The 72,089-nt window shown below is 39.5% G+C and overlaps 2 protein-coding genes and 1 long non-coding RNA gene across 4 annotated transcripts in view; 1 reads left to right on the forward strand and 2 right to left on the reverse strand.

Annotated features, from left to right (window-relative positions):
• Positions 1 to 6,935: 6,935 nt before the first annotated feature.
• Positions 6,936 to 45,480, forward strand: onecut2 (one cut homeobox 2). Its single transcript, XM_034192569.1, has 2 exons — positions 6,936 to 8,290; positions 44,668 to 45,480. The coding sequence occupies exons 1-2, from the start codon at positions 7,114 to 7,116 to the stop codon at positions 44,955 to 44,957; spliced, it is 1,467 nt and encodes a 488-aa protein (XP_034048460.1). The 5' UTR covers positions 6,936 to 7,113; the 3' UTR covers positions 44,958 to 45,480.
• A 3,690-nt stretch (positions 45,481 to 49,170) lies between these two features.
• LOC117529953 lies at positions 49,171 to 50,136 on the reverse strand. The gene is made up of 2 exons (XR_004566157.1): positions 49,966 to 50,136; positions 49,171 to 49,539 (listed from the first exon to the last, which is right to left on the reverse strand). It is a non-coding gene; the product is annotated as an uncharacterized LOC117529953 (long non-coding RNA).
• A 16,151-nt stretch (positions 50,137 to 66,287) lies between these two features.
• The window catches only part of fech (ferrochelatase), a 12,452-nt gene continuing 6,650 nt past the window's right edge, over positions 66,288 to 72,089 (reverse strand). For both annotated transcript variants that reach the window (XM_034192662.1, XM_034192661.1), the window contains exons 9-11: positions 71,595 to 71,759; positions 70,961 to 71,020; positions 66,288 to 66,892 (exon numbers count right to left, since the gene is read on the reverse strand). In XM_034192662.1, coding sequence (XP_034048553.1) covers positions 66,755 to 66,892; positions 70,961 to 71,020; positions 71,595 to 71,759 — 363 coding nt within the window. In that variant the 3' untranslated portion in view covers positions 66,288 to 66,754. The remainder of the gene's footprint in view (positions 66,893 to 70,960; positions 71,021 to 71,594; positions 71,760 to 72,089) is intronic.

A 72,089-nucleotide genomic window follows, 5' to 3' on the forward strand; every position in this document is an offset into this window, starting at 1 on the left:
TCAAACAGAGGAAAAAAAAAAAAGTAAATCACATATTCCGATTAAACGAACATCACCATCCTGTAGTTAATAAATGAACAAACACATCTGATGTCTCCACAGTGGAAGGTCAAAGGTCAGATTTATCTTTCAACAAACTGATTCATTTCAGCTACAAAGAATTTGTGTTTCTGTCAGTTGTTGGAAAAATAAAAATTTCTTGTTGGAGGTTTTCAAATATTAAATTAATATCAGAGCTGAAGTCAAATGTTGATTGATGAATCACATAAATCTGCAAATGCAGTGCAGTAGGACTCAAGAGCCCAACGGTCTGTGCACGTTAGACACATCTGTGCACAATATGACATTTAGAATTCAGAAGCATTTCTGGTTCCTGTTCTTTTATGTTTGCTTTTGGTGTGACTGACAGTGACACGTTTCAGAGTGAAATGATTCATGTTTCAAATACAAATAAAAAAGAAACCGAGGACAAATTATCTTGAAGACAGTTTAAAAAAATCTCTCAAAATGTCTTGACTCCACCTCTTTCTGCCCACAAATAGAATTCTTTGAGCTCACATTCATTATTTCAAGCTTTTCTTTGAAATAAAGTTTCACATTGCATGGCCCCGCCTCTTCATGCAGGTCTGCAAAACAACCTAAGAGCTTCCACATAATATATATGTGCCCAGAAATTACACAGTTAAATTTAAAATTAATAATTTTTACTTATATGAATAATTAATATAGAACACTTGATGGAACCCTGTTTTCACTTTGAGATTACTGAGTATTTATGACACTTATTAAAATGATAAATTAAAAAAAATTTTAAATGAACTGTAGGTTGTTGTTTCATGAATAATATCTGAACAGGTGAACAGTGTTTCCAGGCACAGAATGTTTTAACACGACACAATCAGTGAGCACACATCTCTGAACTCACACAGAAATTGATCAGTAATATTGATCTGAATAAACATGAGCTGCTTCAGCCTGTCACTGTTTTCTAATTCAGGTTTGATTGTGTTTGTGTTTGACAAACTGTCAGCGACAATTTTCTTTCCCTGCAATAAACTGCCATTTAATCAAGGAACCAGGAAGCATTTTAATTATGTCAGTCATTATTAATAATATCCTGTTGCAAAAATTAGTCATGATTTGAAAATTTCATATGTCCATATTAATAAATGCAACATTGGCCTTTACAGTACCACATTTTCTTTCTTTCTTTCTTCCTTCCTTTGAGTGAAATGATTTATTTATTTAAATTTTTTTTTTTTTACATTTAAACAGAAAGGTTATTTAAAGTATCATATAGAAACCAAAGGAATTCTGCAGTTAAAACAAATCAAAACTCAGGCCAGCCCAAAATTTGATCATTTCAAAAACTCAGATGTTGATAATTACATTTTATACGAAACATATTTCCATAAACTATGCATAAGGCATTATATAAAAATATAGACACAAAAAATAAACTGTAGATGTATTTTAAAAATAAATCCTGTGATTATTAGGCTCATTTTATTAATGAAGTATTACAGTATTTGCAGTAAATTATATATGAAGTACTTCTTTCCCCCTTGTATCATTTTAAAATAATTCTGAACATTATGGGAGGAATGAAATGTGTTTTAGAATAAAGGATTTGTAGTATATAAAAAACTTAAATAACATAACACAGAAAACATTTTTATTTGCAAAATCTTCAACAGTTCAGGCACAAATGAGAATTGTTAAAACTGATGAATTACCTGCAAACTGGTCTGTGTGTGTGTATATATATATGATGAAATTAAATATTTCCCTTTTAAAAGATAAAAGCCTGTGTGACATATTTCTCATTTTGAAAAGCTGACATGACATATTTAATTATTTTTAAATGGTAAAAGCAGAAAAGGCTGACTTTTTCAAAATTGTTATAAAAGCTAAAGTTGGTGCTGATTTTTTTTTTTTTTTTTTTTACTTGCCATTTATTTGTTGATGAATGTAGGAAAAGTGATGTAGGGCACAGATGAAAGGCTGAGATGAACTGATGATGGAGTGCGCTCACATTTGAATACAGCAGGTCGCCTCTGCACGCAGCCTTTGTGTTGCTATTAAAAGCTGATTTCATGGCCAAAAGAGCTGCAACAAAAGGGGCAGCAGGTCCAAGTGTGTAAAGATTTGAAGAGAATAAAGGAGGAGGAGGAAAGTTTGGAAAAAAAGAGGAGAGGATGTAAGTAGAAGAAAGGACAGAAGATGAAGCAACTGTTCTTTATTTTCACATTTTCATCTATATTTCTAATAGCACAGGTTGTTGTCTCATTACAGTAATTATAACAGTTAATTATTCATATAAAAGATGTTGTATAAATTATATAATGATTAAATTGGATGAATTTACAGTCTTTATTTCTCTCTGATTGATTTATATAAAAATCTATCTTTGACTATCATATAAATTAATTATATACAGCACGTCTGGAAAGTATTCACGGCGCTTCACTTTTTCCACTCATTTACAGCCTTTTTTCAATACTTTGTTGATGCATCTTTGGCAGCCTTGGTGCATCTATCTTTGGGTTTGCTCATTCCTCTTTGCAGCACATCTCAAGCTCCATCAGGTTGGATGAGGAGCATCGGTGCAGAGACATTTTCAGGTCTCTCCAGAGATGTTCAATCGGATTCAGGTCTGGGCTCTGGCTGGACCACTCAAGGACATTCAGAGTTGTCTTGAAGCCACTCCTTTGATATCTTGGCTGTGTGTTTAGGGTCATTGTCCTGATGAAAGATGAACCTTCGCCCCAGTATGAGGTCAAGAGCGCTCTGGAACAGGTTTTCATCCAGGATATGTCTGTACATTGTTGCATTCATCTTTCCCTCAATCCTGACTAGTCTCCCAGTTCCTGCTGCTGAAAAACATCCCCACAGCATGACGCTGCCACCACCATGTTTCACTGTAGGGATGGTGCCTGGTTTCCTCCAAACATGACTCCTGGCATTCACATTCAAGAGATCAATCTTTGTCTCAGACCAGAGGATTTTGTTTCTCATGATCTGAGAGTCCTTCAGGTGTCTTTTGGCAAACTCCAGGTGGGCTGCCATGTGAGTTTTACTCAGAAGTGGCTTCCGTCTGGCTACTTTACCATACAGGCCTGATTGGTGGATTTCTGCAGAGATGGTTGTCCTTCTGGAAGGTTCTTCTCTCTCCACAGAGGAATGCTGGAGCTCTGACAGAGTGACCATCTGGATCTTGGTCACCTCCCTGACTAAGGCCCTTCTCCCCCGATCACTCAGTTTAGACGGGCGGCCAGCTCTAGGAAGAGTCCTGGTGGATCTGAACTTCTTCCATTTACGGATGATGGAGGCCACTGTGCTCATTGGGACCTTCAAAGCAGCAGAAATGTTTCTGTACTCTTCCCCAGGTTTGTATCTCAAGACAATCCTGTCTCGGAGGTCTACAGACAATTCCTTTGACTTCTTGCTTGGTTTGTGCTCTGACATGCACTGTCAACTGTGGGAACTTATATGTAGACAGGTGTGTGTCTTTCCAAAATATGCCCAATCAACTGAATTTACCCCAGGTGGACTCCAATTAAGCTGTATAAGCATCTGAAGGCTGATCAGTGGGAACAGGATGCACCTGAGCTCAGTTTTGAACTTCATGCCAAAGGCTGTGAATACTTATGATCTCTTTGTTTTTTTGTTTTTTTTTATAAATTTGCAAAAATCTAAAAAAAAAAACTTTTGTCACATTGTCATTATGGGGTATTGTATAGTAATTTTGAGGAAAAAAATTAATTGCATCCGTTTTGGTTCAAACAACAAAATGTGGAAAAGTGAAGCGATGTGAATACTTTACAGATGCACTGTCAGCGACAGTTTTCGCTGACTGTGTGTGTGTGTGTGTAATATTTCTTTAGAATATCAATAACAAAACAAATACAGACGCATACTGTGCAAAGGTTTTAGGCAGTTTTATGGAGTACAGAACTTTAAAAAAATATTATAAGCTGCTAAATATCTAATATTTCCAGATAAATTAAACATATAACTGCTTTTCACCTTTAACATTTTATTATTTGTGTCATTTTCAGAAACTATCACATACCGATCAGAAAACCTACAAAGGAATAAAGTATTTATGCTGTTTTCATTTGAAGATCAAGTTTGTAACTTGATGATTGACTAGTTTAAAAATTAGAAAATGTTTTGTTATGCAATATTTATTCATTTAAGTAGCTGACCGGTGGTCACCTTGAGCAGCGACCTCAGCTTGCCCCGAGGTTTGTCACTGCACCTAACGCTGGCTCAGCTGTACATGTCAGGTCAAAGTTCAGAACACTGTCAGTAGCTGATGCATCATGGGAATGTGTGTCGACAGAACAGGAACATGACTGGAGCCGCACAGGGTGGATAAACTTATTCAGGATCTGCATGCTGTTAAAGCTCTGCAACATCTCTGTAGATATCTCTGATATCTCTACTTCTGCACCTCCTCTATTCTCAGCTCAGCCCGTCAGATGCGACACAGATAATGAACATGACTCATCGTGGCCACGGCAGGAAGAGGTGGAGCTTAGAGCTGGACCTCCAGGTCTAAAGCCAACAACTGCTGGGTGAGAGATTCAAGGATTGAAGGATTTTAATTGTCATTCCAAAAGGTGGAATGAAACGGAATACTGAGGTCCCAGTTAGGCCAGCAAATTTTTTTTTTTTTTAATTCAGATGGTTGTATTCCATCTGAATTTTTTTCCATCTGTGAAAAGACCCCCCCCCCCCCCCCCCCCCCACACACACACACACACACACACACTGACAGACAGAGTCAGTGGGACAGATGTGAAGTGTTTGTCACTAACACTACAGATTAGCATGTGGTCTCCAACACAAAGCTGTCGGATCGATAAGAAAGCAGATGGTCACAGACAGAAAGACACAGACGCACAAATGGACAGACAGACAAAAAAAAACCACAGACCAACACAGAACCGTACAGACACACAGACTTGCAGAGGCACAGACACACAAATGTACAGACATAAAGACACAGACTGACAGATTTAAAGACACTCAGACTTACAGACACATGGTTCCACACAGACTGCAGATGTACTGACATAAAGACACAGACTGACAGACGTACAGATTTCAAGAGGCCCAGACATACAGACACACAAACTTACAGATGCACAGACAGACAGTTTTGGTTATCAGTAGACCTCCTGTGAGACAGACAGCTGATCAGAAGCTGAAAATGGGTCAGGCTTCTGTTCTTAATTACCCAACAGACTTTAAACAAAGCAACATCTGCCAAACTACCCACCATCCTCATCCACCTCCTCCCACCTCTTGCACACATCACATCATCGTCATCATTATTTTCTTGTGATGGTTGCAAATTCTTATAAATTTCCTTAAACTTTTCTGGATAACACATACTGTGACAGAAAAAAAAAGTTAATCCCCACATGTACATTTCAAAAATCTACAGTTTCAAATCTTCACCCCTCCCCTCTCCTCCACCCACCCACCCCGCCAATAAAAATAATCAAAACTGAACATAAAAACCAAAGCAAAATGTGAAAACACTAATAAGTTTTTTATATGATATTTTACTTATAGAAGCAAAGCATTTTCTCATATTAACTGATCTAAACAAACTTTGCCCCAAGATACTAAATCCATAAGTCTGCTATCTGGAATAACTGGATTCAGATCAGCTAAACATCCAGGACTGATTCCTACTCCAGACCTTTTCAATCAAAACATCAGTTAAATAGAACTGTTTCAGCAGTATTTGTGTAAACATTTTGCGATATTTTCAAAATGTAAGCAAAGCAGAATAGTGAAATGATCGCGTTTCCATTAGCTGATGGAATTTGACCACTGGGTTACATGTGGTCACTAGAGCTGTAAATCCAATAGACGGGAGTACAAAGACACTAATTCCTGCTAAATACTGTCATTTCGTAGTTGTTTTTTAATCCAACATTGCCATAATACTATCTTTTATACCTTTTACGCCTTCCATGTGTATGGCTTTGTCTAGCTTAGAATTTCATGTAGGGAACATGTAGAGAAACATGCGACACGACACCCAGGTCAGGTGTCAGGTCATAGAGAACCATCCCTGGTTCTCAAGACTAGGCACCTAAGTGGCTCTGCTCTTCTTTTTTTTTTTTTTTTTTAGATATTTAGATATACTTTAGTACACAGTAGTAGAGTTCTACCTTAGAATTGGAATGTATAATAAAAGATATACCTTACTGAATTTTCATGTGATGCTTTCTGTACTTTATGTGGGGGAAAGGTGTTTCAATTGCTGTTTTTCAAAATAAGACTTTTTGGAATTGCCTGAATACCACCTCACGTGAATGTAAGTTTATTTATGGAAAATTTGAGAGTCTATTCGAAATACACCTGTCTCCATTAAGCGCATTTTCAATTCACTACTTCAATTTGCACAGTTTTTAGGGTGATGGAAAACTGCCCAATGTGTGAACATCATAAGAAATTTGAAGCAAGAAGGTGACCAAAACCAATTCCAAAGACACAGCAAACACTTGGTACATGAGTCAGTCTTCCAGAAATGGTCATCCTTCAAAACGTCAACAGTACAACTCACTCTGGAAGTCAGGAAAGAGCCAAACACAAGATCCAAGGAGGTGCAGATCTTATTCCAAGATCAACAAACATCAACAAAAGGAAGATTTAAGTTTAATGTTCTGCACAAAATATAAACCAGTGCACTACCTAATGAAACAAATAAGTGATTTTATTTTTATTTCAAAAACAAGGCGTCCTCAGCGCTGCCACCACCGGAGGCACTGATTGGTCAGATAACCGGCACGTCACGCCCTCCACTCCTCCGCTCGCCTCTATGATTGGCCCGCCGAGCTGCCAGTCGAGCGGATGACGCCTCCTAGCGGCGGTCGGTAGGAGACCGTGGACAGCTCCTCCGTGAGGAGCAGAGCAGGAGCAGGAGGAGGAGCGGCTGGACATGGGGGAGCCGCAGCGCAGGCCCGCATGATCGAACGCGCTTTAGGAGCACCCACCGGGGGAGCGCACACAAAGCCGCCGAGCAGCCGACCCGCCCGGACCCAGCCCACAGAATTCCGCTCGCGCTGATGGACTGAGGACAGATGAATGAAGACTGCCTACAATAACGCCTATCGATGCCTGGCCAAGGACCTGGACGCGTACGCCATGAACACGGACATGACAATGGACGGCATTGGCAGCCTGCATGGCGGGGTGTCGGTGAGCTCCGTGGCCGCTGACGCGGAGCTGATGAGCGGCCACAATCCGCACCACGGCCGCGGGAGCTCGGCGGCGGCAGCGGCGGCTGCGTCCACCCTGCGGATCCATCAGGACCTGGCCGCCGCAGCCGCGTCATCCCGCTCCGCCATGGTGTCCGGCATGGCCACGATCCTGGACGGCACCGGGGAGTACCGGCCGGAGCTGTCGCTGCCACTGCACCACGCCATGAGCGTACCGTGCGACACGTCCTCTCCCGGGATGGGGATGAGCGGAACATACACCACCTTAACGCCGCTGCAGCCGCTGCCGCCCATCTCCACCGTGTCCGACAAGTTCCACCACCACCACCAGCGGCTCTCCGGGAACGTCAGCGGGAGCTTCACGCTCATGCGGGACGAGCGGGGACTGCCGGGCATGAACAACCTGTACAGCCCGTACCACAAGGACCACATGTCCGGGATGGGTCAGAGCCTGTCCCCGGTGCTGAGCAACGGCCTGGGCTCCATCCACAACACCCAGCAGGGGCTCCACGGCTACGGCACCGCGACCCACGGAGGCCACGACAAGATGCTCAACTTCGACGCGCACCACACCGCCTCCATGCTCGCCAGGACGGACCACCACCAGCACCGGGGCCTCGGCGGCCCGGCGGGCGGGATGATGCCGCATCTAAACGGTATGCATCACCCGGGACACCCGGCCGCGACTTCGGCGGGTCACCACCCCCAGCTTCAGTCTCCATCCCACGGGCACGTGATGGCTTCCACACGGGAACGACCGCCCTCCTCCTCGGGGGCGCAGGGGGCGAACGGCGCGGGCCAGCTGGAGGAGATCAACACCAAGGAGGTGGCGCAGCGGATCACGGCGGAGCTGAAGCGGTACAGCATCCCGCAGGCCATCTTCGCCCAGAGGGTGCTGTGCCGCTCCCAGGGGACCCTGTCGGACCTGCTGCGGAACCCCAAACCCTGGAGTAAACTCAAGTCCGGCCGGGAGACCTTCAGGCGGATGTGGAAGTGGCTCCAGGAGCCCGAGTTCCAGAGGATGTCGGCCCTCAGACTGGCAGGTAAGAGCCGGTGTGCTGGGTTTTGCTTTGGTGCTGGTCCAGATCACCCACGGCGGTGTGGTCGGATGAAACGTGGTCTGATTAACATTATCGATCAATAACAAACACGGATCGATCAGAAATGACAAGGTCACAAGGTTCCCCCCCAACGGTCACTGAGCCGTTAAACACGGTTTATGTTAAAGGTTCGTGAGAAAAACACACAATAAAAACATTAAATCAACGCAAATTTAATCCAAATAAATTTGTGTATTTCAAAAATAATCAATAATCTGAAAAAATATAAATACAAGTTATTTCCAGGTTTTCATATCTGGACATTTTGCACACTAGCAAACGAACAAACAGGTTCATTTTTAATTTTTCCTGTTTCGGAATATTTACTTTATTTTCGGTTTGATATGTTTAGCCGATTGGATTAAATCATTTACTTCCACGCAAACAACAAAAGTATTCAGAGTAACTGTGTTTCAGCAGCTGGACAAAAGTGACAGCCTAAAGTTTGATTTGAGATTAGTTTTTAAACACATTCAAAGATGTTTTAGGCGGTTTTAAACCAGTTTTTGTTCGATTGCAAACATTTAAATTTGTTTAGACATTTATTTGCTTAGTTATTGCCCCAATGAAACAGAAATGTTAATTTAATTGACACATAATCCGAATTCATCCATTAAAATAATTTTAAATGTAAATCAAACTGGATTGAAATTGTGTCGGCCTACAATTTAATTTGGATTTGGGTCTTTTATTTGCTCAGAACAAATAATCTGAAGAAGTATTTTGATTTCTGACCAAGTGTGATGGATATGATTTATTGTTTTCTTACATTTTCTAAACGAATCAATTATTCGATTCGCATGTTAACAGTTATTCTTTAAAATAACTTTACATCACTTTTAAACTGGTTTTAAATAATATCTGTTTTAAAAACTATTTTAAAGTGTCTATAAACAGTAAAGACGTTTAAGTGGATTTAAACTGTAGGTCCACATTTTAATTTGAATAATCTGAAGAAATGTTTGTGTTTTCTGCCGAAAAATGAACATTGTTTATTGTTTTTTGACATTTTATAAACAAATTAAATTATTTGACATGTTATCTGTTAAAGGGATTAATTGATATCAGTTAAATGGCAGTTGATTAGATAATGAGAATTACTGTTTTCTGTTTACTCTCCGTGTTGGTAATTATTTAGATAACGGTTAAGTGGATTGTTCTGGTGTCAAACCTGCGCACTGAACACTACGTAGCCAACTGTAGCGCTCCGCTGCGCCCTCTCGTGACAAAAACAAACAAACAAACGGTTTCTAACGGTTCCGTTCACGCCTGTAGGATCACTGGGGAAAAAAAAAACAAAACAAAAAAAACGGTGAAATTCCGGGGCTAAAGTGTCTGTATTTGCTGATTAACTCTTACAAAAGGGGAAGAAAACATCAGTAGAACCAAAGGAGGAATCGTTAAACTCGCCATTATGGGAAAAATAAAAATAGCAGATCCAAAGATATTCGACTGGTTTTTAACACTAAATTAATGGATTAATCATCACCATCTGTGTTGACAATCGAATAAACCAGTTATTAATAAATAGTCACATTAAAATAATTTCTCCTCTTTATTTCTGTTTTTTTTATTATTAAAACATTATTGATTGATTGATTGACAGTTTGAAAATTGATTTTTTTATTTATTTATTGAGGTGGGGGGTATGGGTCAGAAAAAAACTGAAGATGTTATGCTGTTTGTCAGGTTTTTTTAGAGATTAAATTAACATAGTTCAAAGTTTAAATTATTGTCACTGTTATAAAAACAACAAAACAGCACAGTGTCTCCCTGATCCGCATTGAATTACTTAAAAAATAATTAAATATCAATAAATAAAAAAGAATCATGAATAACTTATTTGCAGCTAAAATCAAGCTAAAACAGTTTTATTGCAAATCTCACCACTTTAGACCTGTTTATGATTGAGGAATGGTTGTTTAAAACCAGTTCAAACAGTAAATTAATCTGAAATCAGATTATCTGTCAATGAAAGCACTTTAAATCATTTTATGTTTCTTTGGAACTGTGGAAAGATGACGAAATCAGTAAGATCAAATCTGGTTTAAATTGGTTTTGAATGTGTTTGAAGCTGTTTATCTCAAATAAAACAGAGGAGGAGCAAATGATTAGTTGAAGTGTTAGTCAAATGAGTTTTTCCTGATAAATAACTTCAATAATTAAGCCACTTGTTGATGATTAACATGCAGTCAGCCGATTAGTTAATCAGTTTGAGCGATGTTACTTTGTTACTTTACTGAACTGAATTAATGCTTTCAGATGATTTGTCACAACATAATCACAATATTTAATCTTAGTTTGTTGTTTTTGTTTGTTTGTTTTTTTAAGAAAAACAAGCCAATAAATTCTTACTGGAGTTTCTGCACTTTTCATAAAAGTTTCCAAATGAAACATCTCTGAGGAATTACAGACAAATCTAATGGCAGCACATTCATGAAATATTGTCTCACCTTCTGTTCAATTTCACTTTTATTTTTTCCTGAATAATTTACCTGAAATCATTTGAGACAAAACAGCAGCGCTTTCATGGTCAAAGTACTTTACAGTGATGTCTCTCATTCACACATTCACTGATGTCATCGTGGTGTTTTTCAAGGCGTTCAGCTGCACACCTCCCTGGGTTCTGCATCTTTAACATATTTATAAAGAAATAACAGCATCAGTCTGGCTGCTAAAACAAAATCTGCTTCATTAATTCCTGCAACTTATTCTATATTGATCAAATTGTCGATTATTTCTGCAATTCATCAATAAATTGTTAATTTTTTAAAAATGCCAGAAAACAGCTTTGAAAAATATGACAGGAACAGTTTGTTTGAAATAAAAAAAAATTGTTTTGTTCTGCTAAAACGGCAAATCCTTACGTTTTTAGGTGACATAAAAACTTGTGGGGGGTGGGAGTGCAAAACCTCATTTCTGAGAAACTGAAAGCAGGTCAGATTTGATAGTTTTACGCAATAACGTGGTAATATTATAATATCTGTATCAGCGTTTCTCCATGTGATGTGTTTCAATGGACACACCCACATTTCACCTTGCTGCAGCAGATAGATGGTTACATTGGAGTAGTGGGTATGGACCACTTGTCTGTCTGGGTGGTTGCCATCCAGAACCAAAGACACTTCTGTAATGTGGTGGATGTCCCCAGACTGCCACATGAGCTGACTTAAATAATTATGTAATCAATTCTAAAAAGAAAAGAGTTGATTACATTGTAATTAATTCATTCAGAGAATACAACATTTATCATTTTAAGTTATTAGATCAAAATTTTGTGATAATCATAAAACCACATTTACAGAAGTCTATAACTTCTTCTTCACTGTATTGTGCCATGTAAGTACACACACCAGCCATTTGATTAGGTACATTAATGTCTATTTTTATTATTAGTTATTAGGTGTTCAATGGCTTCTTAACACAAATCATCCAATCACACAGCAGCAACTCAATGCATTTAGGTGTCTAGACGTGGTGAAGATGACTTGCTGAAGTTCAAACAGAGCATCAGAATGGGGAAGAAAGGGGGTTTAAGTGACTTTGAACATGGCAAGGTTGTTAGTGGCAGATGGGCTGGTCCATTTCAGAAACTGCTGATCTACTGGGATTTTTATGCACAACCATCTCTAGAGTTTACAGAGAATGGTCCAAAAAAGAGAAGATGTCCAGAGAACAGCAGCTGTGTGGATGAAAATGCCTCGTTGATGTCAGAGGTCATAGTAGAATGGACAGACTGGTTGAATGGACAACTGCGTGATGCCATCATGTCAGTATGGACCAACATATATGAGGAATGTTTCCAACACCTTGTTGTATGCCATGAAGAATTAAGGCAGTTCTGAAGATAAAAGGGATCCAACCCAGTGTCTCTGACCAAACGGTCCCCCCTAAAAATTGGTCTGCCCTGCCTTCACTGCGCATGTGTCATTAGCTGCAGTTCACAGATTTATCACCTCGTTTCTGCTTCAAACTGCACTCCATTCAACATCTATTTCAGCAACAGATATCTGAAGCTTTTGTACAACATTATTTCATCATAAAAGACAGATGAAGCGATCAGAGCGCCGCGGCTAAACGAGCTGCTTGCTGATGTGTTCACTGTGCGTCTGTCATTTCAAAGCGTCATGGAGTTTCACCTCGTTTCTGCTTAAAACTGACTTTGGAAATATTTAAGAGGTTTTACTTTGTCATCTGATGGTTAATAATCACATTAATCCATTTGATCGCTTTGGGTGATGAGACTCCTTCTCAGACGTACTGTTGTGGTCCAAAATGAGGCATACACAGTGTAGAAGGCGGGCCGATTTTTAGAGGCAGACCATTTGGTCGGCAACACTGGTATGAGCAAAGTGCACCTAATAAAGTGGCCAGTGAGTGTAAGTCCCTTTTGCTTCTCTCTTGTTTCACTCGGGGTCACCACAGCAGACCTGAGGTGGTGCAAGTTTTACGCGGGATGCCCTTCCTGATACACCTCCACATTCCATGGAGAATGGGGAAGGGTGGAACCTTTCTCTATACTTCAGAGTTCATGTAACAACAGTACACATTAATTTTTCATCTCCCTTTTCCTCTCTCCTTGTTCCTTTTCCCTCTGTCCTTGTTCCTTGGCCCTTTGTCCTTCTTCCTTGGCCCTCTCGCCTTGTTTCTTTTCTCTGTCCTTCTTCCTTTCTCCTTGTTCCTGGTCCCTTTGTCCTTCTTCCTTGTCCCTTTCTCCTTGTTCCTGGTCCCTTTGTCCTTCTTCCTTGTCCCTCTCTCCTTGTTCCTTTTCCCTCTGTCGTTCTTCTTTTTTACTCCGTCCTTCTTCCTTGTCCCTCTCTCCTGGTTCCTTTTCTCTTGTCCTTCTTCCTTGTCCCTCTCTCCTTGTTCCTTTTCCCTCTGTCGTTCTTCTTTTTTACTCCGTCCTTCTTCCTTGTCCCTCTCTCCTGGTTCCTTTTCTCTTGTCCTTCTTCCTTGTCCCTCTTTCCTCATTCCTTTTCCCTTTGTCTTTCTTTCTTGTCCCTCTCTCCTTGTTCCTTTTCTCTTGTCCTTCTTCCTTGTCCCTCTTTCCTCATTCCTTTTCCCTTTGTCTTTCTTTCTTGTCCCTCTCTCCTTGTTCCTTTTCTCTTGTCCTTCTTCCTTGTCCCTCTTTCCTCATTCCTTTTCCCTTTGTCTTTCTTTCTTGTCCCTCTCTCCTTGTTCCTTTTCTCTTTGTCCTTGTTCCTTTTTCCTCTCTCCTTGTTACTTTTCCTTCTGTCCTTATTCCTTTGCCCTCTCTCCTTACCTCCTTTTCCTTCTGCTCTGTGTTAGCTCAGAAATGTGCATGGTCGTTGTTCTTTTGTGTGCTGTCGATCTGAATCAACTCTTTGCTCCTTTTTTCTGACTCTCTTCTCTTCTGTAATTTTTGATGAGTGTAGCAACAGAACTTGCTTCAATTTCATGATCAACAACAAAACAAAGAGCCAATAGTGTCGGGGTCAAAGGTCAGTGCTGCAGCACTGAGACAATAGCAGCTACAAATATTCCCCTGACCCCGAAACAAGAAGGGCTGCATGCACGAGTCTGTCTGTCCGTGCATGTAGTTTCAGCACCACAGTAGATATCAGGTCCATCAGTGGGCAGTGAGACCAGCTTCATTGTTTTAGCGTCACCACAGTGGAGCTGCAAGGAAACATTTAAGGTGTGATTTCAGCAACAAATTTCTGCTTTATTTTGAAGGTAATTACATCAAAATCAGATGAAAGGAGCAGAAATTAAAGTCATTTCTCCGGAATGTTTCCAAGTCAATCACATCATCGTGTCTCAGAAAGAGCCAGGATCTGATGATGTCACCACAGTGTTTGACTGCAAAGAATTTACAACCAAATATTCAAAATGTCTCCAAATTATATTGCCCTTAAAACTGAGGGTCAAAATTTAAAAAGGTGGACTTTAAATTTTTATTCCAATTTCACTGTGGTGACACAGAGTCAAAAGGATGAATTTAATGTTACTGTCAGAGGAGCTAAACGATGCACCCAGAAAACAAATGAGATATGATAAAAAATAAACATCTCACATGTACGCAAATAAAGCCCCCGCGACCCAACTCCAGATAAAGCAGAAGAAAATGGATGGATGGATATATTAAACTAGCGTGTTGCCCATGGGGATCCATGGGCTCTAGATTGGGCAGTGTTTATAAAATAGGTAGCTGACATTTTTCAAGGGTGGTAATAAATTAAGCAACGTTTGTATAATCAGTTTGAATGTGTGTGAGTCCAGAATGTTTTTAGAACCTTAGACCGCAACAGTTTTTAGAAAAACCCAACCTTTTATTTCCTGTTAATTATGCAATTTTTAAATGTTAATTTACTATATTAATGTATTTATAGATTGTTTAGGTTCTTGTTATCATATACACACTATTATTATTATTTTATTATTACTTCTGTTTTGTCATTTGTTTTTTTAAATGGACCACAATGGAAGTAAGTGTTTTCACTTTGTGTGACATCCATGTATTTTTAAAATATTTACAATTATATTATGTACTTACATTGAACTTACTCAATAAAATCACTCACCGCACTCATACTTTTAATATAACAATGACTTACCGCCCCCTGCTGGAATGGTGTGTGAGTGCAGAATGTAATTAGCAACTTCCATTGTTCATTGTTAGCTAATAGCATAGCTTCTCCAAAAATATTAGTCCAATCAATCTTCCTTTTTGTCAGCGTTCATCCTTGATCCAAAATACATAAGCATACCAAATGGCAGATGTCAACTCTCCCCAGTTTCTCTGTGATCAAAGTTACACACATGCACAGCGTTTTGTCTTTCCCACATTCTGCCGCAAGCAGGTGCTTCTAGTTTTAGATGGGAAGAAACAAAGACATGGCAGAAGACATCAAACATGCTACAGTTTTCAGTCATGGTACCGGCAAAATGAAACTTAACTGACTCATGTTAACAGCAACACGAGACTTAACGAAACTGACTAAACCAATTCAACTACAAAAATACAATAAATCAACAACACTAACAACGCGGTTAAACTAACATGAACTACAATAACATTTAAAACCCCAAAACCCTGAACTCCCATGGTGCAGTGCAGCACAGCAGCCATTGTTTGCTGGTTAGCTATAATTGCTAATTTCTCCGAAAATATTTGCCCTATCAACTTTCTGTTTTTGCAGCGTTCATCCTTGACCCAAAATACACAAGCATACCAAACAGCAAACATAAGCTCTCCCCGGTTTTTGCGTGATTGAAGCCATAGACACGCACGCACGCACGCACACACACAGAGGCCACTTGGGTATCGTAATATGGATTAAAAAGAAAAAAAATTATATCTGACATGTAATAGGAATGCTGCTACAACATGTTCAACCGGCACTGAATCTGAAATCAGAATGCTGTCAAAGATTCAGCGGACAGGATTTCTGTGTTTCTGTGTCTCCTTCCACTCACCTCCTCACTCTCTCTAAGGGTTGTTTTTTTTTTTTGGTGGTGGTGGTGGGGGGGGGTATTATGTGATCACCCAGGGCCGCAGGGGGATTGAACACAAGAGCAGAGGCAGCAGCGGCCCCATGAATTATTGATGGGAATCTCTGCGTGACCCGCCTCAGTCTGCTCGCTCCTCATCTTCACCTCATACACCGGGTTAACCAGGCAGGAGCAGGAGGAGGAGGAGAAAGAGGAGGTGCAGGCCATTGTTTAGTCGCAGGACAGTCAATGAATCAAAAAGAAAAAGATGCAGAAAACCGAGTTATTGATAGATCAGCAGAATAGAATCAAAAATGGAACAGAAAGAGAGAAGGTGATTGAAAGCAATCTGGTATAACATAAAAAACTTACAATATAAAATAACAATATACATATTAAAAATATATTTAAAAAATTAAAAAGAAGAGAAAAAGACAAGATAACTGAAAAGAAAATTTAATTCAATTTCTGTGTGGAGTTTGCATGTTCTCCCCGTGTCTGTGTGGATTTCCTCCGGACACTCCAGCTTCTGGGGAGCATTAGCATGGCTAAAAGCCTTCAGCTTCCCTACTACTCGGCTCCTCCTCGTTGAATGGAACATTCCATCTTTCACCAAATGAAATATTCTTTCCAGTACACAAATGAAAAAGCATTCATTATTTGTTTTATATAACACCTAAAATAGATCCTTGTCATTTGGTATTTTATTAATTTATAAACAAGAGAAAGGGACTTACATTTTGGTGTGCGTTGCTGGTCCTTTGACGTCAAGAGTTGTTAAATAGTCGAACACAAATTTTAAGTAGGAGTCCAGTCCAATCCAAAATTGTTCTGTCAACTTGCAAAAATAGTCAGATAGTTCAAAAACAATCCAGTGTAGTGCATATCTGATGCTGTGCATTGACTTCTTCGTGTACAGACTACCATCTGCTTTCCTCAGTCCAGCGAAAAATCTCAACCGAAATTTGTGGAGCTTTTCATTCGACAGCGCTTGTATTTCAGCTACAGACGTCCCAGCAAATACTGCAAATGCCTCCAGAAGGCTTATGGCATAATGATGAAAATAATAAGCTTGTTCAAGTCGCTTACCTAACCCTGTCACCACAACAAACGGCGCCATGTTTGTTTTTAAGATAAGCACCATCACCGCTAATGTGAGTGCCCCCGGTTGGATGCATGCTAAACAGCACCAAAATTGCACGGTAAATGGAACACAATGGCAAATCGTACAAATAATCCATATAACAGAATAGAAAAGATTAGAACCGATGATCACAGAATATGAGTAGAAAATATCAGAACAGATGATCACAGATTAGAACAGCTGATCACAGAATATGAGTAGAAAATATTAGAACAGATGATCACAGAACAGAACATATGATCACAGAATATGAGTAGAAAAGATTAGAACAGATGATCACAGAATATTACAGAATAGAAAAGATTAGAACAGATGATCACAGAATATTACAGAATAGAAAAGATTAGAACAGATGATCACAGAATAGAACAAATGATCACAGAATATAAAAGAATAGAAAAGATTAGAACAGATGATCACAGAATATAACAGAATAGAAAAGATTAGAACAGCTGATCACAGAATATAACAGAATAGAAAAGATTAGAACAGCTGATCACAGAATATGAGTAGAAAATATTAGAAGAGATGATCACAGAATAGAACAAATGATCACAGAATATAACAATAGAATAGAACAGATGATCACAGAATATAACAATAGAATAGAACAGATGATCACAGAATATAACACAATACAATAGAAGATCACAGAATATAACACAATAGAATAGAACAGATGATCACAGAATATAACAATAAAATAGAACAGATGATCACAGAATATAACAGAATAGAAAAGATTAGAACAGATGATCACATTAGAACAGCTGATCACAGAATATGAGTAGAAAATATTAGAACAGATGATCACAGAACAGAACATATGATCACAGAATATGAGTAGAAAAGATTAGAACAGATGATCACAGAATATTACAGAATAGAAAAGATTAGAACAGATGATCACAGAATATTACAGAATAGAAAAGATTAGAACAGATGATCACAGAATAGAACAAATGATCACAGAATATAAAAGAATAGAAAAGATTAGAACAGATGATCACAGAATATAACATAATAGAAAAGATTATAACAGCTGATCACAGAATATGAGTAGAAAATATTAGAAGAGATGATCACAGAATAGAACAAATGATCACAGAATATAACAATAGAATAGAACAGATGATCACAGAATATAACAATAGAATAGAACAGATGATCACAGAATATAACACAATACAATAGAAGATCACAGAATATAACACAATAGAATAGAATAGAACAGATGATCACAGAATATAACACAATAAAATAGAAAAGATGATCACAGAATATAACAGAATAGAAAAGATTAGAACAGATGTTCACAGAATATGAGTAGAAAATATTAGAACAGATGATCACAGATTAGAACATATGATCACAGAATATGAGTAGAAAAGATTAGAACAGATGATCACAGAATATTACAGAATAGAAAAGATTAGAACCAATGATCACAGAATAGAACAGATGATCACAGAATATAACACAATAGAATAGAAGATCACAGAATATAACAATAGAATAGAACAGATGATCACAGAATATAACAATAGAATAGAACAGATGATCACAGAATATAACAATAGAATAGAACAGATGATCACAGAATATAACACAATAGAATAGAACAGATGATCACAGAATATAACACAATAGAATAGAACAGATGATCACAGAATATAACACAATAGAATAGAACAGATGATCACAGAATATAACACAATAGAATAGAATAGAACAGATGATCACAGAATATAACACAATAGAATAGATTAGAACAGATGATCACAGAATATAACACAATAGAATAGATTAGAACAGATGATCACAGAATATAACAATAGATTAGAACAGATGATCACAGAATATAACAATAGATTAGAACAGATGATCACAGAATATAACACAATAGAATAGAACAGATGATCACAGAATATAACACAATAGAATAGAATAGAACAGATGATCACAGAATATAACAGAATAGTTTTTGCAGTCTGTCTTCAGAGTCCAACTGAGCTGAAAATGTGAATGAGTGTCTGCAAATATTTTCCGTTTTGTGCGTCCTGCAGCGAGCAGACACTCTGTGAATTATTAATGATTCAGTGCCGGCTTGTTTCCAGTGTTTCTTCTCTAAACGGCTGTAGATTGTCTTTACGATCAGTAACGATGATTTCATGCTGCTGATGTTTGGAACTGAGAGATTTGACAGAAATTGTGTGGTCCCATCGGATAACACATCTCTCCATCCATCTGTCCATATGTCTGTCCGTCCGTCTGTCCATATACCTGTATGTCTGTTTGTCCGTCTGTCTGTATGTCTGTTTTTCTGTCCGCCCATCTGTCTGTATGTCTGCCCATTCATGTCTGATTGTCCATCTGCCATATGTCTGTCCGTCCATCTGTCTGTGTATCTGTCTGTATCTCTTTGTCCATCTGTCCATATGTCTGTATGCCTGGCCATCTATATGTCTGTCTGTCTGTCCATATGAGTGTTTGTCTGTGTGTCTGTTTGTCTGTCTATCACTTTGGGTGAGACATCTCACCAGATGGGCAACGTGTCATTATTCAGAATGGGTCAACGGGTCTTCACCAGAACGCGAACTTACTGAGAGTTTGCATCGGATTCAATACCAGTGAACTTTGACACGTTAATTTGAACCAATCACAAGTCATCTTACATGCATGAAATATTGGCAGCTTTATATATGGTCGCGGGACATTTTATATCATCCCATTTCAGTAATGTATTTACATAATTCTTCTCTACTAAAGTTTTCTAAAAACTTTGTAGGTTTCACACTGGATAATTTGTACATTCTCTTCACGTAATTCTATCCTCATTTGTGACGTAGTCCCCAAGCTAGCTAGCATGCCAATTAGCTTAGCCAAATTAGCTAATTCAAGTCGATAACGTGTTTGGTTTTAAAATGCATGTGTGGAGTTATTAACCTGTTTTGCCCAGTTAGTGATTTCAGTGAAATAATTTAATCTGTTTTGACATTATATATTGGTGTTTGACAATTAGCGACTCACTGACAACACAGTAGCTGCTGCAGACACAACAGGAAGTCATGTCACTGAGCTTGTAGTCCCACCCACTTTGGACCACAGTGGACATAAAATGTGTGTTGCCTGACTACAGAGTGATGCAGTATCATTGATGCATTAAGAAAATAAAATGTCAGTCAGAAAATGATAGATAATTAAATCCATGAGAGAATGTTAGTGTACATGTGTTTTCTGTTTTTTATTTCAGTTGTCCAGGTAGGCCTGGACAGATCTGTGGTTTGGTGGATCCAGAGACACACAGCACCAGTGCACGGTACCAGACTGGACTTGTGCACCTTAATAACTGGTACTGCGGTTAGTCACCAGGGGGCGATAATGTCAGTTTGGCTTCACTTTTAACCCTCTCAAGGCAGACGTTGCAGATTTGCAACAGCTAAATATCTGATTTTTCCTGTTGCTAAAAATTAATTTGAGCCTGAGTTGGTTAAAGAGTTTTTGCATACAGTCTATGTAAAGGGGCAGACTGTGTGTTTGTGGTTTTTATGGTGTTTCAGCCGGTGTCCGGCTCTAAAATGCGCTGACAGTCAGCCCAGGCCTGAAAACGCTCGCTGCAGCACCGCGGCAGAATATCTCAGAAATGAAGTAAAGATTTTTGGTTACAAGTGTCTACACTGATTACAGTGTTCCAGCAGTGGTGATTAGCGGGCCATTTGAGCTGTTCGGGTTCAGAGGAGAAAATGGTCCTGTCGCCATTTTATTACAGTGATCAAATCAATCGTGGCACCTGGAACCTGAAGTTGGTGAGGCGGAGCGCCGCAAGAATACACACAAGCCAAAAACACACACGGGAGGGTTCAAAGAAACATTTCGTATATTTCACTTCATTCTGTTGACACGCACAAACAAGAAACTTGGTTCCATCTTATATCAATAAAATCTGCAGTAGGGGACATTTTCCATCACAAGTTTGTCTGATTGGGGACCACATGAAAAATGCAAAAAACCCACAGTGATTCTGACATTGACTTTTATCCCATTGCAGACAGTAAAAACCAACAATATATATTTTTTTTGGGTCAACTTCATTTTATTTGTTAATATTCATTCATGCCTGCATTTCAGGCCTGCAACACCCCCCCCCCAAACAAAAAATGAATAAATAAATGAACAAAAGCATTACCCACTTTGTAACATTGCCATGCCTTCTTACAACACTTAAAAGATGCACTCTAAACCCGAATGTTCAAATAAATTAAAAATATTAAGTAGTGTAAACTAAAAGAATTAAGAAATTATATATGGAAATATTTGAGTTGACTTAGTGAACACTTTAGCAGGGGTGGTGGCCAAGTGGTTAGTGCACTTGGTTTTTGTGCAGAAGGTTCCTGTTTCAAACCCCACCCATGCCACATTTCTTTATGTAATGTGGAGCTGCGTCAGGAAGGGCAATCTGGTGTAAAATTTGTGTCAGCTCAACATGCAGGTCCACCTCGGATCTGCTGTGGTGACCCTGGGTGAAAAACAAGGGAGCAGCTGAAGGGACTTACTTTTACTTAATGAATGCTTTAATTTAATTGTAATCATAAGGTACAAGTAGCAAATAATCAGAAGTTTTAAGTTCTGGGAACAACTGACTAAGTTTATGAATTCAAAAATATTGTGACAACTGATTACCTCAGTATTTTTGAGTTCTGCTAACTTGTTTGGGTTTACAGTGTGTTTTGGTCTTAAGGACACCATGAGATGAAGCGTTTCAGCTGTTACTTTGTCCCATTCTTCCTGCAAACACGTCTTAAGGTGTCCAACAGTTTGGGTTTGTCACTGTTGCATTTTCTTTTCAAAATTAAAAATTTTGAAAAGAAACATTACAAAGGCAGTCATGCCTTTGTAATGTGTGCAGAATGTGATTTTTTAGTCTTGTTGAAAAATGCATGGACGTCCCTGGGAAAGATGCCTTCTTGAAGCCAGTATACGAGCTCTGTTAGAAAAGTATTGTACCTTTTTATTTTTTTCAAAAACTATATGGATTTGATTCATATGTTTTTACGTCAGCCAAGCTTGAACCTTTATGCGCATGCGTGAGTTTTTCCACGCCTGTCGGTCCTGACTCCACACAGCGATCCGTTTAGAAATGATGTGGTGGTTTCTGCCTCTCGATGGCGGCTCGGAGCGCGGCGCGCCGTGTGCCATTGTGGGCCATCCTTAAAGCTGTAGTAACACTCCTTATTCTCTGTGAAGCCCGTAAAATTTTCACCGAAAACCAGATAAATTTTCCGAATGGTTTCCAGCTGCCTGTCTCTAACAGTTTCTGAAAAAATTCTGATGGAAAAAAAGCCCAAATCATTCCGCCATTTCCTCGCAATGAAACAACGACGAGAGGGGTGGAGCAGTGCTTACTCAAAGCCTGCCCACAGGCGAACGACGCAACCAACAGGCGTGGAAAAACTCACGCATGCGCACGAAGGTTCAAGCTTGGCTGACGTAAAAACATATGAATCAAATCCATATAGTTTTTGAAAAAAATAAAAAGGTGCGATACTTTTCTAACAGACCTCGTATGTTGCTCTAAAATCTCAGTGTACTTTTCTGCATAAATGCTACATCACAGAAGTGTAAATGACCTTTGCCTAGAGCAGTGACACAACCCTGACTTTTGGACTTGTTGCTGATAACAGTCTGGATGGTCCTTTATATCTTGACTCCAGAGGACATAGTGTCTATTTCTTTGGAGAAAAAAAAAGATCTGGAATACTGATTCATCTGACCACAGCACACATTTCCACTGTGTGATGGTCCAACCCAGATGCCTCTGAGCCCAGAGAAGTTAACGGCCCTTCTGGACAAGGCTAACATAAGGCTTCTTTTTTGGGGGGGATCTGATGTGGCGACACTGAGTGAACACAAGGGAGCAGTCAAAGAAACTTACTAAAGCCTGTTGCTTGACAAATGTTTCCCCAAAGTAATCCCTTGCCCACATGGTTATATCAGCTATTGACGAATGACCCTTCTTGATGCAGTGCCGCTTGAGGGATTGGAGATGACAGGTGTTCAACTTGGGCTTGCGCCCTTGCCCTTTACACACTGAAATTCCTCCAGATTCCTTGAATCCTTCAATGATATTCTGCAGAAATATTCTGTAGAAATATACAAATTCCTTCCAGTCTTTATTTGAGGAGCATTGTTTTTAAACATTTCAATAATTTTGTTGTGCATTCATTTACAAACCTCAAAGAATAAGCCTTTTGTGAATACTGCCTTTGTATCAAATCATGATTACCTGTTTGAAATATCATTCTATAATTTTGTAACTTCATTACAAGCCCAAAATTGCCCCATCTCAATTTTTTTGGAATGTGTTGCAGGCCTGAAATACAGAAAAATATATATATGCAAATTAAGTGAACCACATAAAACAAGAAATATCTTGGGTTCATACTGTCTGCAATGGTGTAGAATCAAAGTAAATGTAAGAATAAATGTTTTTTATTCATTTATTTATTCTATTTCCATACCATCCTAACAGTTTCTGATTTGGGGCTGTAAATATACGCCGTGTATCTTTAAATTGTTGTTGGTTAATGAACTTTTGTCGCTGTTTTGTGGTTGTTTAGTCTGTAGTCTGTGTGAGGAGTGACTTGTGGATAATTAAAAACTGTTCACACCTCCACCCTCCAATTACAACCAGCCCATGGCCCCGCCTCCTCTCTGGGCTTCATTAGTATTGGTGTCACGGCGATTGAAATAAGTCAGTCCGAAGGCGTAATGATCAGTGACAGGCAGGTCGGTTCTGTCAGACTGCAGCCAGGATTTATGGTGGAAGACAACAAATTAAAGGTCTGAGCTCAGCAAAGCTATTAATAAAAATAAAAAAACACAACAAAAATAATTACACAATAGTAAAAACATGTGGCAGCACAACAGTATATTTAATAGTAAAATATATATATATACTGAACAAAAATATAAACGCAACACTTTTGCTTTTGCTCCCATTTTGCTCCCATTTTGTATGCCAATTGCACACTCCCTCAAATCTTGCGACATCTGTGGCATTGTGCTGTGTGATAAAACTGCACCTTTCAGAGTGGCCTTTTATTGTGGGCAGTCTAAGGCACACCTGTGCACTAATCATGGTGTCTAATCAGCATCTTGATATGGCACACCTGTGAGGTGGGATGGATTATCTCAGCAAAGGAGAACTGCTCACTATCACAGATTCAGACTGGTTTGTGAACAATATTTGAGAGAAATGGTGATATTGTGTATGTGGAAAAAGTTTTAGATCTTTGAGTTCATCTCATACAAAATGGGAGCAAAACCAAAAGTGTTGCGTTTATATTTTTGTTGAGTGTATTTTTCCAGTTAAAAATTTTATGGTTATAATGATTATTGGTTATAATTTGTACTTTCAATAACAACAACAATAATCATCATCATCACTATACGTATTTTTATTACCTCCGCCAAGGAGGTTATGTTTTCGGTCGCGTTTGTTTGTTTGTCTGTCTGTCTGTCTGGATAACTCAAAGTTTGAACGGATTTTGATGAAATTTTGTGTGGTTGGAGTGGTTGGAAATGACAAGAGGAACAAATGATGAAATTTTAGTGGTGAGCCGGATCACGATCTATCAAACAACAAAGTTTGGTGATGATCGGATCCGGATTCCGGACCTGGTGATCCAGAATATGCAAAAATATAGGGAAAATAGAAAATGTGTCAGTGTGAGGTGACAAATGAAGCTAGAGATGCACAACTAACACCAAATTGTAGCTGAATCTGTACTGATTCAGTAAGGTGTCATCAGATTTCATGTAGCTTCAAATGATATGAAGCGAGATCCAGAAGAAAAACGCCATTACCGAAAAATCGTTTTTATACAATAACTTTTGAACTAACAAAGACATAAAAGTGATTCCAAGTTCTAGTGGTATGTTTTCATGGTCAAGGATGTCAAATATAAAGGAAAGAAAAGTGTATGTATCATAGTTTTGGTTGTAACACTGAATTGTTGAATAGATCACTGACCCTATGGCCTTGTTTAGAGAAGTGTTTCATAAATGTTAAAAAAAATTAATATATTCGCAGTTTAGTTGAATAATAAATTGAATTTTGTCTCTTATTTGTTTTTGTCTATAAGCACATGCAATATCAATATCAGTGCTCAGATGACAGTAGCTTCTGGGAAAGGTGCAAGTTGCAATAAACTGTGATGCCAAGCACTAAGGATACATGCTATCCAGTCACAGCAGATGAAATTTTTTTTTACTACTGAGAAAACATCATTGTTAGACTTTTTTAGGTTCAATGATTCCACGGCGTGTAGATGTTATGGCGTCAGAGACCCCATGGCCTTGGCAGAGGTTTGCACTCTCTGAATGCTTCTAGTTTTATTTTATTTTTTTGTTAATTTGCTTATTTATTGCTTGATGTGATTTTACATTTGACGGATTTGTCCAATATGCATGCCAAAATAATGACCAGTTTTGGTCCAGTAATGATAATAATAATAATAATTAATCATGACATTTTAAAAATTCACACTTCTACAGAGTTTAACCATTTAAATAAAAAAGACAACATTGTTGGTGTCAGTGGTGCTTCTTATTTGGATTTTCTGTCAGCACATCACCACCCCCATTAAAAAACACACATTAGGTTAACAACAGTAACAGGAGGTCAATGGTTCGTGTGTTTGATCCCTGACCCTGATTGTGGCTGGGTGCTGATATGTTCTTGAGCAAGCCTCTGAAGTCCTCAGCACTGCAGAGTGTTAACGTGCTGCTTACGGTTTAATGTCGGTTTGACGCGGTCCCTCATTTTCTTGGTTTGTTTGTTTGTTTGTTTTTCTCTGTGTGTTTGTGAGAGCAGCTGTTTGGGGCTCAACCGTGTGGATGGATGTGGATCGATGGCTCTAATCCTGAGCAGATTAAAAGAGCTTTAATACTGGCAACGATAACGTAAACGGTGCAGACCCAGATCTCATTGATCTGTAGGAACCTGATCCAGACCAGTTCCAGGAAGAGGGAGAGGGGGAGGGATGGGGAGAGAAGCTCGAAATGCTTCACAGTAAATAAATACAAAAAGCTTTATGTGCATGTTAAGCATGCAAATTAATAACAGTGAGATCTGTTATTGATTAGCTATTGATTTGCTGTTGAATTGTTAGCGTTGAGCCATTTTCTGAAACCTAATGAAAATATATGTTAGACTAAGACCTCATTAATATTTGGTGATGGACCTGATGTAGATCAGGAGTTCATTATCACTTATGATAAGAAGAACATTTTGTGGCTCCATCAAATTGTTAAAAGTAAGTTCCTTTGACATTTCCCTTGTTTTCACTCGGGGTCGCCACAGCAGACCCGAGGTGGATCTGGATGTTGATGCGGTAGAATATTTACGCTGCAGGCCTTCTGACACAACTCCATATCGGAGAATGGGCATTGGTGGGGTATGAACCTGGAACCTTCCACACTGGAAACAAGTGCATTTAATCACTTGGTCACCGTCCCTGCAGTGAATTATTAGAAGATAAAGTAAAAAAGCTTTAATTGGACCAAAGCAACATCATAACAAACACACCATATGTCAGAAATATCAAGGGATGTTCCAGATCCAGGTTCCCCCCCCCCCCCGTACATCCACAAACTAATGGCAATGCACCAATGCCATGTGATCATGTGAATGGACTTGTTGATGTTGGTGGAAAGGCCATCAGTGAAGAACTGATTATGTTTTTGGAGTTATGCTATGATGATGTCAATTTTTTTTTAATCTGGGTAACACTTCACATTATGATGTCATAAAAGAACAGCCACTGCAAAGCAGCTCACATTGATGTCAAAGCAACATGACTTTTTTTTGGTGTTCAGCGCCCACGTACTACAAAATGGCAAGTGTTCTCAAACGTTCACAGGCACAGTGTTGGTGTCTTGCTATTGTGTGGCAGCAGAAAGTGACTGCACCCTAGTCCAACAAAAACCTGGTCTTAAGTCAAGTACAGAGTTTTTCTGAAATTTATAGGACACAATATTCAAAAACACGTGCACACTCTGCTTGTTTACACAACAAAACTGAACTGAAAACATGTAAAACAACCATAGGAAACACTGATGCAATGTTAAAAAAAAAAAAAAATAGTTGAGAATACTTAAAATTTGCAGGCAACAGTCTGCACTAAGACTTTAATGTTGTGCCGATAATGAACTATATACTATAACATATATTTCATCATCGGCACAACATAAAAGTCTTAGTGCAGACTGTTGCCTGCAAATTTTAAGTATTCTCAACTATTTTTTTTTACAGTGTGGATAAATGTGAACCTTCATCTCACTGCTTCATTGCTTCACCTCAGGGAAATTTGGTCTTGTGCTTTGACATGTTAAATAATCAGAAAACCAGGTTGCTGGTGCACTCTGGGTGTAATCTTAATCTGATTTGGTGATTTCATGTTATTCCGAAAACACGCCCATGACTAATTAAGAAATTAATTGGTGGGGATAGGTGATTAGGCTCCATGCAAGGACCATTCTTAACAGGATTTAGTTCCAGATCCATCATTTTGGTCATGTATGGTTCATGTCCCTTAGGACAATCCGGCACCCAGGTGCTGAGTGACGCCAAGGACACGCCCACATGTCACCTGGCTGCAGTTAGTGGGTTATTTTCACGAGGTGGACATCACAAGGTGCCACTGGCCTGCCTGAGTGGTTACTAGTCTAGATCTGGGATCAGATAGACTGGTGGGTGTTGTTGCTTTTTTTTTTGGGGGGGGGGGGGGGGGGGGGTCGAAAGCATGAACAGCTGCAGTTTGATGTGTTTTAGATAAATGGCTTTGAAGGGAATTCTCCTCCTCCATCTGATTGGGCCTCCTAAGTGGATTTATTCAAGTCAATCTGTCTGTTATTAGGTTATGCTTCATATTCGATGGATCAGATCCGATTGTAGATGGATCAGATCCGATTGTAGATGGATCAGATCCGATTGTAGATGGATCAGATCCGATTGTAGATGTTCCAGCCTTTAACACAGACAGGTTCAGCAGGAAAGAGGAGGAAAAACAAATACAAAATAAATCGTTAAGTTGTTGTTTTGTTGTCACATGCTGTCATTACAGGAGTCTGCAAGATGGTGCCGCCATCAGTCTGCTTTCCTCTTTATTCAGATAAAAAAAAAAAAAAAAAAAAAATTCAGGGTTGAATTTGTCCATTTTCTTCATGAATTGTGGTGTATTTTGAATACCGTTGGTTGGTATCGGGATGTTAGCTGCCGCGGTGGAACCCGTCCAAACATTCGGTGCAAATGTGCTTGTCCATGTTTGTGACCAACATTAAAACTCATTTAGCTGATTCATCCGTGTATAGATTCTCTTTTCGATTATAATGTTTTTGATCACTCTGTCACCTTTCCTCTAGCGCCACCATCAGGTCAAAGCGCGTAACAAACACTGAAATCTACCCGAGATAACAACTCAGCAGAGAACGAGGATGTAATAAAGTAAAAATCCAACAGCAAATATTCAGTAAGAAATAAATTGGTAATAATTGTTGTTTTTATAATGGTAAAAGTTCATTTAGAGATATATAAAATATTAAAACTTTTTCAGAAATGTTTTTGGGACATTTCATTACAAAAAAACATTAAGTGTATCTGATTTTTAATTGTTTAAAGCTTTTCAGATTAAACGAGGCTATAAAGTCATTTTAAATCTTTTTTCCCCCCTGTATTTAAGTAACTGTCACTAAACAGTTCAGACTTTTTAAAGACTTTATTCAGTGATACCTGATGAACTGGTATTGATTTGCTGGTCCTTTGTCCTTTTAAAAGGGTCCGGTCCAGTTCTGATTAATCACTGATTACAATAGAATGTATTGATCAGAGAATATTATCTGTGAGCCTGTGAAACAAGACAGACTGAAAAAAACCCAACACTGATAAATGTTAACGGATCATCTATTAGTCTAAACACTGACTCATCCTTACTGTCAACACTCAGCAGGTTAAAGGTTAAAGGTCGCTGCAGTGGCTCGGGAGTGCTGCACGGATACTTCCTGACATCATCACACTCTCATTTATTTATTATTGTTTTTATTTCTGTTTGTTAGATTGGTTTGCAGGATCTTATTTTCACCAAAATGCAGTGAAAAGGTCCAGTTTGACCTCAAATAGAAAATTGTTCACTTTTGGGGCAAAGCCACAAAACAGGATTTAATATGAATATTTTTTATGAACTTTGTGAAAATGTTGAATTTGAACTAGAATAGATCACATTAAAGTTTAGGGCAGTGCCCTAAACACAAAGGGGCGGGGCTGTAGATGACATCAAAGTCCTCTGAGGCCACTTCCTCATCCGGTCAATGACATCACTTACTGAGTGGAAGCTGTGATTGGCCAGTGTGTTTCTCCTAGTAAACATGCTGGAGATGGATTACAGTGTGTGTGTGTGTGTGTGTGTGTGTGTGTGTGTGTGTGTGTGTGTGTGTGTGTGTGTGTGTGTGTGTGTGTGTGTGTGTGTGTGTGTGTGTCAGATGAGTGACAGAGCAACTTTATAATCACTTTATAATCTGTATGAATGATGACATCACTGCCCCCCCACACACACACACACACAGCAGAAAGCATTACTAAATTAACAGTAAACTCGACCATTCTAGCGTGCAAGTGTTTCCAAGAAAGGATCCAAGAAAATCTCAAAATGTAGACAAATTGTAGAATTTTAAAATTCTACAATAAAAAGAGAAATTTAAAGTTTGCTGAAGATTTAAAATATCATCAAACTCTGACTTTTTTTGGGGGGGATTTGTTTTTGTTTTGTTGTTGTTGTTGTGTTATATATATTTATATATATTTGTGTTATATATAATTATAAATCCACACATTCAGTGTGAAAACACAAATTCAATCTGAGGAGAAATAACCACACGTTCAGCCATAGGTTCTAACCATCTGTCTTTTGATTGTCTGAAAAAATGATGCCCAGGTTTGAGATGGTCATTGTATCAGGGAACAGAGAAGGGTTCTTCTGATTTTGGTAATCACTTGGCTTCAATTTTTTAAAAAAAAAATCTCCCTTTGATCTTATTCTTTAACATTCTCTCCTTATGACATCACAAAGATCAAAGACAGTGGCTGCCCTCTACTGTTGGTTGACAGTTGACTCTCTGGTGTTGTATTTGTGTTATGAGTGAGACGCAGAGGGAGTGTTTAGTCTGCTGTTCCATTTCCGGTCGTCTCGTGAAGCACGGTGGAGGAAATCGTCTCGGTGCATTAAGCACATAAGCAGATAGTGGCGCGCTAATGCTAAGTGCTAACATATTGAGCGTTTGTGTGCCTGTGAGTGCTGAGATCTGATGCATCAAGTGGATTTGTCCATTTCTCACATACAGTAGTAACATAAATTAGACTGATCCCCAAATCAGGACCACGGTGGAATCAGGACTGTAGATCCAATGTGGATCCAGGAACAATATACCACATAACACATCCAGATCACAAAGGTGTTTTCAAGTTGGTCTTTGAAAACTCTGTATTGGTCTTGGGTCATTTCATCTGTCCAGAACTGGTCCAAACACTGATCCTGTTCTGGAGACAGAATTGGGAGTTAAATGAACCTTTGTGGCCACTGTACCAGAATTACTAGTAATTCAGATCTTCATTGTAGGTTGTATCTTTTTATTTATTTATTTTTAATAAATTTTAAATCAAATCAATTTTATTTATATAGCGCCAAATCACAACAAACAGTTGCCCCAAGGCGCTTTATATTGTAAGGCAAGGCCATACAATAATTACGGAAAAACCCCAACGGTCAAAATGACCCCCTGTGAGCAAGCACTTGGCAACAGTGGGAAGGAAAACTCCCTTTTAACAGGAAGAAACCTCCAGCAGAACCAGGCTCAGGGAGGGGCAGTCTTCTGCTGGGACTGGTTGGGGCTGAGGGAGAGAACCAGGAAAAAGACATGCTGTGGAGGGGAGTAGAGATCAATCACTAATGATTAAATGCAGAGTGGTGCATACAGAGCAAAAAGAGAAAGAAACACTCAGTGCATCATGGGAACCCCTCAGCAGTCTAAGTCTATAGCAGCATTACTAAGGGATGGTTCAGGGTCACCTGATCCAGCCCTAACTATAAGCTTTAGCAAAAAGGAAAGTTTTAAGCCTAATCTTAAAAGTAGAGAGGGTGTCTGTCTCCCTGATCTGAATTGGGAGCTGGTTCCACAGGAGAGGAGCCTGAAAGCTGAAGGCTCTGCCTCCCATTCTACTCTTATTTTATACAACCCCAATTCCAATGAAGTTGGGGTGTTGTGTAAAATGTAAATAAAAACAGAATACTATGATTTGCAAATCCTCTTCAATCTATATTCAGTTGAATACACCACAAAGACAAGATATTTAATGTTCAAACTGATAAACTTTATTGTTTTTGTGCAAATATTTGCTCATTTTGAAATGGATGCCTGCAACATGTTTCAAAAAAAGCTGTGACAGTGGTATGTTTACCACTGTCTTAGATCACCTAGTTAGTCCAGGTCTGGACTGCAGGCAGGCCACTCTAGTACCTGCACTCTTTTACTACGAAGCCATGCTGTTGTAACACGTGCAGAATGTGGCTTGGCATTGTCTCGCTGAAATAAGCAGGGACGTCCCTGAAAAGACGTCGCTTGAATGGCAGCATGTGTTGCTCCAAAACCTGTTTGTGCCTTTCAGCATTGATGGTGCCATCACAGATGTGTAAGTTGCCCATGCCATGGGCACTAACACACCCCCATACCATCACAGATGCTGGCTTTTGAACTTTGCGCTGGTACCACTCTAGATGGTCCTTTTCCTCTTTTGTCCCGAGGACACAACGTCCATGATTTCCAAAAACAATTTGAAATGTGGACTCATCAGACCATAGCACACTTTTCCACTTTGCGTCTGTCCATTTCAAATGAGCTCGGGCCCAGAGAAGGCAGCGGTGTTTCTGAATGTTGTTGATGTATGGCTTTCGCTTTGCATGGTAGAGTTTTAACTTGCACTTGTAGTTGTAGCGAAGAACTGTCTTAACTGACCATGGTTTTCTGAAGTGTTCCTAAGCCTAAGATCCTTTAAACAATGATGTTGGTTTTTAATGCAGTGCTGCCAGAGGGATCAAAGGTCACAGGCATTCAATGCTGGTTTTCAGCCTTGGCGCTTACGTGTAGAAAATTCTGCAGATTCTCTGAATCTTTTGATTATATTATGGACTGTAGATGATGGAATCCCTAAATTCCTTGCAATTGAACATTGAGAAACATTGTTCTTGAACTGTTGGACTATTTTTTTCACACAGTTGTTCACAAAGTGGTGATCCTTGCCACATCTTTGCTTGTGAATGGCTGAGCCTTTTGGGGATGCTCCTTTTTGTACCCAATCATGACACTCACAGTTCGTGTCCTCAGTTCCCAAATGCTTACTGAGTGTTGTTAGAAGGAAAGGTGATGTAAAACAGTGGTAAAGATACCACTGTCCCAGCTTTTTTGAAATGTGTTTCAGGCATCCATTTCAAAATGAGTAAACATTTGCATAATACAATAAAGTTTATCCATTTGAACATTAAATATCTTGTCTTTGTGGTGTATTCAATTGAATATAGGTTGAAGGGGATTTGCAAATCACTGTATTCTGTTTTTATTTACATTTCACACAACGTCCCAACTTCATTGGAATTGGGGTTGTATCTTCTGTGGATGAACATGCGACAACAACAAAGAAGAATGTATCCCAAAGACCAGAAAACTGCCAAAATGTTCCTGCCAGATCCATAAGTAGTTCTGGGAAATGTTTAGTCCTGATTAGTCTGTCTGATGTTTAGTCTGTCTATGTAAGTAAAGTAAGTCCCTTCGGCTGCTCCCTTGTTTGCACTTGGGGTCGCCACAGCAAATCCAAGGTGGATCTGCATGTTGAATTGGCACAAGTTTTACGCCGGATGCCCTTCCTGACGCAACTCCACATTACATGGAGAAATGTGGCAGGGGTGGGATTTGAACCCAGAACCTTCTGAACTGAAACCAAGCGCATTAACCACTTGGCCACCACACACACACTGTAATCCATCTCCAGCATGTTTAGTCTGTCTATGTAGACAGTCAAAAACATACAGACTTTCCTGACCTGGTTGAAATCATCCAATCCAGATCAAAAACGAGAACACCACTGACATACTTTCAAACGGAACATGTCACACTTACTTGAGCAGTGATTCTACCAAAACTGACCATTTTGTGCTCAAAATGTAACTTTGGCTGACTCAGTGAAGCTTTAAAGTCTCAATGTGTTTAGGCATTTGACAGCTTGCACTCATGTGGAGGTAATTTCCTCAACTCTGTGATCCAGTCTCTACTGTTATCTGTACTTCTGCTCACACAACCAGCCTGATGTGGTCATGGCAGCATTTCTATGAGACAGTTTTGCTGCATTCACGTTTTCCGTAAGTGACAAATGGAAAACTAAATGAGAGGGTGATGGAAAAATTCCCGCCACCTCTGCCATTTTTAATATTTGCTACTGTCAAAATGTTCAACTTTTACCACTTATTGTAGCAACAAGGAAAAACCGGATGCTGTTTTATCTTTATGGAGAGGAAAAATGGACCACGAGAGATGGATTATTTAAGTGCGGACAGTTGCCTGGTTTTAAACAGGTAAATGCGAATCATTTTTGTGATATCACAGAAAGAAATTATCTGTAGAATCACAAAAAAATTACCTTTTAAACTACTATCACAGTAAGGGTTTCCTGTTTTAATATAATGCTGTGCAAAATGCTAAAATGTCTTTGCACCTTTCAATGATGTAAATGATTGTCCATGTTGATAGCATTGAAAAATGTCGCCACCTGCAATCTTCCATTGCAGATGACAGGAATTCTGCTACAAACCATCGCTGTGACAGTTTGTCTACCGCCGACATGTGAACATAACGTTACAATTATTTTTACACACTGTTATCAAAAAGAAGCTGGAGCACGCTACCCTCTTGTGGACAGAATGTATATCAGCGGTACAAACATGGGGTGAAAACACAGCTTTCACATCACAGTGATGTCACACATTAATGACATATGTCACACTGTGGATTTAAGGGTTCACTTCACAAAGTGGCTCCGCCCTGTCGGCTCATGACGGCGTGTGGACGTGACCCAATGTGGCGCCACACCAGCAATGAAGTGTGTGCAGAAGGCGACGTTACTACTTAGCGTGCACTTATTCGCTCTGCGTGTAATGGATACCCGAGCTTAAGTGGTGATGGTGCAATAAAGAAAAGATAGAGGGAGGAAGAGGAGGGGGGCAAGGAGAGAGAGAGAGAGCAGCAAGGAGACATGAAGGAAGGGAAGAAGGGTGGAGGAGATGGAGAGGCAGGACAGATAATGTAAGAGAGGAGAAAATGAAAGACTAAATGAAAGGGGGGAGAGAGAGAGAGAGAGAGAGAGAGAGAGAGAGAGAGAGAGAGAGAGAGAGAGAGAGAGTCGGCCAAAGAGAAAATGAGAAATCACAAGATGAAACTGGTGATGGATGAGACAGAAAAGAAGATGATGCAAAAATGAACAATAATGAGAGAAAGAAAGAAGGGATGAAAGGAAGAAATAAAAAGAAATGTACGAGAGAAAGAATGAATGAAAGGAAGAAATACAAATGAGAAAGAAATAAAAAAACAAAAAAAGCAGATTAAATGTCTTTTCTGTATTATATCACTTCTTTTTCTCATCCTCCCTTTCTCTTCCTCTTTTCTCATCATTATCATGTAATTTTTCATTCAAACATTTTATTTTTTCTCATGCTCTGTATTTCATTTATAATTCAGACATCACTTCATGTTAAATTCTCTTAATCTTTCTGTCTTCTTTTCACTGCCTTCATCCCTCATTTATTTGCTACATTTCATCATTCCTTTCTCTTTCCTCACTCTGTTTTCCCCTCTCACTCACTCGTTCATATGTCTGAAATTGTTGCTTCAGTGAAAGGTCGCTGTGATGTTTTGTTTCGTGCTGAGCATCTTGAAGATAAAAACACCTGGAAAAAAATATATTTTTAAATTTTCTGTTGTTTTTTTTTAAACAACCTTTATGGTGTCGCCATGAGATTTTTAACACTGTGTTTAGCAGCTAACTGTGAATTAAAGGCGAAAATTACTGAAAATTTTTCAGAAAAAGTCAAAATATGCAAAGAAGTCATCAACATGGTCTGAAGTGTTCAATAGGGGGCGATATACACAATGCCATACTTACAAAAAGAAGAAGAAGAACAGCCTACCGACCATACTCTCACAAACGCCACTAGCTTAGCTTATAGCAAGCTAAAAGTGGGCGCTCTCGTTTTGGCTAAACAACTATACAGTTTTTGTATATTCTGTATTAGTATGCGCCCGCGGCCGACGTGCTTGATGAATTCTTGCGCAAAAAGTAGTTCCCAAACAATGCTGTATTTGAGATGACAGTTCGTTTTCATGGGTAACATAAACATCAGGAGTATATTTGGCACAAGTATCTTGTGTGTTTTTACGCCTAAATGATTGTAAGTCAATATACTTACACTCATCCAGCAGCATCTTGTCATGTCAGCAAATTCAGTGCTGGGTCAGGCGAAAGTAGTCCGGTGATCTGTCCCACAATGCCAAAATAACAGAGATGATGTCGCTCCAACGAGAGCGGCACGCTGAGCAGGTGCCTACTGACTTCAGCAGAATAAAAAAAGAGAAAACACTGTGTCACGTGCCTGCCATCATATTATAATAGCATTTGCGCCGATTACAAATGGATCAGAAAAGTCCGCAACTTTACAGCACAAAGTCAATAAAAGAGGAAAATGTACAGCTTACCTTTGATCTGGAGGTGATGATTGTAGAAAAAAGCTCGAGGGTCAAATTACTCCAGAACAAAGCATAATCCAGAGACGGAGAACTTTAAACTGTTACGCATGTCACTGTATGACACAGAGCTGCATAAATCAGAGTTAAATGAATTAAATAAGTTGTCAGAAATTGTAAATTTATGTAAATTTGATAGCTATTTTCTATTTATTTTGATAGTACCTGTACCTGGATGTGTTGCTGTATGTGGTTAAATGATTTAACAAAATGCTGAAAACATTAAAGGTTCATTCAGTGCTTCACTGCAGTTGGAACCAAAATGGTGCCGTGTTCTGAGTTGACGCCACTCTCTCTATCAAGGCACACTAATGGAGTCAATTATGATTGCCACATTTATGATTTTTAAGTTTGGTTTGAATTGTGTATTTTGTCTTGTAGCGTTGTGACGAGGCGACGTGGACAGAACCAGAATGTTTCTTCTTGTTTCCTGCTGCCGTCGTTTGACTTAGGGACATGTTTCGTAACACACTGATTAGGAAACCCGACTTATTGATCCTATTGATCGGGAACCCATCTGAGGACAGAGGCCTGATTAAATCACTCAAGCATCTTTGTCCACTGACACAACACAATTACTCGCTTCGTACATGGACATTTATAAAAGCCTTCTTGAATTGTTTTAAAATTTTATCTGAAACTACAGTAAGAAAAATACAGTATTTTACATCTAATAACAGTTACAGAAGAAAGATTTTATATTTTGTTGTGAAAACAAGATTTAAAAAAATAGTTTGCATGGTGAGATATTTCTGTATTTTGTCAGTTTATTGTGATTTAATGCATATCATTTTTATACTAAATATCCCCTAGTTTGTTGTTGGTCTATGAAATGAATCTAAAATTAAACAAAGGAGCATTTGACTGTGTGTCTGCCAAAAGACATTAATTATTATTATTATTATTATTAATAATAATAATAAAGATGCTAATATTATTATTATCATCATCATTATTGCTATTATTATTATCTTAGTGATTAATCTGTGGGTCCGGAAATTAATTATCACGTTATTTTGCATTACAGTATTCTTCTTATTTGTGCTATTAAGTGGGGAAAATGAAATAGATAAAAATGCCTAAAACTGGAGACTCGTTTGTGTGCTCGCCTCAGTCTGGATCCTGATTGGTGCTTTTGTCTTGGACGTTTAATGTTTAAATACAGCTGAAATGCATTTGATTGCTCTTAGCTGGAAAGTCAATAAGAAACATTCCAAAACATCACTGTAGTGGAAGCTCGAACGGGTTCTGTCCAGTTTAGAGTTTGTTTCCAGTCATGTGAGTTTTCCAGTCCAGTCTGACCGACGATCTCGTTAGTGTTTATGACGTAAGACTATTCAAAGTAAACACTGCATTAACAGATCAACACTGCCCCCTGTCAGTGACAGGCTGTAATTACAGCAAACATTTACTTTGTAACAATACTACTACTACTACTACTACTAATAATAATGCTGATTCAATTCCAAAATATATAAACAGCACATGACAGAGCAAAAAGTCAAATTTTCATTTAAATTTGTCATATTGTGCAAACTCTTTTTCACTCCTCATGCCAAACAAAATCACACACATAAGCATGCTTGTTTGTGCATGCACGTGTGTGTGTGTGTGTATCACACTTAAAATGAACCACAGGAGATGTGTAACACTTCAGATTAACTCCAGACCTTTTATCTGCTCACGTCAATCAAATAATGAGGGATGAGTGCACCTGCACAGGACACAGTGAATCAGATAATGCCCAATTACTTTTGGTCTCCTCACAAAAATGTGATTCATTAAAGTGGACTATTTGAGCTCATGTTCACTATTCTATTTCAAATAGAACAAAACCTGTGTCCAAATATATATGGACTAAATGAGGTCCCAGCACATGAGCTTTGCTTTGAGTCTGAACTTGACTCTTACTGATCAGTCAGCCTGTGACCAGTGCCAACTTAATTCACAGAGGGAATAGAATCAAACACACCAAGGCCTAATGTGAATGTGAGGCATAATTGTAAAGCTCTTTGAGCATCTGACACAGATGGAAAAGTGCTATATAAATGCAGTCCATTTACTTTGGTATAGTACCTGTAAATAATCGGTTTTCTTGCCAGTTTTCTTCAGACAAGTCAGGGGATGGATACATAAACATTTTCAAGTCACTGAATATGTCTTGGACTTTATTTACATCAGTTATGAAGAAAACAAACAGTATGGCACTGTGGTAAATCTGTGTGGAGTAGACAGTTCTCAAAAACTGAGTGACTGTACAGGAAGATGAAGAGTGAGGAAAGCCACCAAGACACCCAGACAACCCAGAAGAAGTTGTAGGGTTTTCTGCTTGTGATTGGTGAAATTGTGCATAGTGCATGTTTTGCATTTTATATCCCCAGTTATACAGCTGCATGATGAAGTGGTATAAAGGAGGGTTTTCTTTCACCAAAACATAAAATCTAGGCTTGTGTCTCAGATTGTAGCTGAATTTTGACGTCTTGTTTTTAAGAAAATCCTCCTCTGTGCCTCCTCTAATGACATATGAATACAGAATTTGAGTTTTTCAAAAATCTGTGGTCTCTCTACTATGCATCATGTGACTCGTGACTTGATAAAATAGTAGGAGTCTCCCACAGAAGACAGGCTGGATTAGTGGGTGTGTTCCACAAGGCACAGATGTGATCAGTGGGCCTGTCTGAGGTGTGGACTTTTGTAACGTGCGTTTTTGGTTTAAAATGTCTTTATAGTCAGAAAGATTATAAATTCACACACAATGAATTCTGGGACAATTTTCAAAACATTTTGTGATCATTTTGATGGACAGACTAAAGGTTGGAGAATAACATTTGGCCCAACAGATAAAATTATCCCACAGAATTTACACATTTAAACATTTGTAGGTTGTGGAAAAGGGAAAGTCTGGACGTGTCCTGAAGTTAGATATTGGTAAAGAAGTGAGTGAAGTGATTAAGACAGAGACAGATAGGAAGACTGAGACACATAAAACATACGCATGATTACAGACAGGATGTGGCCATTATAAGATGGAGACACTTGGCAAGAGTGGTCATTAGTTTGAGACCACACAGCTCCTCAGACCTAGCCCGGAATGATCCAGCTGTTAAAAAACCTGATCCGAGACACGAGACAAAACATACAAACATATGTGTGGACAATAAAAATGTGACTCGGGCATCATATTTAATCAAATCTTGCCAGTCTGATGTTTGATTAGTTTTTTGTTTTTTTTTGCGTCTAAGGGCTGCATCGGGCCGGTATCAGATAAGAACCATTCACATAGAACCAGCTTGGTGGACTTCCTTTGTGTTTGTTGTGATGTTGGGGCTGACCCACACTGTCTCACAGTTTGGATCCATCGCTGGGTTTTATTTCATCAGCTCTGTGAGGGAACACTCAGGTAGCCCAACAACCGGCTCAATTGGGCCAGATACTGGCCTCCATTTTGGTGTGAGATTTCCCGCTCCTAAAATAGAAACTAAAGCACTGTGCTTGTAGAGCACAAACCTCCACCAACACTACTTTCCAATTTTCCAATCCACAAATTTTTACGTTGGAAAAAATGTTCAAGGTCAAAGTCCTGTTAGAATTGGCTTTTCATAAGCAAAATTACTCATCTCACTCTCACTCATCTTCAACTGCTTATCCGGAATCGGGTCGCGGGGCAACATCTCCAGCAGAGGACCCCAAACTTCCCTTTCCCAGGCCACATTTGCCACATCTGACTGGGGTATACCTAGACGTTCCCAGGCTAGTGTGGAGATATAATCTCTCCACCTAGTCCTGGGTCTTCCCCAGGGTCTCCTCCCAGATGGATATGTCTGAAACACCTCCCTAGGGAGGCGCCCAGGGGGCACCTTACCAGATGCCCAAACCACCTCAGCTGGCTCCTTTCATTGCAAAGGAGCAGAGGCTCTACTCCGAGCTCCTCACATATGACCGAGCGTCTCCCCTTATCACTAAGGGAGACACCAGCCACCCTCCTGAGGAAACCCATTTCGGCTGATTGTACCCGCAATCTAGTCCTTTCAGTCATGACACAATCTTCATGACCATAGGTGAGAGTAGGAACGAAGACTGACCAGTAGATCGAGAGCTTCGTCTTTTGACTCAGCTCCCTTTTTGTCACAACAGTACGGTAGAGCGAATGCAATACCGCCCCTGCTGCTGCCAATTCTCCAGCCAGTCTCACGCTCCATTGTCCACTCACTTGTAAACAAGTCCCGGAAGTACTTGAACTCCTTCACTTGGGGCAAGACCGCATTCCCTACCTGGAGTAGGTAATCCATCAGTTTGCTGCTGAGAACCATGGCCTGCTTATCAGGATATGAATTCTCTGTAAAAATTTCATAATGATATATAAAAATAATGGGTTCCAGGTTGTTCACAAACAAATAAACAGGGCTGAAAACATAACCTCCTCCAACTTCATTGGCAGAGGAAATCACATGTACATAAGCATTCACAGCCTTGAGATTTTTTTACAGCTTAATTGGAGTCCACCTGGGGTAAATTCAGTTGTCTACATATAAGGTCCCACAGTTGACTGTGCATGTCAGAGCACAAACCAAGCATGAAGTCAAAGGAATTGTCTGTAGACCTCTGAGACAGGGTTGTCTCTAGACACAAATCTGGGGAATGGTACAGAAACATTTCTACTGCTTTGAGCACAGTGGCCTCCATCATCCATAAATGGAACAAGTTTGGATCCACCAGGACTCTTCCTAAAGCTGGCCACACATCTAAACTGAGTGATCAGGGAGAAGGGCCTTAGTCAGGGAGGTGCGCAAGAACAGATGATCACTGTCAGAGCACCAGCGTTCCTCTGTGGAGAGAGGACAACCTTCCAGAAGGACAATCATCTCCGTAGCAATCCACCAATCAGACCTGTATGGCCAGATGGAAGCCACATAGTAAAAGGCACATGGCAGCCCACCTGGAGTTTGCCAAAAAGGCACCTGAAAGCCTCTCAGACCATGAGAAATAAAATTCTCTGATCTGATGAGACAAAGACTAAGCTCTTTGGTGTGAAATCCAGGCATCATGTTTGGAGGAAACCAGGCACCATCCCTACAGTGAAGCATGGTGGTGGCAGCATCATGCTGTGGGGATGTTTCTCTAGACTAGTCAGGATTGAGGGGAAGATGAATGCAGCAAAGTACATATACATCCTGGATGAAAACCTGCTCCAGAGCACTCTTGACCTCAGAATGGGTGATGGTGCATCTTTCAGCAGGACAATGACCCTAAACACACAGCCAAGATATCAAAGGAGTGGCTTCAGGACAACTCTGTGAATATCCTTTAGTGGCCCAGCCAGAGCCCAGACTTGAATCTGATTAATGGAGAGATCTGAAAATGGCTGTGCACCGACGCCAGGAGGAATGGGAAAAACTGTCCAAAGATAGGTGCAGCAAGCTTGTGGCATCATATTCAAGAAGACTTGAGGTTGTAATTACTGCTAAAGATGCATCAACAAAGTATTGAACAAAGGGTGTGAATTCTTATGTACGTGTGATTTCTTAGTTTTAGTACATTTGCAAAGATTTCATAAAAACCCTTTTCATGTTATTACTGTGGGGTGTTGTAAGTAGAAGTTTGAGGAGAAAAATTAATTTACTCCATTTTAGAATAAGGCTGTAACATAACAAAATGTGGAAAAAGTGAAGCGCTGTGAATACTTTCCGGATGCACTGTATTTAGGCTTCATTTACACTTTTTGTTTGAGGTGTATGACCTGCTTTTTTTTCTTTATCATTATGAGTCTATCCATCTTGCATTTTATGTGTCACTAGCTGGGGTACCTGGCGCTGCCCGGGTTAACCTGTTTTAGACATAAGCCAAATGCCAATCATTTGAATCAAAACAATTGCCCAACATTTGTTTTTGTAATGCTGATGTCTTATAAATATAATAGTTAATGGACTCCTCAAACTAAGTGGAAATACTTGGTTAAAAGACAAACACATTTTTTGCAATCAAATTTATAATAAAATTGCACACAAATGTAGGTAACAGTAAATGTAAATATCAATGAATCAAAATTGAGGTAGTGGTGTATTTCACTGTTTTTACATTGCAATTTTACAAACATAAAATGAATGTATTCAGACAGGAAGGCAAACTGGGTTGTACATAACAGTCAGGTGCTTAACAGTTGAGAACATAAAGTAGCTGTAGGAAGGGATTAAATAAACAGAGATGGCCAACACATATACAGGGCTGGAAATTTGAATCTGCCTGGTCATACCCACAGCCTCAGCCTATGCATGTTGTTGTTTTGCTGAGTGTGTTGTGGCTGTGCTGTGCTGAGTGTGCTGTAGAAAGGGATTAAATAAACAGAGATGGCCAACACATATACAGGGCTGGAAATTTGAATCCCACAGCCGGCTATTTTGGGGGTAATTTTCAGTTCAACTTTAAAAAAAAATGGTACCAGTTTGTTCCCCATGTCATGATTCAGAATATACACTTAACAAAAATATAAACGCAACACTTTTGGTTTTGCTCCCATTTTGTATGAGATGAACTCAAAGATCTAAAACTTTTTCCACATACACAATATCACCATTTCCCTCAAATATTGTTCACAAACCAGTCTAAATCTGTGATAGTGAGCACTTCTCCTTTGCTGAGATAATCCATCCCACCTCACAGGTGTGCCATATCAAGATGCTGATTAGACACCATGATTAGTGCACAGGTGTGCCTTAGACTGCCCACAATAAAAGACCACTCTGAAAGGTGCAGTTTTATCACACAGCACAATGCCACAGATGTCGCAAGATTTGAGGGAGCTTGCAATTGGCATGCTGACAGCAGGAATGTCAACCAGAACTGTTGCTCGTGTATTGAATGTTCATTTCTCTACCATAAGCTGTCCCCAAAGGCGTTTCAGAGAATTTGGCAGTACATCCAACCAGCCTCACAACCGCAGACCACGTGTAACCACACCAGCCCAGGACCTCCACATCCAGCATGTTCACCTCCAAGATCGTCTGAGACCAGCCACTCCGACAGCTGCTGAAACAATCGGTTTGCATAACCAAAGAATTTCTGCACAAACTGTCAGAAACCGTCTCAGGGAAGCTCATCTGCATGCTCATCGTCCTCATCGGGGTCTCGACCTGACTCCAGTTCGTCGTTGTAACCAACTTGGGTGGGCAAATGCTCACATTCGCTGGCGTTTGGCTTGTTGGAGAGGTGTTCTCTTCACGGATGAATCCCGGTTCACACTGTTCAGGGCAGATGGCAGACAGCGTGTGTGGCGTCGTGTGGGTGAGCGGTTTTCTGATGTCAGTGTTGTGGATCGAGTGGCCCATGGTGGCGGTGGAGTTATGGTATGGGCAGGCGTCTGTTATGGACGAAGAACACAGGTGCATTTTATTGATGGCATTTTGAATGCACAGAGATACCGTGACGAGATCCTGAGGCCCATTGTTGTGCCAACATCCAAGAACATCACCTCATGTTGCAGCAGGATAATGCACGGCCCCATGTTGCAAGGATCTGTACACAATTCTTGGAAGCTGAAAATGTCCCAGTTCTTGCATGGCCGGCATACTCACCGGACATGTCACCCATTGAGCATGTTTGGGATGCTCTGGACCGACGTATACGACAGCGTGTACCAGTTCCTGCCAATATCCAGCAACTTCGCACAGCCATTGAAGAGGAGTGGACCAACATTCCACAGGCCACAATTGACAACCTGATCAACTCTATGCGAAGGAGATGTGTTGCACTGCATGAGGCAAATGGTGGTCATACCAGATACTGACTGGTATCCCCCCCCAATAAAACAAAACTGCACCTTTCAGAGTGGCCTTTTATTGTGGACAGTCTAAGGCACACCTGTGCACTAATCATGGTGTCTAATCAGCATCTTGATATGGCACACCTGTGAGGTGGGATGGATTATCTCAGCAAAGGAGAAGTGCTCACTATCACAGATTTAGACTGGTTTGTGAACAATATTTGAGGGAAATGGTGATATTGTGTATGTGGAAAAAGTTTTAGATCTTTGAGTTCATCTCATACAAAATGGGAGCAAAACCAAAAGTGTTGCGTTTATATTCTTGTTGAGTGTATATAGTTTTTAGGGCTACATATTATAGTTTGGGAGTTTATCGCACATGGTACACTGTATGGTCTTACATAAATGGCTATTTTTGGGGTAATTTTCAGTTCAACTTTTTAAAAAATGGTACCAGTTTGTTCCCCATGTCATGAGGATTCAGAATATATATAGTTTTTAGGGCTACATATCATAGTTTGGGAGTTTATCCCGGACAGACCGACAGACAGACAGACAGACGTAGCCCTTTATGTATATAGATTTATCTGTGCGAAGAATGCTGCTCTCCCCTCACAGTGGCTCTGATCCCCCAATCTGGAGGATGCCAACCAGGTTTTGAGCCTCAGTCTCGGTCCGGCTGGAGGATAAAAATCCCATTGGAAGGTTTCAGTTTCAGGTTCAGGTTTCAGCATAGAGTGAAGTCCTCATAAAGGCTAACAGCACAGTATCTAGCATCAGCTCTAGTGAAGACGCGATCAACAGATTCTGTTTTCCTCATTTAATTATCATGGTTTACCTACACAGTAAACTCACAAGTGGTAAGTTGGTGGTAAATATGTTAATATTAATATATTAATATGTTAATATGGTCCTACTCTGGCCAGAGTAGGACCATATGTACACTGGTAGTGTTAATTTAACACTGTCATTTTGTTTTACACTGGTGAATTTACTGTGTACCCTACAGAGGGCACCATTGTAAAATATAAAAATGGTCTTTGTTAATCTCTCTCTCTCCACCCAACACAGCATGCAAGAGGAAGGAGCAGGATACAGCCAAAGAGCGCAACAACGTGCCCAAAAAGTCGCGGTTGGTCTTCACAGATTTGCAGCGACGCACCCTGCTAGCCATCTTCAAGGAGAACAAGCGGCCATCCAAAGAAATGCAGCTCACCATCTCACAGCAGCTGGGGCTCGAACTCACAACCGTCAGCAACTTCTTCATGAACGCCCGCCGCCGCAGCCTGGACAAATGGACAGATGACGGCGCGAGCCCTGGTGCCCAGTCGTCAGTGTCCAGCACTTGTACCAAAGCATGATAACGGGGTAGCATTTGGGTCGGGTGGGTGAGGGATGGGTTGAGGATTTCGGGCCAAAGTTTGGTTCACCCAGTGGAGGCAAAGAGGAGCCGCCAGAGTGAAGAGGAATAACAAACTTTTTATAATTTTTTTTTTTTTTTTTAAGGAAACAAACGGAGAGGGGCTGCTCACTGCAACAACCTGTTTTTAGCCAAAACGCCTTTTTTCTAATTCACAGTAATCCATAGTGAAGCTGAAGGGTAAACTGGTCTTTAAACATGCAAGATGTTACACTGGTAGACATTCTGAAGACAGTAAGATGACGCAGTCAAACAAATACCAAAGATTAGAGGAGGATGAAAGTTTTCTATTATGCAATATAAGCTAGCGACTGAGCAACCAAAAAACAAAATAACAACGAAAGCTTACAACTGCAGAATGAACAGAAAGCTTTAACGCTCAAAGATCCAAAGAGCAGACAGGCGGTTTGGTTTGAAGTCTTCTGTGTCTAGAATACAAGTGGATGAGATTGCACAGCCAAATTTTTAAAATCACGACAAATTATTTCCGATTTTTAGCTGGAGGACAGTTTGTTCAGACGGGTTTCTTAGGCTGTGCACAAAATCTACACTGAACAATTATCAAAAAAAATATTTTACTAAATAAATTCAATTAAAACCAAATTATTTCCGATTTTTAGCTGGAGGACAGTTTGTTCAGACGGGTTTCTTAGGCTGTGCACAAAATCTACACTGAACAATTATCAAAAAAATATTTTGCTAAATAAATTCAATTAAAAACTTTGCATCACTTGCCAATGCTAGAACCATGTGATTATGTTCCAGAAAAATAGATGTTTTTTTGTGTTTACAATTTGTAAAGTTCATTTAGAAATCACATTAAATGATTCAAATTTTGATTGTTTCTAAAATCAACTTTTACCTCCCTCAAAAACATATTATCCTTTGATGTACTATTGATGTTATTTTATTACTTATTAAAAAAATTGTTTGAAATATTTCAGTCAGTAAAACTGTTTATTGATTAAAAAAAAAAGGTTAGAAACAAGCAATTTGGCTGTGTGGTGTCAAAAAAAATAGTATTAAAATTCAAGTTGCTTTTCCTCAAACAGCAGAACTTAAGAATTTGATTCTCATTTTTGTAGCTGAATTCAATCACAGATGTGTGATATAGTCTCAAAATATCAACAATACCAAAAAAAGGGGAAAATGGAAAGATTTCACTCGTTAAGCAGGATGGTGATGTTTAGTAAACGGACGGCTAAATATGCAAGCACAAACATACAGGCCAAACCAAAAACACTCACCGAGACAGAGTTCAGAGTTTGAAATGACAGCTACAGTTATACACTTTGCCAGAAACACATCTGTTTGTGAGCACAATCGAAAGCACATTTACTTTGCAATAGAACCGGGTTGTTCCGCTGCGCCGAGTGGTCTTCACATCTTAGAAAACTCAGGATGCCATTTTTCTAAACAGTGGCTGAAAACCATTCGGCATTTGTCTGTAATAAACACACACACACAAAAACAACAGCTGCTTAACAAGTACACACGACTTCCTGAAGTCCGTAAGTCAGGTTCCAGTCGGCCCGACTAATGTTGCCTAATAAACCAAAGCTCAGCTTTAGTTTACCCTCGCTTCAGTCATCTGTCGTTGCTATCACCATGGTAACATCCATCAGGCAGGTCCTTTCCATTTAGCATTTTAGCATTAGCACAATCGCTGCTCTCTAACCAAACACTCTCTGCAAACGGCTGTAAATTTGTGCTGATTTTCACAGTATCAACTTAAAATTTCACAAAAACGTTTTGTGGCGTTATGTGGTAGATTTTTGGTGAACTTAAGATTTGATGTCAAATTTATGTTCCCATCTCTCTGATGTGTTTGAGCAATGTCAGAAATTTCAGAGTATTTGAATACATAAACAGAACATTAAGAAAATCAGTTCCAAAACCTTCCACATCCAGTGGACATCACCTTTAATGGTGTTTGGTTTTGTCCGTGACTTAGAATGAAACCAGCGACATTTAAAACTACATTCAGCGACTTTGAGCACCAGTGCTAATTTATTGAGTCTCCTCCCTTCAGCATTTTGTAAAATTAGCTTTAAAAGCACCAAAAATGACAATAGCGTTGTTGTCATGTTGTCATGAGACACATGTCCGATTTTAGTCATTAAAACCTAAACCTGGGTGTCGATATCCAGAGACGGATGTTTCTCCACTGATCCTTGAAGTAGAAAACAAATCTTGGGCTTTGGCGTCATGCCACCCGTCATGCTGCTGAGATGCATTTTTTGGAAGCCTCCATCTCTGTACCAGATACACCCAGAACCAGTGATCCATTAGAACCTGTGGAGGACAAACTGCCAAGCGGATCAGGGCCTTTGTAATAGTTAAAGAGGACAATCTAAAGACGATGCCTGGCAGTTCCGCCTCTTTCAGAGCTAGTGGAAAACTGGTAACCAGAAAGAACAAGTCACCTGAAGAACCCGAAGGTCCAAAATACTGAATATTAAGGTTCTAGAACATCTCAGTCAACCATGATCATTTTGGTTCTTTGCTACTTTGAGAATCTGAGATAATCAAAATCGTATTTTTAGTTGATGTTAGAGGGGAAAAAGTCTAAACATATGACATAAGTCAAAATGTGAGAGTTTGTTTTCTTTGTAGAGAATCAAACACTCAGTGGAAAAGTTAAATGGTAGTGAGAGAACTCCAACATCCATATTACGTATATCCAAACCCGTCAGCACCTCCTGGATTTTACTTTCAGATGTTACACAACGTAAATACAAACTGCCATCACTTCATCCGTCATTTCTCACTGAAGCTACAAAAAACAAAAAGCAAAACCAAAGGTGTCAGTCAGCAGCCCCTGGTCCTCAGAAAGCCCGGATCTGTTCCGAGCCGGGTCCCAGGCAAGCCAAAGGCTCTAAGAACGATTTTAAAAAGACATGAGACTTTTTCTATTTATTGACAAATTGAAACCAAAGATAACCTTTTTGTGCACCTAACTGTTCCAACAAATGGGGAAAAACCCCAACCATCCAACGATGGAAGAGAAGTATTAAAAAAACTGGTTGTGACGATGTCGAAGACTGAGGACGAGAAACATGAGGAACTGATGGAAGGACGACATCACAGGAGAAGCGGCTTCATCCTGCCTGAAAAAGGCAGAATTTAAGGGGAAGCAGCTCTGGACTGGAAAGGATAAAACCACACAGCAAGGAGGGAAGGAAAGAAGGAAGGAAGGAAGTGTTCAGGCTTCCTGTTTCTTCCCTCTGACCCCCCAAAAAAGGCAGAAAATTAATTTTTCTCTCACAGTTGAAGAGCGTCTTTAACGTGTGCCTATGCAGTTTTTCAAAGTTAAAAAACGGTTAAAAGAACAACAGAAACCTCATCAGCTACCAAACCAAAGATTCACCGTAAAGTCCCGTAGCAGCTGCCCTCCCCCCAAAAGAGAAAACCTGTGAGATCATCAATCTGTCTAAATCATTTCATGAGCGGTAGGCTAACAGAGCGTTTCTGTAATCTGTCATTTTATTTAGCATTGTGCCACCCTTTTGATTTGCTGCCTCTTAACATAATAGTATTTTTTAAAGCACACATTTATGGGTTAGCATGAAAACCAAAAAAAACCCAAAACAAAACACTGTTCTTATTCCCTTCTTAAATTCAACTAGAATTTTATTCAGACTCGACAGAATAGCACTTATTTTCTCAGCATGTAAATGAACACAAGTTTGTTTGTTTTTCCAACAAAATTAGATGTTTACATATTAGTATGTCTGCTAACATCAAACCAGTTCCATTTGTTTTAGTTTATTAGCATGTAATCAGGGTGAGTAATCCTTAACTTTTAAAAGGGTCATTTTTTTCCCAATAAAAATTAGATTTTATTTAATTATTTATTTTTGTACCATGTCATCTAATGAACTTTGACATCTTAGCTTGAAAGTTAAGCGAATTATTAATTTCTGACAGTAGTCATACATTCAGGTCTACACAATATTTTCACGTTGGTTTTTGGAAATTGTTATTTTAATTAATTTCTTATGTCGTGTTTCCACAATGTTGCTGATGATCAGGCTCATTTCCTGTTCCGGTCATGTGGGGAAAAAACAAACAAACAAAATCAACAACAACCAAAGAAACAAAAACATGCGACATATGGAACAAACCCAAGATTATCTCCCGTACAAACTGTCGGATGTTTCAAATGTTTAACAAAGCCGACGTTCCGCCTCTTTTATGACACAAATCAAACCTTGCTGAAGAAAACAAACAGAAGAATGAATCTTAACTCATCGGATAAATAAATAAAAAAAAGTGCTGAGTAGAAAAACAACAAACAGCATCACATAGCTACGAGAACAAACGTGAGGGCAACTGTTTAGACTTGCGTCTGTGTTTTAGTTTGTTTTCATAGAGAAGTTTTGAAATTTAAGACACATTTTGGAGCATAAATATTACTAACGTCATTTGTGTACCTTTGGAGCACAGCACACAGAGCTAGTTAGCAAATGAATGTCATGAGGAAGCAGAATCCAGCACAGGTTTTTCAAACAAAGTCTGACCTAAGCCCAACCTAGCCTGACAACCGGCCCTGAATTGGGCCAGATACTGGCCTCTCTCTCCTTGCCTGTGATTGGTTGGTGGCCAAGACGCTGACATCAGCATTGGTCAGCCTTACTTTGGGCAAGTTTGGGGGTGTGGCATGAGCGCTGCTCTCCTATTGGTCATTTAGGAGTGGGAAATCTCACTCCAAGATGGAGGCCAGTATCCGGCCCAATTCATAGCCAGACCAGTTGTCGGACTAATCCCAACCCATTAACGATCTGACCACACCCACAATTACGAGTAAGCATTCCACTTTAAACTTATTTAAGATTTAGGGAGGGACCACAAGGACTTAAATGTAATTGATTAGTGGGATCAAAGTACATTTGTTGAGCTAAAACCCCAATAAAAAAAATTTCTTTTACCACCTGCAATCTACTCACATTTAACAAATAAGTAAATCCTTTCAGTCTGTGATTGAAGTTTGCTTGTACGTACATCAGCCAAAGTGGGACTTGATTAGAAAGCTGACTACTAATGACACATTCCTGGAATCAAATTAGATAGCGTGTAACTGTGTCTAGTGCCCTAGCTAGAAATGTAGCATTTTGCTAGAGATTGTTGTAGCCATAGCAACCACGTGAGAGCAGGAAGAGTCAAATAAATTCAACTTGTTAATCATTTTGTAGCTAGGCAAATCACGGTAGCTTGCTTAGGGGGGAGGAGCTAAGTCACTGCTGCTACAATAACAACAACAACAATAATAATATTAATAATAAATAAACCAAAAAAAAAAATCAACACATGCTGAGAGAAACTGCTCAACTGTCGGTCAAATAGCTTTATCGTTCGTTTTCTCTCTTACTGTATGTAAAGCTTCTAGTCCAAAGAAAGACTCCACCCACCTGACCCTCCCATCCTGCTGGTCCTGCCCAGCAGAGGGGCGGGGCATAGGGTTCAGGCGGTGGCAGTTAGTTTCCATTCCCACCTGCAGTTCTGTTCTGGAGCTAAACGGGCTAAACCTGCCAAACTAAAACAAACAAACAAACCAACAAAATATAAATATATACAAAAACAACATCAACAAACAGGGAAAAAACTGGGTATGAAACAAAAAAAAAATGTCCAAAGAGGTTTTTCATTGTTTCTGAGTACTTTTGAAAATTTGCTAGTTCTTATGTGTCTAATATTACAAACACTGTTCCTTCCAAGTTTGTTTTTGCAATATGTGATTTTTATTTAATATAACTTATGTTTTGTAATAATTGAGAATTAATTTAAGCGAACAAATTTTGTTGCCAAATCTCCCTGTAAACCTTTTTCCTGGATGATAATTAGCTTTGCCAAAGTTTACATCTTTTTTCCTGTATTTATTTATGAAGTGTTGTAGAAAAACACTAGTTTTGTACTTCATAATTTAATGTTATTTAATTAGCTGTAATTGTTTGTTTATTTTATTTTTATTTTTTTTTTTTGGTGATGGATATTTAAGAATGTTAGTTGCATCAAAGATGCAGTGCTTAAACCATTTATTCTAAGCTTTATTTTGAAATGCAAACAAAATGTGTTATGAATGTTTAGACTTAATGACAGAAAAATGTAGAAATGTCAGATTAGATGTATTTCTGAATGTCTCACTCTTCGACTTTACTTTTACAAAAATGAAAATCTCTTTATGACCAGTAATACAAATGATGAGCACTGCATCGCTTTTTCTCCCCCCCCATGGTTAAAATAAGAAATGTCAATTTTCACATGAATGTTTTGACATGGGATCATGAGATGTGATAATCACATGATAAAACCTGATCAACAAATACCATGATAAACCACGTTTTCATTCACGCAGTTTGCGTTCAAGTGTTTTCACACATTTATTCTGAAAAGATTTTCCAAATCATCCCCAAAACAAAGATCACAGCTTCCAGATGTTCAGTCAGTTTTAATTTTGATGCTCAAACTCAGAAATCACTTTTAATCAACATTAATCACAACAAAGCACCAAAGAATCTTTATATGACATAAAAACAACATACAGAATAAAAACTCAGTAAAAATCTCTAAAACATGACTAAAATAAGAATATAAAATGGATAATAATGAATAATTTCATTGATGACCTTCTTTGTCTTTAGAGAAATCACAACACGGAGACACAGTTTTGTTTTTTTTTCAATTTTTTAATTTATTCAATTAAAAAATATGGAGCATGATACAAATCTGGACTGTCTCCCAGGTTTGGGGATTCAAATCAACTGCGTGAATGTAAATAGTGAATTGTTGAAGGGAAAGCTGATTAAGACGAGAACAATTTTATGTGTAAAATGATGAAATATCTTTTTAATGATTTCAACAGTGAGTTGTGTTTCTGAAACCAAAGATTTCTCTCCTCTTCAGTTCGGTCTGCGCTCATCCCCACATTGCTGCATCTTAATGATGTCACTTTTTGATTTTATTTTATACTTCAGATTTTTAAAGTAAATTTTTAAAGCTTGAGGCAGGTGTACAGTTAACTAGGATCAATGTTAAAAGAGGAGGAAGCAGAAAAGCGAGAAAAGTATTTTGCGTAAAGTGCATTGCTGTATTTTAGGTAATGTGCTTTGCTGTGTTATACGTAGCTCCCTTTGTTCAATTTTATACAGTGCGCTTTGCTATATTTTCTGTAATGCACTTTGCTGTATTTTACATAGAGCATTTTGTTCAGTTTTACATAATGCACTTTGCTGTATTTTACGTAATGCTTTGTTCAATTTTATGTAAAGTGCTTTGCTGGCTTTTACATAGAGCACTTTGCTGTGGTTTACGTAAAGCGCTGTCCTCCACTTTACATAAAACATTGTGCTGTATTTTACATAATGCGTTTTGCTGGATTTTAAGTAGGCACTGTGCAGTATTTTATGTAAAGTGCACTACATCAGGACAAGGCCTTTCTTTAAGGTTATTTATTGAGCTTTGTTAGGAATTGTGGGAGCTCAATGTACGTTTGTTGACACAGAAACACCTGACATCACATCTGTTGTTTGTGGAGGGTCAGTCTTTAGTAGACATCTCCTGAAATAAATATCACAAAACATAATTTACTCCCAAAAAACTTAATTGAAAGGAGCTATCCAACTTAGGAGCAATTGGGTTATAATGGTGTGCTACAGTTGATACCTACTGTGTCAACAGATGATGATGTGAGCTTTGTGGAATTAATGGATACCATGATTACAGCACTGGACTTGATTACATGTGACCTAAGACAAGGACAGGATGTCTTTGGTACCTGGGGCCTCATGTACAAAACGTGGATGCACAAAAACACGGCGTACATTTGTCTCCATGCTAACGTTCAGATGTATCAAAAGTGAAATGACTGTGGAAATGTGCAGTGCATCACGCAAAAACTCTGGCTGGCGTACGCATGTTTCTACAGCTATTGGTCCACTGACGACACATAGAGGTGATGCTGGGAAACTGTTAATAGTGTGAAAAGAAGAAGTCATCAGAGTGATGTGCACATCAGAGACACACTTATGAACAATTAGCACACCCATGTTTGCAATTATATGGATGGACATAAAAGTTTGAGCAAAGTGATGCGGAAAACAGCATTAACAATGGTTGCGTTAGCGTTGTTAGAGGACCTTGCAAATGGTGCAATCGGGGGCGAGAGTGTTTTCAGGGAATGCAAGGATTTACTTGCAAATGACAATAACTGGCTCATAAGCCGATTCCAATTACCAAGGCCAGTGTTACTGGAGTTGTGCGCAGAACTGCGGTCGGCCAAGACGACAATACAGCGAGGAGCCAGGGGTTGTCTGTGCCCACACAGGTGCTGACCACACTGGGCTTCCTTGCAACAGGGGCATTCCAGTGGGAGCTGGCCCATCGGTCAAGAGTGTGTTAGTCAACCATGAGCTGAGCCATGCCAACTGTGTGGAATGCAGTCATCCGAAAGCCATCCAGGTACATCACATTCCAACATTAAACCGCAATTTGCAGTGATGGCCGGTTTTTCAAATGTAATAGGAGCTATTGACTACTATAAAGGTGTCATCACATGACACATTAGTTTTTGTAAATAGGGAACATTTTCATTCCATCAGTGTTCAAATTGTATGTGATGTTCCAGCCCCTAGCGCATCAGGCTAGGGGCTGGAACGGTGCATGATGGGTGGCTGTTTGTTGTGTATTTTATAGTTAATACTGTAGTTTATTCGTGTAATTGTTCTGAATGAAAAACAGTGCTGGCACAATTGGGCATGTGTGCATTCAAATATGTTTTTTGTTATTATTATTAATGTAGGTTTTTTTTTTCTTGATAATGAAACTACAGCTGAAGAGCTTCTTAACAAGCCCCGGATTGTCTCCGTGTTCAGTATTTGTCAATAAACGCATGTATAAATTTGTGAATGTCACACACCATCAGCCACGGAGCACCTCACCTTTTTTACATAAGTGTGTGTGTGCTGCTCTGAGCGTTTACAGCCTCACACACACACCCACTAAATTTTTTCCAGTTTCATGTTTCTTCCATTTAACAGGGTACGATAAACTATTCCTGCATGTCTCCACATCATTTCCAGCCATGTGTAGTATAGCTTATTTTCTGTGCTCATGTTGCATGATGTAACGGCGTGGGGAATCCCTGCTCAAAGGGCCTATTTACATGAAATTGCATATTTAAATAGGGACATGGCCAGGGAGAAGTTGGTGCGTGTGCACGTGCACTCAATTCCATGTTCAGTGGGATGTACAAATGGAATGTGGTTGGATCCATGTGTACGCACACTTTGATACATCTGAATTTTTCTGTGCTTATGCCAGTTTCTTGTTTTTGGTGTTCACTATGTTTCAGGAGGAAATCCACGCATCTTTCTACATGAGGTCCCAGGTGTCTGTGAAGGACCCTTGGGTCCTGCTGGAATGGATTTGTGTCAAATGAACAGTGACAGTGAGACTCAGATGAGGAGGATCACTAACACTGAGGGAACGTCAGCTTCCACATTTTTGTCATGTGATGCGTTTCTCTGCACATGATCCAGAACACAGGTGCTTCAGTATCAAGGGCACGCCTGTATTTTACCTGGTTGCAGCCGATAGCTGTTTACTTTGGAGAGGTGAGGATGGACCTGTTGTCAACCTGGCTGGTTGCCGTCCAGAACCTGAGGCTGTTCCGTAGGGTTGTGGATGGAGCGATGCATGACACTGGCACGTTATCAGATCTGACGTACTTTTCAAAGTGCTTTCTTAGCATTTTGAGTTACGTGGCAATGTACATAAACAGCATTTTATATATGCTGCACGCCCAGAAAGTATTCACAGCGTTGCCCTTTTCCCACATTTTGTTGTTACAACCTTATTCCAAAATTGATTAAATTAATTTTTGTCCACAAAATTCTACACAGAATACCCCATAATGACAATGTGAAAAAAAGGTTTTAAAATTTTTGCAAATTCATTAAAAATAAAAAACTAAGAAATTACATGTACATAAGTACTCACAGCCTTTGCCATGAAGCTCAAAATTGAGCTCAGGTGCATCCTGTTTCCACTGATCATCCTTGAGATGTTTCGACAGTTTAATTAGAATCCACTTGGCGTAAATTCAGTTGATTGGACATGATTTGGAAAGGCACACACTCGTCTCCATATAAGGTCCCACAGTTGCCAGTGGATGTCAGCACAAAGCAAACATGAAGTCAAAGGAATGGGAGACCTCCGAGACAGGAGACAAATCCGGTGAAGGGTACAGAAACATTTCTGCTGCTCTGAAAGTCCCAATGAGCACAGTGGCCTCCATCATTTATAAATGGAAGCAGTTCGGATCCACCAGGACTCATCCCAGGGCTGGCCACACGTCTAAACTCAGTGATTGGGGAGAAGGGCCTTAGTCAGGGAGGTGACCAAGAACCTGATGGTCACTCTGTCAGAGCTCCAGCATTAAATGGTAAATGGACTGCATTTATATAGCGCTTTCCATCTGCATCAGACATCAAAAGCGCTTTACAACAATAATGCCTCACATTCACCCCAATGTCAGGCTGCTGCCGTGCAAGGCACCCACAACACACCAGGAGCAACTAGGGGATTAAGGACCTTGGTGATTTTCCGGTCAGGCTGGGATCTGAACCAAGGGGTCCTCTGGTCTCAAGCCAACGCTCAACTAGACCATCACCTCCCCCAGGATTCCTCTGTAAAGAGAAGACAACCATCTCTGCAGCAATCCACCAAACAGGCCTGTATGGTAGAGCGGCCAGATGGAAGACACTTCTTAGTAAAAGGCACATGGCAGCCCACCTGGAGCTTGAAGGATTCTCAGACCATGAGAAACAAAATTCTTTGGTCTGATTAGGCAAAGATTAAGTGTGAATAGTTTGTGGATGCACTATATATACATATATATATATATATATTAAAAGTGCAAACATTTCTAAATGCAAAAGGTTCAAATAAAAAAAAGATCAATTTACACCAGAGATACATTTTTTTAAACGCAAAAAAAAAAAGTCTGAAAACAGCAATTTTTAAATTGGAAGTAAAAGGTGTTTTATTGAAGTAACGTCACAGATATTATACAAAGCAGTGGAAAAAAAAAACTGAAAACAAGGACTTCATGATCCACTTGACCATCTTTTGACTGTATGCAACATTTGCTGTTCTGATGTGAACAGGTCTGATCACTTTTCAGGTCAGCCCAAAAACCCAAACCTGGTCTCCAGTAATGGCTGTAAAAGCTCTGCTTGGACCTCCACACAGACAGCTTCATTAATTCCGGTGAAGGAAAAGGTTTCTGAGGCTTCTTGTTTTATTCAAACCACACAAGATGACTCCAACAACAACAAAAAGTGTGTCTGTTCAAAATGATTAAAGTCAGACATAAATCAATATTATTTTGATCTAAGAATATGTTAAATGCTTTCTTAAATCTCATTTTAAGATTCTTCAAAGTGTCACTGCCTTCTGGAGATATTAATATTATTTAACATTCTCCATTTTTCCTTTGAAGTCTCAAAGCTTTAAATGATAAATCTTTTTGTGAGTGTTGTGTGCAGACCGACTGTTAGACATTACAGATACCTCATAGAAACTAAAATTCATCATTCACAATCTCGTCTTCTTTCTTTGGGAAAAACTGTGACTTTAAAAGAAACGAATGTGGAAAATTTTTAAATTGATTTTTAAGTTGTTAGAATTTTTAATAGCTAAAGCGATGAGCTATGACCAAAACATTTAAATATTTCTGTGCATTTTCTTGTTCTTGTATAAAATCACATGTTGGAAACACTTTTTTTTTTTTTTGCTTAGGTTTTATCAGGTGGCAGAAGTGATGACTGATGTGAATATTTTTGGGAACTTTGCTGGTTGAATATGTTTCAGTACACAATATTATTTGCTACCATTAATAACTACCTTATTTGAGCCAATAATTTTACCTTAAATTGTAGCATTTGTTTATTTCCATTTGTCAATTCTTGACTGTTCTTATTTTGGCATCCTTTTCTTCCTCTGCTGTGTCAGAGCGACACGCTGACGTTAATCCACAGTGTAAATTCCAAATTTTATTCACGAGTGCATTTATGAACAGCTCACTGTAAAACATGATCACTGACATTATTGTGTTGTTTTTATTATGGATCATCTGCTGTGGATCATAAGCTTTGTGCTGCACCATGCCGTGCATGCGGAAAGTATTCACAGCGCTTCACTTTTTCCACAATATATGTTACAGCCTTATTCCAAAATGGAGTAAATTAATTTCTTCCCTCAAAATTCTATTCACAACACCCCATAATAACAAGATTAAAGATTTTTGCAAATTTATTAAAAATAAATAAATAAACCCCCAAGAAATCACATGTACATAAGTAATTAGATCCTTTGTTCAATACTTTGTTGATGCACCTTTGGCAGCAATTTCAGCCTCAAGTCTTCTTGAATATGATGCCACAAGCTTGGTGCACCTATCTTTGGCCAGTTTTGTCCATTCCTCTTTGCAGCACCTCTCAAGCTCCATCAGGTTGGATGGGGAGCGTCAGTGCACAGCCATTTTCAGATCTCTCCAGAGATGTTCAATCACATTCAGGTCTGGGCCACTCAAGGACATTCAGAGAGTTGTCCTGAAGCCACTTTCATATCTTGGCTGTGTGTTTAAGGTCATTGTTCTGCTTAAAGATGAACCATCGGCCCAGGCTGAGGTCAAGAGCACTCAGGCCCAGGTTTTCATCCAGGATGTCTCTGTACATTGCTATATTCATAGTTTCCTCAATTCTGACTAGTCTCCCAGTTCCTGCCACTGAAAAACATCCCCACAGCATCATGCTGCCACCACCATGCTTCACTGTAGGGATGCTGCCTGGTTTCCTCCAAACATGACACCTGGCATTCACACTTAAAAGATTAATCTCTGTCTCATCAGATCAGAGAACTTTGTTTCTCACAGTCAGAGTCCTTCAGGTGTCTTCTGGCAAACTCCAAGTGGGCTGCCATGTGCCTTTACTATGGAGGGGCCCAGTCAGGCTGGGGTTTGAACTGCGAATCCTCTTGTCTCAAGCCCAACACTTAACCACTAGACTATCACCTGTACCCCCCTCCCCAGATTTGTGCCTCGAGGCAATCTTGTCTCAGAAATCTGCAGACAATGCCTTTGACTTCTTGCTTACTTTGTGCTCTGACATGCACTGTCAACTGTGGGACTTTATATGTAGGTAGGTGTGCGTCTTGTCCAATCAACTGAACTTACCCCAGGTGGACTCCAAATAAGCTGTAGAAACATCTCAAGTATGATCGATGGAAACAAGATGCACCTGAGCTCAATTTTGACCTCCATGGCAAAGGCTATGAATACTTATGTACATGTGACATCTTAGGGGATTTTTGTCTTTGTTTTTTAATTAATTTGCACAAATCAAAAAAAAAAAAAAAGACTAAAATGCACTCAAAAATTATTCAATAATTCATACAAATTACTAAGCCATTTACATGGCAATTTGGGGGACAAATTATTAAAGCCTATGCAAATTAAATTCATGTGATTTTTTTTTAAACCATGTGCACAAATTACTGACACATTTGCCAAAATTACTTAAACACAAATTTGCAAAAAAAATTTTTTGACTGAACATTGACACACACACACACACACACTTCTGTGCAAAAAAAAAAGCTGAATTTTTTTTTTTATTTAAAAAGTTTTAAAAAACTTACTTTTAGATTATTTAGTGTAATTTAGACTAAAATCAGATCGTACCAAGTTTTTAAATTAAGTAATCAGCAACTGTCTATAATTCAGGTGTACAGTTGGAAACAAAAACTTCAATTAGGTGAGTTTTATTTCAAAATGAATTAGTTTAAGAAAAATCTCATAACTTAAAATATCCACGTTAAATTTTCTTTGATGCCTAAAATTTTTGCACAGGACTGTACGTGCACAAACATACATGCTCTGATTGGTGGTAATAAATGTTGTGCCGTGATATCACCACAGCAGAAGATAAACATAAATTAATCTATTTTCAAACAGAAACTGTTCAGTTTTCTGTTCTGGAGCTACATAAATATGAGATTCACGTCCAGAAAAATCTGTTGAGTCGCAAATATTCAATCATGTTTTCTCACAAACAGTAATTTTTTTTTTTTTTTTTTAGTCCATAAGTTTCTGTAAAAATCATGAAGTATTTTTTTTTCCCTATATGTGGCTGGACAACCAACTAGGAACTTGGTTTGAAATCAAAGACGAAGGAGACATTTGGACAATTAATGTTCCTCTGTGTATAAAAGAACCAATAAAGTTTGTATCCACGTCATGCTGCCATCATTACTTTCAGTCCAAAGCAGAGCCGACTTCACGAGTCGAGTTATGACCTTTTCTTCAAATCTGACCTTTGACCTCAGACAAAGCAGCCAAGTATCTTAATTGTGTAGACAAGTCAGATTTTAATGTTTAAGGAGAAAACAAGTGGAAGCAAGGAGAGATGAGGTGCAAAAACAAGGGGATGAAAGAAGAGAAGGCTATAAGAGAAGACAAAAAAGACAAGGAAGAATGACAAATTAGAAAAACAGGAGGCACAAAGAAAAGATGAGACAGACGGAAGATCACAGAAAAAGGAAACGAGATGAAAGAAAGTCAAAGAATGAGAGATGAAGGAAATGGAAGAGATGAAAGTAGGGGAGGACAGTGGAGGAGGGGTCACAGGGTCATGGACAGAATTTCTTCCCTTAATCAACACCACAGAGGAATGCTGAGAAAAATACAGAGCAAGGAGATTGTAAAAAGAGGAAAACCAGGAGAAAAAGTGATAAGAGGAAAATGAAGAGAAATGAACAATGAAAGAGACAATGAAGAGGCAAACTTACAAATTAAAAATAAAAAAAAAAGAAGGTATGTATGTCCCTTCAGCTGCCCCCTTGTTTTCGCTCGGGGTCATCACAGCAGATCCAACATGGAAATTTAAAAAGGCTAATAGAAAATATCTGAAAAAGAGAAAAGTGAATGGCAAATTAAAAAAGTTTTTTTTTTTTTTAAACCAGCAGCTTGTCTTTTATTGTGAAGGAAGACTTATGTTACATGTCACATTGTTAGCGGCACATCTGCAACAAGTTATTAAAAACAAATCAAAAGATAAAGTGTTTAGACAGCATGAATATGTTTCTTTAAATTGGGGGGAAAGACACTATTACAGCACTTTGCTTAAAGTATTACACGAAAACACACAAGTCTGAAAATACAAAATCATTTATAGAACATGTCCAACGGAGGAAAAAAAAAAAAAAAAAAAAAAAATCCACCCTGTGGCATTAGCATGTCACGCTACAGTAACCAAAACATTTTGATGTGGGTTTCTGCAAAAAAAAAAAAAAACACAAACACAAACAAAAACAAAATACAAAACTAGACCTCCCAGCAGGGGTAAACAGGTTCAAGCCCCTTTTCCGGGCTGCCTCCCGAATCCCCACAAGGACCATGTGACTTGTAACAATGCAGCTGTAAGATGTGGGCCTGACCCGCAGAGCCACATGCAAAGATAGCACTTGCAAATATTGGTATCGATCAAAGTGTTGGCCTGGGGTGAAATAAATTTTTAAGGTTTTACATATGTCAATACTGGATAAAGTGGAAAAACAGAAATGGGTGTAGCCTATATCAAAAGATTATTCACAATCTGTTGATGCATGGCGTTTTGGTCAAAAATTTATTTTCTCTATTATAGCGCAACCTGTATGTGGAAAAAAAAAAAGTCATTTGTTAAGGCCGTATCTTGAGCTGATCTGTATCATCCCTGAAAACCTCAGCTTCATGGTTTGAATGTGTGAGCCACGCCCACTTCTCTAATTAAAAAGCCAATAGGCCACAAACCCTTTCAACAATCATGATGTACTTATGTAGTTCAAATAAGACCTGTCCCAAGATTACCCACATCAAATATGGTACAACTCCAATTATCCAATTTTGAGATATAAACTTTTGAGTTTGATGGTGCCCCCTCGTATCCAAACAGAACTATTTTAATCAGGCAGCCCTCTGTACACCATTGCACTTCAGACAAGCAAGTTTCCTCCAGATCTGAGTTACTGTTATGAAGATGAGTCCAATTTCCAGTCGTGTTTTTAACAGGAAGATTGTCTGTTACGTATTTCTCAGATAAATTAAAGGCCCATCAGGCTCATTTCAATAAATTAAGCTTCTGAGGCCAGGTAGACTGTGTGCAAAGTTTGGTGTTTGTCAGAGCAATGGCCTGGGTTGCACCTCAAAAAGTCAGTATTGCATATTTTGCAAATTTGTGAAAAAACTATCTTGGTGCAAATGGGCGTCGTCTACCTCAGGAGATTCAGCTTGAGCCAGTGAACGTATCCATATAAGGCACTTGAACGTGCCATGTACAGTAGTTGCATGCCAAAATGCAAACGTACTGCTATAGCACCCCTATAGGTGGATTTGTTTAAATTTTTTTTATAGCTGAGTTGGTTGCAGGGGATTTTGCACAAGTTCTGAAAATGGCACCTCTCCAGCTTATATGGTGAAGGCTGCAGTATTGCATTTGAGGGGGAGGGGCGATGATAAAATTGAATGAAAACAGGGTTCCCCGCCTTGCTGGGACTGGGAATAAATAGTGTTGCTTTGCAACCGCCGTCCCCTTCCTCATTGGGCTTGGACCATCTGTGACTGAATATTATGTTATGGGGTACAAACAGCAAGAATGGTGACAAAGGTCAGTTTTAGTTTGTACAGGATCAAAAGTTAAAGTTGCCCCAATTTTGGTAAAAAGTGATGCAAATTATTGGTTGAGCTAACAGGATGAATAAATGGAATAGTTTTGATAGTGCTGAATGCTTGGTCTCTAAAGTAAAAGTCAAACAAGCTCAATGTCCATTGGATTCTATGACGTCACATATGTCAACATAACACATGGTCCAAACTAACCATCCATCCATCCATTTTCTTCCGCTTTATCCGAAGTCGGGTCGCGGGAGCAGCAGCTCAAACAAAGCCGCCCAGACCTCCCGATCCACACACACCTCCCCCAGGGGAACCCCAAGGCGTTCCCAAGCCAGCCGAGAGATGTAGTCCCTCCAACGTGTCCTGGGTCTTCCCCGGGGCCTCCTCCCAATGGGACGTGCCCAGAACACCTCTCCAGTGAGGCGTCCAGGGGGCATCCGGAAAAGATGCCCGAGCCACCTCAACTGACTCCTTTCAACGTGGAGGAGCAGCGGCTCGACTCTGAGCTACTCCCGAGTGACCGAGCTCCTCACCCTATCTCTAAGGGAGCACCCAGTCACCCTGATAAGGAAACTCATCTCGGCCGCTCGTACTCGCAATCTCGTTCTTTCGGTCATGAGCCAAATCTCATGACCATAGGTGAGGATCTGAACGTAGATCGATCGGTAAATCGAGAGCTTTGCCCACCTACTCAGGTCTCTCAATGGTCCGATACAGCGACCGCATCACTGCAGATGCTGCACCGATCCGTCTATCGATCTCACGCTCCATCCGTCCCTCACTCGTGAACAAGACCCCGAGATACTTAAAGTCCTCCACTTGAGGCAAGGACACTCCACCGACCTGAAGAGGGCAAAGCACCTTTATCCGGTCGAGAACCATGGCCTCGGATTTGGAGGTGCTGATTTTACAAACTATTCCTTTTTTATAACTTAACTTTTGACCCCTGTACAAGCCGAAACTGACCTTTGTAACCATTCTTGCTGTTTTTACCCTGTAACATTCAGTCATAGTCCAAACTATACCTTTTTGGAATAGTTATGATCAAACGAATAATGTGATAGTTTTCAATATGATTAGAGCATATTTTAATTTTGACCTCTGTAATTCTTCAATTGACCAACCTTGGCTGCCTATTGAAAATTCAGGTGGCTTGTATCACCATTTGCAGGATTCCGCTCTAAATATTCTCTTATCTGCTACATTGATCATGGAAACGCATCTTTAAAAGTAAATGTATTTCTGCCATAAATCCCCAAATGTTTAGCTGTTTCCATTGTAATTAAGCAAATGAGCCCAGTTAACATATTTACCCAAGACGTGCTCCGCGCGTTAGCACTTTAAGATTTCTCATTTGTTTGTTTTTGTTGATAATGCGACAAAACAAATCTTTGTGTTTAACATATGGAAGCTTGATAAAAATTACTAAATTGCCAGAAAACCAAACAATTGCATTTAAACATGAGGAAGAGCAATTAGTCTAACATTTTATTTACGCCAAAGTGTTATAGTGGTCTCTGCAGCTTCAGTGATGTCACAGGAACTTGCTGTCCAAGCACCAGACATCTCAAGACAGCGACACCTAAATTCAGGGAGGATTTTTCCACATCCAGATAAAACAAGCAAAAAGTAACAAAGCATATGTTCATTCTTAATAAAATGAACGAACAAACTTTTACTAGAGTACAAGGCACAATATCATAGGAAGAAGAAAAAAACAAAAAACAAAAAAAAAAAACCTGCAGGGTGAAAAAGGTGACATTCCAGCCCATCACAGGTTATAATAAGCAAGAGGGAACCAACCTGGCAACTCTGTTTACTGCAAACACAAATAAAGCTTTGTCCACTTTAAGTGTTTTCACATTTTAGTCACAGCAGAGTTAAAAATAAATAAAAAAAATATTGCTCAGTGTTTGGAAGAAATAGAGTTGCATTCAGATAAAACAATCTTTTTTAATGCTGGGCTTTAATCCTCACAATCACATATTTTATTATATCAAAAAGTCAAAATTCACTGCCTTGTCTCCATGACAACAGCTATCTGCATTGTGTCAGGTATGATATTTTGTTGCCTGTAACCTTAATATTTCAGCTTTAATATAAACTTTTAAAAGATTAAATTTCTTTGCCAATTTTCAGTAAAATCTGAATTCAAACAAATTAACAATTCCGTATCACCTGGAAGCAACCACTGGTATTTGATTTTAAAGTTAAAAATAAGTTGCGACTCCAAAAAATCTTTTTGATACAATTATTACAGCTGGAACCAGGACAGTGTTGGACCGACCCGGGGTTCCTGAAGGGTTTTCTGTCCAAACATTTAGAACCACAACATTCAGGTGGAACATGTTACCTGGTCGCAGCTACAAGCTGAACCTAAGTATGTTCTGTTGTACAAACAGGCTCCCAGAACTGGAACTCTGACCCATCGAGTTTCCATTTGTAACTTTTTCAGCTTCTAAAGTTGTCATTTGCTCCTTTTTTGGTTTTGAGATAAACCAGTTTCAAACCCCTATGACAGTAAAATGTCCGTCTTTAATCTGATTTGAATGTTTGTTTTTTTAACTGTTACAATGAGGATAAACTAGTTTAAGATGATTACACGTTGCTGTTTTTAAAACAGTTTTCCCACAGATCTTAACCAGAGATTAACTGATTTTAACCAGCCGTCATTAAAGACATCTGACAAATGGAAAGTATTTTAAAAATTCTAAGCAGTTTAGAAAAAGTTAAACTGTAGTGATAATGAAAAGTAATCAGCTCCAGTGTCAGTTTATTGTACAAAATGTGACATTACGTAGTTTATTCTACAGCAGGATAAAGTCTGTCTTTGAACTAAAATCTGACTGTTGAGTTTTCTCTTTGTGCATTTTGAACATCAAAAATAATAAAAATAATTGAAAACCTCGTAGCAGCATTTTGAAAAGCATCCAATTTCTAATCACGTCACAGCAGAACCATGAGAGGAGACGAGAAACAGCCAATCAGAGGCCCTGTGTGCGACATCAACCTTTGACTGATATTTTATTTAGCACCAGTGAGGAGACAAATGACGTCTCCAACAGAGGTTTGCAGGGGCTCAGCGGCAGGATGCATTAAAAATAATGTTTTAAAAAAAAAAATTACCACAAAGCCTTTTTCCTGTAACGCTGAAGTTTGCAGTTTGTCCAACAGGATCTGCAAAAACGTCAGGTGCAGGAAGGGCCGAGTGGGTGAAACATATACTCAACAAAAATATAAACGCAACACTTTTGGTTTTGCTCCAATTTTGTATGAGATGAACTCAAAGATCTAAAACTTTTTCCACATACACAATATCACCATTTCCCTCAAATATTGTTCACAAACCAGTCTAAATCTGTGATAGTGAGCACTTCTCCTTTGCTGAGATAATCCATCCCACCTCACAGGTGTGCCATATCAGGATGCTGATTAGACACCATGATTAGTGCACAGGTGTGCCTTAGACTGCCCACAATAAAAGGCCACTCTGAAACGTGCAGTTTTGTTTTATTGGGGGGGGGGATACCAGTCAGTATCTGGTGTGACCACCATTTGCCTCATGCAGTGCAACACATCTCCTTCGCATCATCCGTGAAAAGAACACCTCTCCAACGTGCCAAACACCAGCGAATGTGAGCATTTGCCCACTCAAGTCGGTTACGACGACGAACTGGAGTCAGGTCGAGACCCCGATGAGGACGACAAGCATGCAGATGAGCTTCCCTGAGACGGTTTCTGACAGTTTGTGCAAAATTTCTTTGGTTATGCAAACCGATCGTTCCAGCAGCTGTCCGAGTGGCTGGTCTCAGACGATCTTGGAGGTGAACATGCTGGATGTGGAGGTCCTGGGCTGGTGTGGTTACACGTGGTCTGCGGTTGTGAGGCTGGTTGGATGTACTGCTAAATTCTCTGAAACGCCTTTGGAGACGGCTTATGGTAGAGAAATGACCATTCAATACATGAGCAACAGCTCTGGTTGACATTCCTGCTGTCAGCATGCCAATTGCACGCTCCCTCAAATCTTGCGACATCTGTGGCATTGTGCTGTGTGATAAAACTGCACCTTTCAGAGTGGCCTTTTATTGTGGACAGTCTAAGGCACACCTGTGCACTAATCATGGTGTCTAATCAGCATCTTGGTATGGCACACCTGTGAGGTGGGATGGATTATCTCAGCAAAGGAGAAGTGCTCACTATCACAGATTTAGACTCGTTTGTGAACAATATTTGAGAGAAATGGTGATATTGTGTATGTGGAAAAAGTTTTAGATCTTTGAGTTCATCTCATACAAAATGGGAGCAAAACCAAAAGTGTTGCGTTTATATTTTTGTTGAGTGTATATATATATATATATATATATATATATATATATATATATATATAAATAAATAAAAAGATTTTCTCTAATTTGATGAAGTTTAGTATGGCCTCAACCCCCAAAAACGACGGAAAAACAGCTTGCAGAAGAAGTTTGACATCTCAATCAATTAACAAAAAAGCCTGGGGGTGGGTACAAATAAATGGACGGAGCTAGGTTTTTATATTTTTTTCCCCTTTAATATTGTGAAAGGTCTGAGCAGGAACACAAAAACAGCAACATGAGTAGAATCCTGAACCAATCACTGCACTGCGGTGTTCTAAGATTAAGGTTCCCTGATACCCCAAAATGTAGCCACAGTTACAACAAATCCAAATGTGTCATCCAGCACCACCAGCAGGTCAAAGTGCTCACATTGCCAGTGTTAACTTTAATTTCCATGTTTCTGATCTGCAGAAGTCCTCAGCACCAGTTTATCACAGCGAGAGAAACAAAAATCATTTCAACAAAGAAAGAAAAATTTGCTGCAATCAATTTTGCTTCCCTGCATGCTGTGATGACCTGAATGTTCCTGAAACTCACGGTGACATGCCTCACACTCAATTTCCACAACCCCCACCCCACGCTAACCGACACAGTACCTGCAGCGAGCATCTAAAGAAGGCTTTTATTTTGTTCACCGGTTGATCTACTGCAGAAGCCGAACGGCTACGGCAGTTTCTGGTTGGCAAAGAAGGACTTTGTCTCCGCACAGACGGGGTTGGTGCACAGCGGACAGCGGAGGGTCAGCTGACGGGAGCACAACTCTTTGGATTTCAGGTGGGACTGGACCAGGTCTGCCAGCGCCTGAATGGGGGGGGGTACAACATTCACATTACACACACAGTTACACTGCACTCAGGCCTGATAACACCAGTGGATAACCAGGGTGTGGTTTAACAGAATGGGCGGGACAAAAAGTTCAGAGTCAACGCCTCCTGCAGCAGTTGCTGTGTTGTCAGTGTGTAGCCTCATGTTCAAATATCCAACATCATAACCGTGAGGCGATTTCATAAAGTCACTGCAGAACGAGCTCATTTTGACATTAGCTTTATGCTAACCGGCATGGGATTGGCTAGCTAGCAGCTACTTTTGTTGATTGGACATGGACAGTAAGACAGGGAGGCTAATACAACCCCTGGCAAAAATTATGGAATCACCGGCCTCGGAGGATGTTCATTCAATTGTTTAATTTTGTAGAAAAAAGCAGATCACAGACATGACACAAAACTAAAGTCATTTCAAATGGCAACTTTCCGGCTTTAAGAAACACTATAAGAAATCAGGAAAAATAATTGTGGCAGTCAGTAACGGTTACTTTTTTAGACCAAGCAGAGGGAAAAAAATATGGACTCACTCAATTCTGAGGAATAAATTATGGGATCACCCTGTAAATTTTCATCCCCAAAACTAACACCTGCATCAAATCAGATCTGCTCGTTAGTCTGCATCTAAAAAGGAGTGATCACACCTTGGAGAGCTGTTGGACCAAGTGGACTAACAATCATGGCTCCAACACAAGAGATGTCAATTGAAACAAAGGAGAGGATTATCAAACTCTTAAAAGAGGGTAAATCATCACGCAATGTTGCAAAAGATGTTGGTTGTTCACAGTCAACTGTGTCTAAACTCTGGACCAAATACAAACATGGGAAGGTTGTTAAAGGCAAACATACTGGTAGACCAAGGAAGACATCAAAGCGTCAAGACAGAAAACTTAAAGCAATATGTCTCAAAAATGCATAACAAAACAAATGAGGAACGACTGGGAGGAAACTGGAGTCAACATCTGTGACCGAACTGTAAGAAACTGCCTAAAGAAAATGGGATTTACATACAGAAAAGCTAAACGAAAGCCATCATTAACACCTAAACAGAAAAAAAAAAAAAAGGTTACAATGGGCTAAGGAAAAGCAATCGTGGACTGTGGGATGAAAGTCATTCAGTGATGAATCTTGAATCTGCACTGGGCAAGGTGATGATGCTGGAACCTCTGTTTGGTGCTGTTCCAATGAGATTTATAAAGATGACTGCCTGAAGAGAACATGTAAATTTCCACAGTCATTGATGATATGGGGCTGCATGTCAGGTAAAGGCACTGGGGAGATGGCTGTCATTACATCAATAAATGCACAAGTTTACATTGATATTTTGGACACTTTTCTTATCCCATCAATTGAAAGGATGTTTGGGGATCATTTTCAAGATGATAATGCATCTTGCCATAGAGCAAAAACTGTGAAAACATTCCTTGCAAAAAGACACATAGGGTCAAAGTCATGGCCTGCAAATAGTCCGGATCTTAATCCAATTGAAAATCTTTGGTGGAAGTTGAAGAAAATGGTCCATGACAAGGCTCCAACCTGCAAAGCTGATTTGGCAACAGCAATCAGAGAAAGTTGGAGCCAGATTGATGAAGAGTACTGTTTGTCACTCATTAAGTCCATGCCTCAGAGACTGCAAGCTGTTATAAAAGCCAGAGGTGGTGCAACAAAATACTAGTAATGTGTTGGAGCGTTTTTTGTTTTTCATGATTCCATAATTTTTTCCTCAGAATTGAGTGATTCCATATTTTTTTCCCTCTGCTTGGTCTAAAAAAGTAACAGTTACTGACTGCCACAATTTTTTTTTCCTGATTTCTTAAAGCCAGAAAGTTGCCATTTGAAATGACTTTTTTTCTACAAAATTAAACAACTGAATGAACATCATCTGAGGCCGGTGATTCCATAATTTTTGCCAGGGGTTGTAGATTCCATTACAGTTTTTTTGTGCAAGTCACCAGCACTGCTAACACATCCCGTTTACGGGTCAAACCACATAACAGTGGTTTAAATATGCCGTAAAGCATTCAAAGCTTCCATTTCTGCATGTGCCGCTCACCAAGTATTCATTTCAACCATTGACATGTTAGGAAACATCTGCAGTGACACTGACAACTTAAGGAGTTTACAGCTTCGATGTGGACAAAAATGGTAAGTAAACCTTGTCTTATGGTAACAACAAGAACATGATGCATATGAACAAGAGACCAAAATATCTGTACTTTATGAAACTGAAAGGGAATTTGTCCCATTAAATCTGCAAACAGTAACATATGAAAATCCACTGCAACAAGAGTATTAGTCCACAAACCAGAAGCCAACTCTGACCTAATCAGTACCATGAAATGACAGTGCAGTGCCATATAGGATGGCTGACAAAAATATATAGTGGCCGTCCCGGGTGGTAGCTGTGGCCAGATATGGGTCAGAATGCTCTGGAGTAAAAACAGTAAAAATATCAGTTTCAGTTTGAAACTACACTGAGGACAGACTTTTAAAAAAAAAAAAAAAAAAAAGTCTGACAGCTGTTTGGTACTTTTACATCAAATTTTTCTGGATTTTGCACAAAATTCGGTCTTTGAGCATGGACACTGATTTTATTTAAAATAATAAAAAGATTGTAATTTGTGATTGAGAAAAAAAAAAAGACCACTTGCAAAAAGTCCTGATTAGTTCTTGTCCTAAGTTGTGGAAGACATTTTTAAAACTCATCTCAGACACTTCCAGGCTCAAATAAAAATCCAGACGGGTGCCTTTTTTCCTTCCCTAGCGGAACCTCAAACCGCAGCGAGGAAACATTTTTCAGTAACGAACTAATCAGCGGTGATATTGATTTGTCCGGCCCCTCGGAGGCGTGCCAGGTTTGAGGCAGTTCAGTTCTGCTGTCGGCCCTGAAGGTTCCCATTGATCCACTCGCTTCCTTTAATGAACCCTCGGCACGCTCTGTTACAGCCGAGGATTTGGAGGGAGGGAGGAAAGGAAAGAAGGAAGAGGACAGGAGTATTATCGACCACTTTCTCTCCGGTGTTCGTTCTTGTCACGGAATCTCGCTTCCTTCTGCTATGCCTCGTTTTCCATCAGCAGACTTCCACATTCCTTCTTTCTTCTCCAGAACCTTTGAAAAGGTGGCTTTATGGTGCCAACTTGACTTCATGTGTCACTGAACTTTTCTCTAAGAGGACGAAATGTTACAAGGTCAAAAGGGACCAAATTCTAAGGTCAAAGTATTGCCAGAAACAGTACTGACCCATTACTGCTGTGAGGCTCCGTTAAGGACTGCGTTTCTCGTGCTTACTAATAAAACTGAATTATTTTCAGACTTTAGTCACTGTGACATCACATCCTCTGTGCACAGTTGACATGCATCAAATAATGCAATCACGTGGGCCACATAACACCAACAAGACAAAGAAGAAGAAATCCTCCAGTGGAACAAAGACAAAAAATGGATCAAAGTTTTGATGAGAAACTGAGTTCTTGCACAATTATATCATCGTGCAGCCAACAGGAAGCTCTGAAGTGACATCAAGAATAAATAAGATCGTCCACTTCCAGCAGGAGAAGATTCGGCTCTAATCTGCTGTCTGGTGGATAAACGTTTACATGCTTCAGAAGGAAAATGAGGAGCAACAGTGTAAAGATGGACGCTCCATACAGCACTCACCAAGAAATAAAAATCTCAACTTCCTAGCAGCTGTTCCAGTCTTATTGTGTCCTGAACTTACTTTCTCCAGGTTTGAGTCAACCTTAAATTATTTGAGTCAACCTTAAATTATTTTTTGTAATTCAGTGGACAATTAAACACAAATTAAAAATGTATGGCAATGAAGAGAAAACTGCTGCCAGCATCTTCATGTAATACAAACCCTTCACGTGCAAGACACCAAAGGGAACCCTTCGTCTTTTTTTTTTTTTTTTTTTTTTTTTTTTTTTTTTAACACTTGTTTGGTCAGCGCTCACTAACGTTAAATTTAAAGCTTCACTCCTCCACAGCTTTCGATCCATCAGCTGCAGACGCTGAAGGTTAGTGAACGGCTACATGAGTGAAACGCACCTTCATGAAGAGAGGGTTTCCATTCAGTGACTCCGCCCGCCTGATGTTCTCCACCCCGCACTGAAAGAAAAGACCAAACAAACCCAAGATACAGCACATTAAAGGTTTAGACACATTTTGGAAAAAAAAAAAAAAAAAAAAAAAGTTTGATAACTCCGCCCTGTGGATGCCGGGAGATTATTTGAACTATTAATGGATTATATCCGGAATTAACCTATAAAGTGTCAGAAACATGAAACGGACCTCAAAGAAACGACTACTTTTGTTCAACCAACAATCCAAAATATGAAATTCAGTCAATCAAAAAAAAAAGTTTATTAAATCAATTATCAGATTTTTCTTTCAATTATCTGATGATCCAGTAATTTCACTTTAGCTCCACCCCACCCATTACATCAAGTCACACCCAACCCAATTAGCTTGATCAGAGCAGTGGGTGGAGTCAGATATCAGCAGTCAATTGATGAAAAGTGATCCTTCACCAGCAGCATGGGGGGGGGGGGGGGGGGGGGGGGGAGATGTGGTCTCAAGGTGCCAATCACTACGCTTCCCCAGGGACATCATGCTTGCCAAGACACGCCCACTTCACACCCCTGGCATACAGTATGTGTGTGGTTGGGGCGGCGTTCCTCACCTCCTCGCCGAGCAGCTGCCCGTACTCTATATCTAGCTCGTGCAGCGTCTCGATGTGGTCGGACGTGAAGGCAATGGGCACCAGCAGGATGTTCTTCTTTCCTCGCTCGCAGAGACCCTTGATCACCTCATCTGTCTGAGGGCCAAGCCACGGCATGGGTCCCACCTGAGATGGAAAAATACACAAACACCAACAGTCACCATGGAAATGCCACAAGACCCCAAGTTGTGTTGATTTAGAGGCAGGGCTTAAGAAAATCGGCCATCATCACTTTGATCCGAAGATTTCTCAGTGATGATGACTGCTCATAATGAACTCTACTGTGGATGTCACAATACCTTATGACTCTTGAGCACCACCATCAGGATAAACCAAGCCTTAGTCATTGGTGTCAGATCAGGACAAATTCCTGAAGCTGACAGAGGAGAGTGGACCTTAAAATGAACATGTGTCCGCTGTGACTGCCCTCTTCTGTCAATATGCTAACTCAAACAG

The sequence above is a fragment of the Thalassophryne amazonica genome, chromosome 17 (assembly GCF_902500255.1).
Source record: "Thalassophryne amazonica chromosome 17, fThaAma1.1, whole genome shotgun sequence".
NCBI lineage: Eukaryota > Metazoa > Chordata > Actinopteri > Batrachoidiformes > Batrachoididae > Thalassophryne > Thalassophryne amazonica.

Bases quoted from the DNA above. Each gene is read 5' to 3' on its own strand.
- onecut2 (XM_034192569.1), top strand. From the start codon at position 7,114: ATGAAGACTGCCTACAATAACGCCTATCGATGCCTGGCCAAGGACCTG. The intron at 8,291-44,667 runs GTAAGAGCCGGT...CACCCAACACAG, and splicing joins GTCGGCCCTCAGACTGGCAG to CATGCAAGAGGAAGGAGCAG.